We start from the raw sequence: 68,588 nt of genomic DNA on the forward strand, positions 1-68,588 counted from the left end.
ATCAATTCCCCATCCTCTAAATGGCCACGGCTTGATTATGGGATTCATGGCTGACGCAAGAATTCTTTGCACGCTCCCAAACTTCTGACATTCTTGGCAACCTCTGTAATATGTGAAGCAATCTTCCAGCATCGTCGGCCAAAAATATCAATTCCTCCTGATCACCCATTTCATCTTATAAGCCGATTGATGGGATCCACAGACCCCTTCATGAATTTCACCCATTAATACCTTAGCTTCTTCCTTATCGATGCTTTTGAGTAAAACTCCATCAATCGTCCGATAATATAAATCTTGCTCCAATAATACATACTTGATTGCCTGGAATCTAATTTTTCTGTTCACTTTTTTGGTTGGATCTTTCAAATAATCAATAATATCTTTCCTCCAGTCATCGGCTGTTAACTCCGAGGCCATTATTCTTTCCATTGGCCGATATCCTAAAGCATGCTGAGCCACCGATTTGCATCACTGTTATAAAATTTGGGAACATACTCGATGGTTACCTTTTTGAATTCTTTCAGTAGCTGGAGACATTCTTCATGATATAATTGTAAAATATCATCTTTGCATTCATACTCCCCAACTAACTGGTTGATCACCAGCATAGAATCTCCAAAAATCTCAACAGCATCATCTTTGATTTCTCGAAGTAATTGAATCCCCTGGTTTCAGCATCCAGCAACCTTCTGCTCACAAAATAAATAGCTCTTTCTTTTTCTTCAAATTCTTGAATATGGGCCGATCCGATAGCACGCTCATCAGCCAATAAATACAATTTAAACGGCTTGTGCTTTTGGGGAGGAACCAACACCGGAGGATTTACCAGATAATGTTTGATTTCATCTAATGCTTTCTGATGTTCCTCTCTCCACACAAATTCCCGATCGGCCTTCAACCTCAGTAAAGAACTGAACGGCTGAATTTTTCCCGACAGATTAAATATAAATCTTCGAATAAAATTGATATTGCCGATCAATGATTGAAGTTCAACCTTCGTCGTAGGGGCTTCAACTTTGTCGATGGCTGATATAGTCTTTTGACTAATTTCAATCCCTCACTCATGTACCATAAAACCCAAGAATTGACCAACTGAAACACCAAAAGCGCACTTGTTTGGATTCATCTTTAAACCATGCCTTCTGGTGCATTCCAAAGCTCTACGCAGATCGGCCAAATGTTCTTGGTGCCCCTTTGACTTCACAACCACGTCATCAATGTATATCTCTACAATTTTGCCGATGAGTTCATGAAAGATATAATTCATGGCCCTCTGGTACGTGGCACCGGCATTTTTTAATCCGAAGGTCATGACTACCCACTCGAATAAACCGAGATGCCCTGGACATCTGAACACAGCCTTGTGGATGTCTTCCTCTACCATAAAGATCTGATTGTATCCAGCATTGCCATTTATAAAACTGATCACTTTGTGCCCAGCAGCAGCATCTACCAACATATCAGCTATCGGCATGGGGTAACCATCCAACGGCGTAGCTTTGTTGAGATCCCTGAAATCAATGCACACTCATAGTTTGCCATTCTTCTTGTAAACAGGAACCACATTAGAAATCCATTCGGCATAATGACACTGCCGAATAAAATTAGCTTCAATTAACCGTGTGATCTCGGCCTTTATATCTGGCAAAATCTTAGGATTACATCACCTCGCTCCTTGTTGATATGGTCGATATCCCAGTTTTATAGGTAAATGATGTTCCACAATAGATCTATCCAAGCCAGACATCTCATAATATTCCCAAGCAAAGCAATATTTGTACTCTCTTAAAAAACTTTTCAGTTCCTGCTTGTATTTAGGATCCAAGTTTGCGCTAATAAACGTCGGTCTTGGTTTATCACCATCTTCGATGTCAATTTCCTCTAGTAAATCGGCCGACGTAAACCCATGCCCCAACTTCCCTTCTTCCTCTAGGAATTCATCCATCAGGAACTTTCTGAAGAACTGACTGCTTGGATCGGTGTGGAACTATTACTGACCGATTCACCATCGGCCTTAGCCTTGACACACCAGACTTGTGATTTGACTCCTCTCTTGCGCAGAATCTGTTCTCGCTCTTCCTCAATGATCTCCAGCTTTCGTAACCTCTGAACACGTTGCTTCTGAGACCTGGTCAAATGCCCTGGGCACCATTGAGATTGATCCGTGCGATCAGGCTCACGTTCCGGATCTCCCCACATCGGCTGATCATCTTGTACTCTGTCATCGGCCACTTGTTCTAGCCGATCGTGTACAGGCACTCTTCTCCCAGCAAGATCACGTAGCATTGTCCTGCCCACAGTTTATCATGCACCGATACCCTTTTTCCTAGCCAATCATGCAGGGCTCATGATGTGACCTTTCATATGATCGGCTGCCTTGACCATTGCATTCGGGACAATCATATGCCGATGGCAATGTCAACCCTTCTTCCTAGCAGTAGACAAAGAAACGACACCTCCAATGATCTTGCTCGCGTCGTTCCTCTTCTTCTCTACGCTGCCGCCTTTCACGATGACGCTGGAACTTGTTCAACAGCATTTGAGACGTTACACGTCTACGTGGTGCCGATGAACGTTCAACATCTTTCATTGGACCCTTTTCTTTGACCTCATCGGCCGCTATCTGCGCTTTAGGATCAACAGCTCCAGATTTCTTGGCCGATGATGACGTCAGAATCTTAGCTTGAGAAGAACCTTCATCTCTAGCCACATCAATCATGTTCGTGGCGAAAGGATGTCCGTCGATCTTCATCGTCTTCTTGGGAGCCTCAAATTTCAATCTCCCTTGTTCGAAAACCATCTGAATCTGCTGTCGGAAGACCTTGCACTCATTTGTATCATGCGATGTGGCATTGTGCCACTTGCAGTACTTTATATTTTTGAGCTCGTCCTCCGATGGAATCTTGTGATATGGCTTCAACTTGATCAACCCTTCCGACAATAACAAGTCAAAGATCTTGTCGGCTTTGGTGATGTCAAACCCATACGACTCAGGCTCTTTCTTTCCAAACGAACATGTCACCGGCTTTTTACTGTTCTGTATCGACTCAGCCGATGCGATCGTTTCTTGTTCCTCTTCAGACTCATCATTGGTAGAATACTCCACATAGTTGATCTTTTTCTGAAAAGGCTTTTTGGACTTGTAGGATCGAGTCTCTTCTGTCATCCGACTTGTGATCTAGCTAATACTTTCAAACTCTTGCGATGCATATTTATCTTTAATGTGCGGCAAGAGTCCATTACATGCTACATCGGCCAACTGCTGATCGGACAGAACCAAACTGTAACATCGATTCTTGACATCTCTGAACCTTTGGATAAAAGCAGCAACCGATTCATCATTTCTTTGTCTCAAGCCGGTCAAATTGGTCAACTTTAACTCAGTAATCCCAGAGAAGAAGAACTGATGAAATTGTCTCTGTAGATCGGACCAATATAATATGGAGTTTGCCGGCAAAGTGGTGAACCAAGCAAAGGCCGATCCAGACAAAGACAAGGAAAACAAACGGACTCTGAGCGCATCATGGTTGCCCGCTCCTCTCAACTGTAGAAGGAACCTATTAACATGTCAGGTATCTTGTACTTGTGTGGGAGAGGAATCTGATCATAAATCGGAGGATAGGGAGTCTTGTACATGACGGATTGTTGCTTTGGCCTCAAACCAAACTGCTCCCTCATCACTTCAGCTATCTTTGTGCTCCAATCAACTTGCGGCTCAACTATTGGCATTTGCTGAGGGGAAACCGTACTCGCTGCATTGGTCATCATCGCAAGTTATTGAGCTACACGGTTCATCGGCTATCCAGCCGATTGCATCTGATGTGTTTGCTGTGCTATCCGATTGGGTGTTTGCTGAGTCATCGTCGGCTGTATAGCTGATGGGTTATCCGATTGTTGACTAGCAATATCCATGTACGGCACATTGACACACCGTATCTGTCCGGTTGATTGATTGTGGAATACCCAGTTGACTCCCTTCTGATGCGGAGACTGTGACAATAACACTTCTGAAGGAGACTGGGGTTGGAGCAGGATAGCAAGACGCTGTTGTGGGGTCATCGGCGGTGGCACCGATGCATTAGCTTATGCCACCTGTTGTGGACTCCATGCGCCTTGTGCATTCAGCTGTGTTACCGATGCATCCTGCTGTGCACCTATCGGCTGAACGGCCAATGGATTAGGATGAGAGAATATCGGCTGAGAAGCCGATGCATTAAACTGCATCTTAGGTGGCGTAGAAAAAAAATTCGGATGGATACCATACCCAGTAGCAGGATCCCATCCTTTAGGAAATACGGACGCAGATCCACCTTGCACAGTTGTAGCAATCAGCAGCGTGGTTGAGTAGATAGGATCTGTTGTACCTACCGATGCTGCAGTAGTCATCTGGAGTGGAGTTTGACTGTTACTTATTCCTGCGTGGCTATCTTGAACCAACAGGGCTGCTGCCATAGACACCTCTAAGGGAGTATATTGCATCTGATCTGGTTGTATATAGCAAGGACCCATGCACCCTGGTAACGTGCCTTCAGCAAAAGTCTTGACCACTACATTGTACACCGTGTTGCCCATGACTGTTGCACTCTTGATGAAGGCTTGTGCCACAGCTTGGCCAACTGCATCTATCATCTTGCTTTCATGTTGAGCCTCTGTCAATGGCTGGAAAGATGGAAGATTAAACTTCTTGATCACCTCACTAGATCTGTTGACGATGTACGACTTGAGGCATTCACGTTTGAATTTCTCCACCAGCTCTTCATATTCCTTCTTTTGTTCTTCTTTGAGCTTATCTTCAGGAACATGAATATGGTTTTCTTCACTAATTGCAGATTTATCTGTGAGTTCCACCATGTTGAAGCTTTCGTGTCCCACCAGGCGTGCCAAAAGATGTGTTGACGCAAAAATCAACATACTGGAATCCGAGGGCAAGTGTTCGCCGAGTCACGGAAAGTCAACCAAGCGTGCCAGTCAATTTGACCTGAAATTGACAAGGGAGAAAACAAAGTCAAATTCGAGAGCGTATCGGCTGGGATTCCGAATATCTCTCAGATGGGCGTATCGGCAAGCTTTGCCGATACTATAGACGACAAAAAGATATTAAATGCAATCGCGTAGTAAAGAGCGCATCGGCAGGATCAGCCGATACACTAAATGACAAAATCGGCTTTTGGACAGCCGATCGTGTATGTATGACAAGATCTAAGCTACGAATGTGTAACTTAGATGATGTGAAGCTAAAAACAAATCTAAACCGGCTCTTGAGATAACAAAAGTGTCACTCAAAAACCTAAAGCCGATCTAGTATGTTTTTAGATATGATAATGGCCAAAAAGCAAAGGAAAACCTACAAATTTAGCCGATATCAATAATTGGTGAATAAATCTAGACGAGATGACAGCGATGCGCCTGAAAGTCAAAGACTAGATGAACTCGATAACTTTTGAATAGATTTGAACGAAACCACAGCGATGCGCCCGATAGCTAAAGCTCAAATATACTCGGTAAAATGAAAACTCTCCAGCAAATCAAGTCGCTCGTATGTGAGGCTTCCTTAATCAAATTGAAAGAACTCGTCGAAAAAAAGAAGAGAAAAGGCGAAGTCGCCAAAAAAATGCAAAAGAAATTGTAAAGTTTGTTGTATTGGATGTGTATCAAGTTTTTCCGGTCCCTTACAACTGGTATATATAATCTAGCGTTATCAAGTCCTAGCCGATTACGGCAAACATTACTTGATCCTAAAGAAAAGACTATCTAAAAGATAAACTACTTAAAATATTACAACCGAATCATCAAGATTTTCGTAGAGTCCGGATCCTCTTCTCCTTCCTTGACTTCATCGGCAATTCTTCATCGGCCGAGTACCAGAGCGGACTAATCAGCATCTTCGCAGAATATTCTCCTGGTTCATCGGACGGACTCCCATCGGCTGATTCCAACCCTGTGCATCTTTTGGTTTCTTTCAAATCGGACATCATTTCTTCACAAAAATCATCTTCTTTGACACGTGTCAAAAAACGGTGTCGAACACCTCCTCTCCTTCCCTGTTTCCTTGGATCCAACTGACCCTTCCTTCTAATAGCACGCACCTTAATTCCCTGCACCGTACTGGGCGCAGCAAGCTGGTCGTGGTAATCTGTGCTTGTGTTCAGAGATGCACGCTGGGTGTTCGTCAGAATGCCTGCCTGGCCTTGCATGGAATGGAATGGAATGGAATGCGGCCCCCTCCCTACCTCCCTTTTCAGCAGCAGCACTAGGCCTAGCTGGGACTCAGATGGAGAAGCAACAGCTGCCGTCCCAGACCATGCATCTTCATCTACTCCAAACGGTACACGGTACGCTTTCATCCCCCATAAGCTTTGCTGGTCGCTGCATGCCCAGTTAACATTCATCATTTGTGGAGCCATTCTTTCATTATTATATAGTATACCTGAAACACCAATACTATGTATCCACTTCATTGCTCATTACACCATTAGAATTTGTTGCATTATCACTGGATTTGAACAAGGGCCGTGATGTTGTTTCGTTATATATATATAGTTACGTTTGTTTGGCTTCAGAAATTCTCTCTGACGACTTCAGTAAGCAGAGCTCACACATATAAGGATTACATATTAGTCCTTGCTTGAAAGGGTATATATATAATATAGATGATAACACATTCTGCTTCACTCTTTTGGACACTGCACCATACCAATTACCAAATCGATATCGATAATGTGGCCCATATATACATATATCTATATATATCAATGTTTTAAATCGCCGGCTAAGATGTTTAGCGGTAGAGGTGCCGCTACGGCGTTTAGCGGGCTATAGCCAGCGTTTAGCGGGCTATAGCCAGTTTTAGCGGGCTAAATGCCATAGCATTTGGACTTTCTAGAAGCTATAGCTGTCTATAGCGAAAGCTATAGCCGGCTATTTAAAACCTTGATATATATTGACAAAAATTTCCATGCCCAGCTATCGCTTGTCCAGATCCGGCCGGCCGGTACTTTAATTGGTACAATGAACAAGAGTAAAACATCCATCTTGCAACCTTAATTGGCCGCCTAGCAATTCAATAGCAAGAGGCCGGTTGGTTTCCTAAATTCCTACTTGAAGAAGGCGCCGGTCTTCATGGCGTCCTCGTTAGCCTCACCGAGGGCCGCCTCGCTGAGGTACTTGTCGGCAAGCTGCACACGCTTGACGTTCTCCTGCTCCGCCACCAGCATGTGCCCGTACTCCAGCAGCTTGGCGATCGTGATCTTGGGCTGCTCGAACTTGGGAGGGCCCTCCTTGGAGTTGACGAGCTTCCTGCCGATGTTCTCCACGCCGGTCTCGGCAACCCACTTGCGGACCTCGTCGTCGTACACCCGGGCACGCAGAGCGCCGAAGAAGTCGATGGACTGGCCGGGGAAGGTGTCCACGAGCTTGACCACGTCCTCGTCGGGGACGCCGTCGGTGCGGAAGATGCCCTTGCACACACCGATCCGGTCCTCGCGGGTGGGCGCCCAGTAGAACTTCTCCATACGACCGTCACGGATGAGCGGCGCGTAGAGGGTGGAGAAGTCGTTGCCGGTGACGACGATGGGCACCCGGGGGTTCTCCTCCTTGTTGTACATGCCGGGGAGCTGCACGTTGGTGGGGTTGTCGGCGATGTTCATCAGGGTGGCGTTCACCATCTGGTTGTTCACCGTGTACTGGGTGGTGCCGCCCATGCGACCGGCACCGGCGTCGAGATCGTTGATGAAGAGGCAGCACATCTTGCCCTTCTTGATGATGTCGGCCGCCTCGCGGTAACGCTGCCTGATGAGCTTGGCGGGCTCACCGGCGTTGCCGCTCTCCAGCTCTCCGGCGCTCATCATGATGGGGCTGCAATTATTGTACGCATGCTGCTGTCAGCATTATATAGAGAGTTCTAGACTCCGAGCAGTAATTAGTTACTTACGTGATGCCCATCTTGGCGAAGACAAGCTCACACTGGAAGGATTTTCCTTGACCCTTGCCTCCCCAGATACCAAGGATGAGGGGAACCTGATGAAGAAACCGAACCGAATCGAATTGAATTGATCAGTTGCTTGATTGATTATATTGGCTAAATCGATCGATCTGAAATCTGATCAATCATGTTCATGCATGGTATATATATAATTAATCAATAAATGAGTTAGCTAGGGAAGAATTGAAGACCTTGATGTTTGGCAGTGTCATGAAGTTCTTTGAGAGGTGGACGACGAGCTTGTCCATGAAGGCCGGGGCGATGTAGAAGCCGTCCTTCATGTTGTCCCAGGCACTGTAGTCCCTTAGGCCCTGGCTCAGGTACTCGTAGGAGCTGAGCACGGCCTCGTGGGTGCCGTCCCCCGTGGGCGCCTGGAAGAGGGAGTCGACGAGGCCCTTGCCCCTGGTGATGTCCTGCTGGTCGTCCGAGATGTCGTAGGCCAGGCCCTTCCACCTGTCGGAGTCCGTCTGCTTTGACTCGTCGACCTCCTTTGCCATGACCCTGAACCTGTTGGCGCCGGAGCTCTTGCCATGGTAGTTCACGGCGGCGGCGGTCGCCTGCTTCCTGCTGAGCTTGCTCCCGAGGAAGCTGGCCGGGGTGGAGGCCTGTGTGTTTTTTTTTATTTGGTCGCCCGATCCGTCGTCAGTAAACAGATCGAGTACTTGGCTTGAAGCACGCAATGCAAGCACTGAACAGCAGCACTCACCGGAGCTCCGACGGTGGAGGAGAAGGCGGCCGCCATCTCGATCAATCTGATCTGCCGCGCTAGCTGCAGCTTCGTCCTGTAGCTAGCTGACCTTGCTGCGTGCTGCTCTCCCCAGAGTGTACCGAGGCTGAGCCCTGGGAGGAATTAAATAAGGGGCACGTGTGGTGACCGTGCGTGTCCGCCGCCACTGCGGCCGTGGCCTGTGGTGATCGGGAGGTTAGGGAAGGGGGCGGGCTTGTGGATCAGCTAGCTCCCGGAGCCCGGAGGCCACACGCTGAGGATGGGGTTCTGAAGACGTGGCCGCATCCCGGCCGCGGCCAATGCGATGGCTTGCTTGCGCAGCATGACGACTGACGACGACGAGACCCCCGCTCCGCCCTTTTCAGCTTCAGCCATCTACATACGTCTTGGCTCCGATTGTCTTTTCTTCCATGACACTGCATCACAAAAGAATCTACCAACCACTACCGGAAACCCGGCTTATGCCGAGTGCCGAAGGCTTTGCCGAGTGCACAATATCGAGCGCTCGGCAAAATTACTATTTGCCGAGTGGCTACCAAAAAGCACTCGGCAAACAAACAACACTCGGCGGAAGAAAACTTTGCCGAGTGCCTAAATCAAGACACTCGGCGAACGCACCTTTGTCGAGTGCCACGTGGGCAGCACTCGGCAAACAGTGTCACATGCGCCACACACGCCCGCACACGCCCGTTACAACGGGGCCGCCGTTATTCTTTGCCGAGTGCCTCATAGTGTGCACTCGGCAAAGACAATTACGTGCGCCGCACACGACCGTTACCCCGTTGCCACTCTATTGCCACGAACGTTACACTGTGCGAAGACCGTTACCGTTATGATTTGCCGAGTGCCAGGCTGGGGACACTCGGCAAAACTTTCTGTGCCGAGTGCCAGCTGTCCGGCACTCGGCAAAGCTCTGTGAATGCCGAGTGCAATAGGTCTGGCACTCGGCATTGAAACTCTTTGCCAAGTGCCGACTTTAGCTCTCGGCGAAATAACAAAAAAAATTCTCCAATGCAATCCAAACTTTTTTCTTAGCTACTATACTATACAAAACACAGCATATTAGAATTTGGTATATTTTTCATTATGTTTACTATATTTAGTTAATTTATTTGGTTAAAAGGATATTTTGGGAATAATACAATTTTGAACTGCAAAATATAGTATAAATGAAGTATAATGAATGAAAAAATGATATTTATGTTATTTAATCCAATTTGAGACATTTTCAAACAATTGAAAGGGAAATTTGAACATCTTGGTCCTGAAACGGGACAAAGTACTGGATGGACAAAATAGTTTTAAATTTATAAAAAGCAAAAGTAATCAGAAATTCTTGAAATTTGTCTTGACATCATGGTTTCATATAGGGAGTCTGTGGTAAAAATTTGAAATGGATTTGCAAAAGTTGTCATGTATGTAGTTTACGAAACGAGCCATCTCCGAAGAAGTTTCAGAGAACTCAGAAGGATTCTTTAAGATTTTTAGTCAGAGTGATGTTCGAGTTGGAGTTTTACTTGCAATTTTTTTTTGTAGTCATAAGATATGAAGAATTGTGTAATTTTAAATTTTGGCGATTTTTTGAATCCATTTGACAATTTTTAATTTTTTTCAAAACTAGAGTATTTAAATTGAATTTGAACTAAAAGTGCATGAAATAATGACATTTTTTTGTTGTAGCAAGCTAACTTTTTTTGTATATGCAATAGACTGCATAAATAGGTTCATCTTAAATTTGGGTTATTTTTTGAATTTGTTTTGTAATTTTTAATTTTTTTTGAAATGAAAAGAATTAGTTCATATAAATTGAAATATAGATAATAGTGATTGAATTAATGGAATATTTTTCGTTAAAGCATGAGTAAGAATTGTTGTGTGAAATGGGCAATGAAATCTTTCATTATTTGAAGAAATTTGTGAAATTTTGAATAGTATTCAAATAAATTTCTCAAAACACATTCAAAAAGGCCACTTTGCCGAGTGCCCTGACACGACACTCGGCAAAATGTGACTATGCCGAGTGTCCTGCCAGGGCCCTCGGCAACAGCTGACTTTGCCGAGTGCCCAGATCTGGCACTCGGCAAACCTTGTCTTTGCCGAGTGCTAGATCGGAGCACTTGGCAAAGTCACGAACACTTAGCCGTGGCGGCGCCCACACACACGCGCCCACACACAGACAGCGCCCACACACACGCGCCCACACACAGACAGCGCCCACACACCCCGCCCCCGCCGCACCCCGCCCCCACCACCGCACCCGCACCACCTCCCCGCCCGCGCCGCCGACCGCGCCGCTTCACCGCCCGCGCCACCGGAGGCCGGCAGCGACGCATACCCGCCCCCGCCCCCGAAGCCGGCTCGCGGCCCCCGGCGTCGCCCGCACCACCTCGCCACCCCTGGAGGCCGCAGTCCACGGTCGACGCCAACGCCCGTTCCCCCGGAGATGCGCTCACACACACGCACGGCCGCCGCACCCAACCCCCACCGCAGAACCCGCGCTGCCGCCGCCGCCGCACAGTGCCGCCGCCCCTGCCGCTGCACCCCGCCCCCACCGCCACACCCGCGCCGCCTTTCCGCCCCGCCCTCCCGACGATGCCTCGGAGGCCGCGCCTGACGACGACGCCGCGTCCACGTCCCCGCCCCGGAGGCCGCGTCCACATCCCTGCCCCATAGGCCGCGCGGGCTCCCGACCCCCGACGCCGCCTCCCCGCCCCGACAGCGGCGTCCCCGGGGCCTGGCTCGTCCCCGGCCCGGCCCCCGGCGCATCGACCCCGCCCCCGAAGTGCCGCGCCGTGCCCCCGGCGCCTGACACCGCCCCGGGAGCACCCCGGTGCCCATCCCCGGCGCGCGCGTCCCCACCCCCGGAGTGACCGGTCCTCGCCCCCGGTGCGCCGCGACCCTCGGTAAGCAATGCAACCGCCCCCGTTATTGATAATGTTCATAGATTATAGAACCGCAACCTAGTTTGGCGTCTCCCGTTCGGAAGAAATACAATTGAGATATGCGGATCTTTGCATATCTATAATTGTATCTATTTCAAATTGTCCACGTTATTTGGACAGCCCGCGGATGCGTAAATACGGTTAGTTTGCATGGTCCACTCCTATCCTAGACAGAGTCTCGGCATCACCTCCCCGTTGTTCTCCGGATACACAATCTCCCTTTCGGGACGTGTATCTGGAGAACAGCGGGGAGGTGCTGCCGAAATTTTGTCTCGGATGGTAGTGGACCATGAAAACTGACCGTATGTACGCATCCTCAGTTGGGATTAGGACCTACCTTCACCTATTAGAATGTAGGGACAACACGTAGTTGCATTTGACTTTTATTCTCACTTCGGTCTAGAGGATGGATGACCGTCATTGGATGTACATGGGCCGTCCAAGTCAGGCTACCATGACCGATGAATGAATTCGAAAGACCAATGATTTTTTGGAAGCCGCATGGAGTCATGCTAAAGGATCGAGTTTCTTGTGGTGTCCGTGCAACAGATGTGGAAATAAGAAACGGAAAATGAAGAAGGTTATGGGCCAACATCTTTGTAAGTATGGATTTACCCCGGACTATACCCGGTGGATCTTTCATGGTGAAGGCCACCGTATGAGGGACGAGGTCGTAAGGCAACACATCGATGATTGTGATGCTGATGGTGGGGTTGGAGACATGTTACATGACTATCATGAAGCACATTTCGGTGATGGACCGCAGGAGGAGGAGCCAGAGGCATCCACAAAGGCGTATTTCGAGATGTTGGAGGCTGCACAGAAACCACTTCACGGTCATACAAAGGTTTCTCAGCTGGACGGCATCGGATGGCTAATGGCCTTGAAGTCTCAGTTTAGCCTGAGCCGAGACGCCTTCGACAGTCTGTTGACCGTGTTTGGAAGCATGCTTCCAGAAAATCACATTCTGCCAAAGTCAATGTATCAGGCACAGAAAATTCCCGGTGCACTTAAGATGCCATATGAGCAGATACATTCTTGTCCAAATGGGTGTATCTTATTTAGGAAGGAGCATGAGAAAGATGCTTACTGTCCAAAATGTAAAGCCTCTAGGTTCCTCGAAGTGGACTCTGGTGATGGTCAGCCTAAGAAGCAGCTCGCGAGTCCCGTGAAAATCCTACGCTACCTTCCTTTCATTCCGAGGATCCAACAACTATTCATGACCAAGGAATCCACGCAACAGATGACCTGGCACAAGAAAGGTGTTCGATACAACCCTGACAAGATGGTGCATCCATCCGATGGTGAGTCATGGAAGAATTTTGATAGGATTCATCGTGACAAGGCTAATGAAGCTCGTAATGTACGTATTGCGCTTGCAACAGATGGGTTCAATCCTTATGGGATGGTGGCCGCCTCATACTCATGCTGGCCTGTGTTTGTTATCCCTCTGAATCTCCCTCCAGGGGTCCTATTTCAACGACAGTCCATATTCGTGTCGTTGATTATTCCAGAGCACCCGGGGAATAAAATGAGTATTTACATGGAGCCTCTGATTGATGATTTGGTCAAGGCATGGGACGAAGGGGTGTGGACCTATGACTGAGCAACAAAGACAAATTTTAGAATGTATGTTTGGTACCAATTCTCCCTACATGACTTACCCGCGTATGGCATATTCTGCGGCTAGTGTACTCATGGGAAGTTCCCATGTCCAACATGCAAGGCAGCTCTGCAGTTCATCTGGTTGAGGAAGGGGGGTAAGTATTCGTCATTTAATAAACATCAACAATTCCTCCCCGCTGACCATCCTTTTAGACAAGACGTTAAGAGCTTCACAAAAGGTGTAAAAGTTACAGAAATTGCACCGCCGATCATGACGGGTGCTGCGATTCATGCTCAGATAAACGCTCTCCGAGTCAACAATGGCGGTGGTTTTGTTGGGTACGGTGAGGAACATGCTTGGACTCAGAAGTCTGGGCTGTGGAGGCTCCCTTATATTGATGATATTCTGCTTCCACACAACATTGATGTGATGCATACTGAAAAGAATTTGGGGGAGACACTTTTTGGAACAGTCATGGACATTTCTGATAAGACGAAGGACAACGTAAAGGCAAGAGTGGATCTGGCAATGTTGTGCGATAGACCAAGATACGAAATGAGGACTCCTGGACCTGGGAGGAAATGGGAGAAGACACAGGCCGACTTCGTCCCCACGAGGGCCCAGAAGAAAGAAGCACTAGAGTGGATCCAAAAGTTACAATTTCCCGATGGATATGCAGCGAATCTTAGGAGGAGTGTGAACTTGACTACTATGCGAATCAACGGGCTAAAGAGTCATGACTACCATATATGGATTGTGCGGCTTCTTCCGGTGATGGTTCGAGGCTACTTACCTGATAATGTATGGCTCGTGCTAGCAGAGTTGAGCAATTTTTTCCGTCAGCTTTGTGCTAAGGAGTTATCTCGGGCTGTTATTGCGGACATGGAAAAAATGGCTCCCGTGTTGCTCTGTAAGTTGGAGAAGATATTTCCACCAGCCTTCTTCAATCCAATGCAGCATTTGCTTCTACATCTGCCTTATGAGGCAAGAATGGGAGGGCCTGTGCAGTTCCGTTGGTGCTATCCAGTTGAGCGATGCCAGCAGGTTCTTCGAACGAAATGTAAGAATAAATGCAAAATTGAGGCTTCGATTGCTGAGGCACATATTTTGGAGGAGGTGTCAAACTTCACGACTAAATACTATGGTGAGAAGCTTCCCAGCGTGCATAATCCACCTCCTCGTTACAATGCTAGCGATAATGAATCGAGTCTCAGCATTTTCCGAGGGAAACTTGGAAGTGCAAGTGATGCGAGGTACAAGACCCTGAACTTAAGAGTGGCGCCGTATCATGCTTTATTTGTTGACCAACCTTTTTGAGGTTGAGCCGTACATAGGGTAAGTTCTCATTTAACGTGTTCACGATGTTCCACGATTCAGCATCTCATTTAACATCTTCTTGCGTTTGCACTAAGCAGCATCCAACCCCTTGATCATATTTCACACAGACAATTTCTTCGTCAATTCTGGCGTCGCTCAAGGTCTCCGACCCAGAACAAATCGGAGTCACTTCTTAAAAATGGCGCCGGAAATTCTCAACCCGATTTCATTTATTGGTTACAACAAAAGGTAAACTCCGATTCACATGATCTTTGGTGTAGCTATAGGTTCAAGTCATTTAACGTTTCGAACAATATGACAAACTTTGTCCCTTTCGCTTTCAGGGGCAAACCAATTCATCCATGAGTGCTGAGTTGAGACAAGTGGCTAATGGATTTAGCTATAGGGTTAAGTCATTTAATGTTTATGACGTGAATGGATATCGCTTTCACACAACAGGATACGAGCAAAGTCGGCCCAATCGAAAACCACTAATACTGGAGTCTTTATGCTAGGCCAAGATGGGGTCGAGTATTATGGAAGACTTGAAGAAATATACGAACTCAAGTTTCAAGGTTCCATACCACTGACTCCCGTTATTTTCAAATGCCATTGGTTTGATCCTACATTAACTAGGCGGACCCCAAATGTTGGCCTAGTCAAAATTCGTCAGGATTCAAAGTTACCAGGCGACGATGTCTACATTGTGGCTCAACAGGCCACACAAGTTTATTATCTCTCATATCCGTGCCAAACCGACAAACATCTTCAGGGTTGGGATGTTGTGTATAAAGTATCGCCACACGGCAAACTTCTTGTCCCAAACAATGAAGACTACAACAATGGCAGAGAGTTCTTTCAAGAAGAAGGACTAGAAGGGAGTTTCGAGATAGACTTAAGTGACGTGATGGGAATGGAAGTGGACAATGAAAGGATTTCTGACGAGGAAGTTGGAGACGAGGTTGAAAATGCTCATGACTTAGAATTACTCGAGCAGCTGCGTTTCGGCAGAGACAGTGAAGATGACATTCCTCCTTCGAATAATGCTGGTTACGTCGAGGAGCCTAATAGTGATGATGAGGATTATGATCCAGCTAATCCCGATCATGATGACTATTTCTAGTACATGTATGAACTGAATTGTTTAATTCTATGAACTGATTTTGCATATTTGTAGATATATTTATTGTTTATTTTGCATAATTTATTAAGTACATATTGTTCATTTTTGCTGATTCGTTTACAATTATTCATTGCAGGTTATTGATTCGAAATTCCAGGCGGGGGCAAGATTGGTTTCCTGAGCGCCTTGTACAGGAGTAGTGGTGGAGTGCAAGAGGCTCCTGAGGGGTCCAGTGCAGCAGGGGGGTCCAATGCCTCAGAGGGGTCTAGGAGGCATTGGGGACGAGGTCCAGGGAGAACGAGAGGAGGTAAGACAGGTGGTGGAGGCCAGGGGAGGATGAGAAGGAGCAGGAGGGAGAGGACACCTCCAGATTTGACGACGGCAGCGGCGGCAGAGGAGGACGAGGAGGAGGACGAGGAGGAGGAGCGGGAGTAGGAGGAGCAGGAGGAGCCGAGACAGGAGGAGAAGGACCAGGAGGAGGAGGAGGAGGAGGAGGCAGCAGGAGATACGAGGGCGGTGTGGTTGCGAGGACCATCGCAACTGCCGCAGCGGCCGATACCTCTTGCGAGACGCCCGATGATTCGACCGGTACCGGACAGGTAATACTTTATGTTATGCACAATGGCATTTATTTTTCAATTCATATGTTCAAAATGACAAGACACTAATACTTTATGTTATACACTTTTACAGGTATTGGATGCGCGTGCAGGCGGGTGCCCACAAAAGGAAGCCCAACGGCATCCTGGGAACCCTATGCAGGGAGCTCTTCCCTGGGCTGGTGATGCATGCCAGGATCCTGGAGCCGGCATACACGTGGGACCACTATATTGCCATCCCAGATGCAGAAGATCAAGAAGGGAGGTCCTTCGGCAACAAGGCGAGACGGGTGGTGGGAGAATTCTGGGTAAGTCGTTGCACTATATTGGTGAATAGTTACCATATATTTGAAACTCTTTGAATATTGACTGCAATTATCGAGTCTATATGCAGGATTTCTACAGGTGCGAGCCAGGATATGAGGCCATAGAGGCTCAGGTGACTTACACAGCATGTCGCAAACTAGTGAAGGACATGCACTACGAGGCGCGTGTTCAGGCCGTAATTACCTACTGCGCCGATGTGGAAAAAAGAAAGGTCGGCAAGGACGTAGCAAGAAATATGTTCCTCACGCGGGAACAATACTTGAGGGTAAATGACGAAATCACTACTCATTTCTTTTGAATTTCATTTTCGGAAATGTCATCCACTTTGCTTCCATTACGTGTAGGTGCCTCCTAACTGGTGCGCCGGCAAGGGCGCGTGCTGGGAAATGATGGTGGACAGGTGGCTTAGCGAGGAGTGGATTCAGCGGCACAGCTTATGCCGGGAGCGCCGCTTGTTGATGCAAGGTGCGCCACACCATCAAGGCAGCCGAGGCCTTCCCGAGTACAGAGATGTTTGGGTAAGTCATTACACTTTTTGGTACTTTCAAACTCTAAATTCTGCATTCTCACTAATCATTGTATTCTTTCGCTTTGCTTGCAGTCGGAGTCACATGAAGACCAGGAATGCAACGACTTCCAGGCATACTGTATGGCGCACAAGGGTAGGGCGACGTCCGGCATCTCCTACAACCCGGCGGATCCACCCGAGGCGTACAGCAACCCGAGCGTCCACACGCGCATCACTGAGTACACAGAGATGGGAAAGACGCTCCATGGGGACACATGGGATCCGGCCACCCAGCCCCTTTCTGGAGAAGCCATCATGAGGGCAGGAGGAGGGAAGAAGCACGGCCGTTACTGGATCACCAACAGCCTTGTCGACACAGCTAGTACGCCGACTCTCTCCCAGCTTCGGGCAAGGACCACCGACTCGACCCCGCCAATACGCCCATGGCCTGAGACTTCAGTGGCCAGCGCGCGTGCAATCCAGGTTATTTCTGCTCCATTTGTCGTTCCTTGCTTTTAGTTATCTTTTGTTCGCATTGTAACATTTGGGTGAAATCTTATAGGCCTGGATGGACGAAGAGACGAAGAGGCGGGAGGAGATCGAGGCGAGGCTGGAGGAGGAACGGACGCTAAGGCAGGAGCAAGAGCGCAGGTGGCAGGAAGAGCGGATGCAGGAGCGGCAGAGGATGGAGCAGGCGCTTCTTGCTGAGCGAGAGGCAAAGCAAAAACAGATGCAGACCATGTTCTCATACCTCCAAGGCCTTGGCGCGACAATCAACTATCAACCGCCGCCAACGATGCCCTGGCCTCCACCACCGCTGCCACCGCTAGGCCTTCCTTCTATCTTTCCTCCATCTGGCGCTACAGGCACTCCTGTGAGTATGATATATAGATTTACTTTGCTTGCACATACATATTCAAATTTTGAGATACTTTATGTCAATATATCATATGCTATATCTGAAAGAACATCTAGACTCACTTAGTGGTTGGTTGATTAATGACATATGCTTTAATAAGAATGATTAGAAGGTATCACAGCTGATATATACATGAGCTAAGTCAAGGATATGAAAGTTGAAAAGCGGCTATTCATTTAATATTTTATATTTTCAAATTGAGTTTAGGAATGTCATACTATCAAGAGGGATATGAACTCTTACAATTTTCTCAAGATGTAATCCTATGTCCTTTTTTTTGCAGAATCAATCGATTGGGGGTCAAATGAGCCTCCGGACGAGAATTCACCGGCACCGGCGGCGTCGCAGTGGCCACCTAGCTGATTTAGAGTTGTTCATGGTATTTGTTCTACAGACTTGTGCTTGTTGAACGTTAAAATTATGGCATCGATGTTGGACTTGTGCTATTTGTGATATTCGTGCGATGTAGCGTGAGATATTTGTGTTATTATGTGATATTTGTGATGGACGTGCCTTATATATGCTGTATTAAATGTCTGGAATGTATATATGTTGTATTTGTGATGATGAATGTGGTTATTACACAATAAACAGAATAAATAAAAAAACAGCAAGCTTTATCGAGTGTTTTTACCCAGACACTCGGCAAAGCAACTATTTTTCAATTTACTGGAAAAAGGGTTCGCAGAGTGCATTTACTTAGGCACCCGGCGAAGTTTGAAACTTTGCTGAGTGCCAGACGCGTGGCACTCGGCAAAGAGCCAAACTTCGCCGAGTGCCAGTGTGGCAGCACTCGGCAAAGCTCGAAACTTCGCCGAGTGCTGCCAGCTTGGCACTCGGCGAAGTTTGAATCTTTGCTGAGTGCCACGCGTCTGGCACTCGGCAAAGTTTTCGAATCCGTCCCGTTCGCCCGTTCCGTTCGCCAGTTTGCCTAATCGTCCGTCCCGTTTCAACTTTTTTTAGCCGAGTGCGGCTTGGCACACGGCAAAGGTTTGCCGACTGCCCGAAAAAAGGCACTCGGCAAAGCCGGCTTCGCCGGTAGAAGAAAGACCGTGTGCGCTTCGCCGAGTGCTACACTCGGCAAAGAAGTTGCTGAGCGTTTTTCGGCCTTTGCGGAGTGTCTGAGACACTCGGCAAAGTACGCGAGCCCGGTACCTTCTTTCCATTGTCGTTTCTGAGGAATCTTCCTAGCTCATGTGTACCACAAACAGATATATATTAATTCATTTCTTTTCGGAAGAAAAGCGCACGTACATATATTTTTTCTGTATGTATATAGTATGCCGAATTAGATTGCATTATACCAAGTTTGGACGACTGTCCTTTAGTTGCTACCACATTACACGTACATACTTCTTTCTTGTTAGGGACTGAAGGCTGGACATGCATGCAGTTTAGTTTTAATTTTGCTAAATTATTTTGAAATTTTGCGCACCAGGAAAAAAAATTGCTAACTCCAATGTAAGTATATTGCAGCTGCTCGGTGAGCCGCATGGACGCAATGCCTGCAATGCTTTCATGTAATTTGTGGTGCCTAGAGCTTAGCGAGTTTATTTTCTGGAACTTTCTAATTAATCTATTTGTGTTTATCAGCTAAAGGGCCGCCGCCGGTAATAATTTACATGGCCCTTGTTTGCTGAAATAATGCAACCTTTGCCTGTGTTTTGGCTGCATCTTTGCTAGCTGCTACCAACTAACTGATGAGCCATGCGCTTTCATTCAACTTGCTTAATAGTGTCTTGATGCATGTGTGCCCTCCTAACATAATTGGGCAAAGGATCTCGCCTGCAATATATATGGCTGTTCTCTTCCAATGCCCACCGCTTCTGTGTTTCTCGTTTTATTTGGTTAGTGCGGCCACTAGTACAAAAATGGTCTTTGATCTTTGACATTATTTCCGGCTATTGTTGGATCCAAGACTAATGACGGCTTTAGTCCTTGATCCAACAGCTAGGAGGCGGTATAGAGCTTTAGTCCCAGTTGGAGCCACTAATCAGGACTAAAGATGGCTCCAACCAGGACTAAAGGGTCCTTCACAGATTAGTTTAAAAGGAACGTTTCTCATTCAAAGTTACATGTGCTATGTAGGTGGGATAGTAAATAAGCTATGTGCAAGGCAAGATATCTTAGATTCGAATCAGGGGCGAAGCCACGTTGTCATTAGGGGGTGCTAATGCACACCCTAAAAATGAAAAAACAGTGATCATACTCAAATTTTCACCATTTTGCACCCCCATGATTCAACCTTATGCACCTACGAGGCAAGCTCACTCCCCTCCAATTTACTTTAGCTTCGCCACTGATTCGAATCCTAGGTGCAGCTTAAATTTTTTTTTTTTGGTTACCTTGCACGGACCTTTTAGTCCGGACGGGCAACAAGTCAACTCTGTACTAGTTGGTGTAGATGCATGGTTGAGGTTCTATATATATATATATATATATATATATATATATATATATATATATATATATATATATATATATATATATATATATATATATATATATATATATGTTTGCTTGGTCTCCTTCCAGCAGATTGCTAGCTAGAGTGCGTGGCTATTTATTGTTACTATACTTTGCATCATGCATCCATATTATTTGGTAATTTAGAGTTGTGGTTTTTAGACAAAAGAAGAAAAAAAACATTATCACAGCCGGTGCATCAGCCAAACGATGCACACAGCTGCAGTGATAGTCTTGTAATTAGTTATTTATAAATCTAAAAAAAAGTTATTTATACCCCTTTCTGCAGCCCATGGATATGAGTACTGGATCTCTGGTGCTGTCAAGTGTATGTCATATATGCCCTATGAGAATGTGCAAAGTCCATAATGTTGTAGATGAATGCCGTTAAGAGGACTAAGAGCAACTCCAGCCGGGCCCTTAAATGGGACTCTATCTCTTGTTTTAGTCTCCCAATAGAAAAAACATCTCCAACCGGGCCCCTATACGAACCCCCATTTTGGGGAGGCCACTAAATTTTGGTCCAGAATCCCTAGAACTGGAGGCCCTCTAAATTTAGTCACACTGCTGGAGTTTGAAGCCCCTAAATTTTTATAAGCTGGCTCCTAAAAGCAATATAAGGGCTCAAATTTAGTCTCTCCGCTGGAGTTGCTCTAATATTTATAAGAACGATGAATAAACACTATCGGAAAAGCCCCTCAATGATAATATGCATTTTGTTCTTTATTTAGAGGAGAGAGATGGCTTGGGGGCGCTCTTGCAGCCCAGGTTGTTAAAGTTGCGTTTTCCTGCTCCAGTAAATAATGAACACAACTTAGAGTTGGGCCAAAATGAGAAGTATCCACATACATGTGAATAAGTTCATGCACAGTTATATATAAAAGGAAAAGGTTCAATTTTCACCCTCGAACTAGGATAGTCCGATTTTCAAACCTCAACTACCAAACTGAACAATGGCAGTCGTCCAACTACTGAAACCGGGCAATTTTAACTCTTTAGGTGGTTTCAAATATGGTCTTGTATTTTTTGAATTTTTTTCTAGCTCGATCTTAAAGTTCAAAACTAATTCATTTTAAATCAAGAAAATATGAAAGTAGTACCATAAGTTTTATAAATAAGCTACCTATGCTCTATTTGAATCTTGTTTATTAAAAAATAATAGGCATAAATTCATAAAAATATCAAGATCAAAAGTAAATCAATATTGCTTAAACTCAAGATCAAAAGTAAATCACAATTCAACCACTTGAGCTTTGTATGTCTTCACAATCTTGCCATACTTTATTTATTTCAACCTTGGGACTTCAATATTGCTTATTCTCTTGAGAAATTCCATCTTGAGCTAGTGATTTAGGAATGTCCATGATCAATAAAGATTGTTTTGATCTCAAGTCACTTCACCATATGGTTCAATAATGATTTGATGCTCCAAATTGCTTTGCTCTCCAAGGTTTGACTTGATGCTTCAAAACCCTTCAAGTACTAGCTACTTCACCCTAGTAATGGTCCATGATCCAAGTGGTCACTTGATTTATCTTTGCTTAGTACCTCGCTGCGTAGTCACTTGTTTGATTCCTACATCTTATCTTTGCCTTCTTTGAGCTTAGCTTTGCTTTAAAATCAACAATAAATAACCAATTTTGAATTCATGTCTTCACGAGCTTGTCTTGCTTTGCAATCTCATGTATTTGACAAACAACATCTTATTGTAGCAAGTCGTAGATAGAAACCATCATTATCATGTATGAACACTTGTTTCTATTTTCATCTACACATTGCTTGCAATTCAACAATATATTCCCTTATTTGATTGCATATCACACGAGCCAATGTCATAAATTCATTTACAAATAATTTCTACTCAACAACTCTTTAACAAATATATTAGTCTTTTAATCACGTTGTCATTCAACTCACCAAAATCCATTAGAAGCCTAGATGCACCTTCACATGATAGTCCGAATTTTAACAATGGTAGCCGTTGAACTATTGAAACCGAGCAATTTTAACAGTTTAGATGGTTTCAAATACGGTCTTGTATTTTTGAAATTTTTCCTAGTTTGATCTAAAAAATCAAAACTAATTCATTTTAAATAAAGAAAATATGAAAGTGCTACCAACATTTTTCTAAATAAGCTACATATGCTCTATTTGAATCTTATTTATTTAAACATAATCGACATAAATTCATAAAACGACACTAGGAACATGAATTGATTCAAAAAACTAAAAAGTAGAGTACTAGTAGATAAAAAAAATATTAACACCACTTTCATATTTTTCATATTTAAAATAAATTAGTTTTTAATTTTTTTAACTGAAACTTGAATATATTTTTTAATTTCAGTAAAATGAAAAAACAAACTTATGAAACCACTCAATTGACAACATTTGCCTAGTTTAAACAGTTGGATGGTCCTCGTTATCTAGTTTCGTAGTCGAAGCAGGTGGACAATCAGACTTTTGTGGTAATTTGAGGATGTAAAGCGGATTTTTCGTAATAGAGAATAAACATTCTTTAATCTATACCTGATCATGGGCTGGCCAACCTGAACTAACCCGTCCAAAAACCAAAAAAGGGACATTTACAAGCGTGCCCTTAGTTGAGCCGGCTTCCTCATTTCTACCCTTACTTCTCCCACCTCCTCAGATTTGCCCTCCCACGCGCGGAGCTTGCTCGGAAATCACCTCGGACGCCGTCTCTGTCATGTTTGCCGTCTCTTACATGTGGGTCCCACCTGGCAAGCTGTCTTTCCCCATTGCCGGATCCTATCGAGGTGCTCCTCCACGCCCCGCCCCTCCGGCGGTCCGGCCGTGCCGAGCTGGCCGGCGCGCAAGGCCGCGGCTCCCCTCGCCGATCCCCTCCCCGCGCCGTCGTGCTTTCGCTGCTCCCCTCCCCGCACCGCCCCTCCCGCCGCACCGGCCACGCCGCGCTCACCTCCCCGCGCGGCCCTGCTCACTGCTCCCCTCCCCGCGCCGCTCGCACTGCTCGTCGCCCCTCACGCCGCACCGCCCTGCTCGCCGCCCCTTGGGAGAGGCTGAGCTTTCCCCCGAGCGCATCCACCACTCCTTCCCCACTGGCTTGCCGGAATCGTGTGTTTTCCCCAAAGTCGCCGCCCACCACACTTCCACGCCGGCGAGCAATCCCCGCCGCTCCGAGTCGCCTCTGCCCAGCCGACACTTCGGTGAGCTCGCCACCACCCTCACCGTTGTTTCCCCCACGTCAATTTCCCCAGCAGTGCTGCCGTTTGCGCCCTCCACAGCATCCTTCCACCGCCGTTCCCGGGCGCATGTCGCCAGCCACTGTTGCTCGTCGGCCGGCCAATCCGAGGGCACGGGAGTACTCCCCACTTGCCCGCGTTGGTCTGCGGCCAGCCGGCCTCCCCGGCGGCCAGCCGGAGCACCGGCCCAGCCCCGTCGCCGGAGGGCGCTGCCGCACGAGCTCCTCTCCAGCCGGCCCGCTCGGGCCCGTCCCCGCGCCTCTCTCTCTCGGCCATGAGCACAGAGGGTGGTGACGGCGAGGGGTTGCCTTGCATACATACATTCGTCGACCGACACATGCATCCTTCACGGCGATGTCAAATCTGCAAACATACACGCACTCGCAAGCTCACAAGTCAGGCACTCTGACCACTCATCACAAGAGCGCGCGAGAGAACAGAAGATGGCAAGGTCCTCGCTGCGGGCCGCCGCGCTGCTCCTGCTCGTGCTCGCCGTGTCGTGGCTCCAGGCCTGCGACGCCGCTTCAGGGTTCTACGCGAGCAAGTGCGGCGTGCGGTGCGGGCGGGCGAGCGCGGCGGCGAGGGGCGCCTGCATGAGGTCCTGCGGGCTGTGCTGCGAGGAGTGCAACTGCGTGCCCACCGGGGTGGGGGCGCGCGGCGGCGGCAGCGGCGGCGGGGGCAACGAGTGCCCCTGCTACCGCGACATGCTCACCGCCGGCCCCAGGAAGAGGCCCAAGTGCCCCTGACCGCCGCGCCGGCCGTCAGGGAAGCGAGCTAGAGGCGGACGTACGGCGGGGTCAAATCGACGGATGAGATGTAGTCACTGGATCGGGCTATCAGCTACCAAGTCCCTGCTACGTATGTGTGCGCGTATCTCTCTCCACTAAATACCGTCCATATGCTAATCTACCGGTATGTATTACTACGGCAGTGTAGTAGCATTATGCGTGTGACGTTCTATAGTAGGTACTGCTACTTCGGATGATCCAAAGAGTGAGCTCGTTTGTATGGGTTCATGTCATGCGCGAGCCTCGAGTGTCAAAAAAAAATCTACAAACATACTGTTGGATGACAACTTCACTATCAAAGTTTCATACTCCTCTCAATGGGTCCGGGGCCGCAGCTCGCCGCTCCTCTATCTCAGCTCGGCTCCGCCCGAGTTCCCCTGCTCTCACTGGCTGGTGAGCCCCGGGTCCACATTTCAGTGAGAGTAGGTGGCGTATCTGTGTGAGCGTGAGGGTGCGTGTAGCAGATCTGGCCGGATATTTCGTGGGTTTTTTACAGATCTAATTATTCTTCAACAGAAAAATGCATTGTAAGACTTGAAAAATCACAATAAATTGTTGGAAGCTCAGAAAAATATGAAACACATTTTTATATATTCCTTGTTCCCAGGTCTATACTTTGGTCAAATTGGTTTTCATAAAAATTTCCACAAATTATCTATACACACTAAAATGCCTCAAATCTTGTTTAATTCATATTAAATTCTTATGAGCTCCTAAAATTATGATTCTTTTTTTGCTATGTTCCTGGAGATGTTTAGTATCTGAGATAATTATTCCATGCATGTTGGATTAGTTTTGCTACTCTAATAGGTTTAAATGTGTTAATAGCCCATTATCTTATTCTTTTTCACCATTCCACTTACACCAGGCGCCACTGTAGGTAGCTCTAATAAGGTTCAAAAATTTCTACAAAAAATATATTTAAGAATCTATATGCAAGTATGCACTAAATCTAAAATCTTGTTACAAAATTCAAATATTTGTGTACAGCATTTTAAAACTACATTTCCTAGTCATTTTGGATAAAATAACATAAATATCAGATGTGGTCCAAAAAATCTGAAACTTGGCATGGAGTCATATTATGGTCATAGAAGCTTGACATAAAAAATCACAAAAATTGACAAAATTGGTGTATACGTTGTTCACAAATGGACACATTTCCAAAGAAGTCACAGAATATTCAACTTCAGCTTCCTAATTTGAACTAGTTCGAATAATTTTTTCATTATTTTGACTTGACTTTTTGAATACTTAGTCCTTAGAGCCACATAAACTTAATTCTCTCACAAACTTACCCCTTTTTGAGTTTTTAGTATTTTCTAGCATTTTAAAACTATATTTCCTTTTTACTTTGGATAAAATAAAACAAATATCAAATGTGGTCCAAAAAACCTGAAATTTGGCATGGAGTCATATTATGGTCATAGAAGCTTGACATAAAAAAATCACAAAAATTGGCAAAAGTTGGTGTATATATTGTTCACAAATGGGCACATCTTCAAAGAAGTCGCAGAACATTCAACTACAACTTCCTAATTTGAACTACTTCGAATACTTTTTTTCATTATTTTGACTCGTCTTTTCGAATACATGTTCATTACAGCCAGACAAAGTTAATTCCCTGAGAAACGAACTTCTTTTCCAAATTTTACTATTTTTAGCATTTTTGAACTATATTTCCTACTCATTGTAAAAATAAATAAATAAATACTAAATGAGGTCCAAAAAACCTGAAACTTGGCAGGGAGTCATTTCATGGTCATAAAAGTATGCAATAAAAATTTCACAAGATTTTGCAAAAGTTGGTATATACGTTGTGCACATATGGCCACATCTCCATATAACTCGGATAACATTGCACTCGAACCTTCACCCTCGCTACCAACAAGGCCGAGAAGGCCTCCACCCTCGCTACCATCCTTGCCGCCCACGAGCTGGCCATCGCGGCCGAGAAGGCCTCCTTCACGGACACCACCGATGGCAGCAATCAGCGGCTCACCATGTCCGAGGTGCGCGAGCACGCGTCGCGGGAGTCAGCGTGGATCGTCGTCCACGGCCAAGTCTACGACTGCACTGAGTACCTCAAGGACCACCCGGGCGGCGCCGGCGGCGCCGACAGCATCCTCATCAACGCCGGCACCGACTGTACCGAGGAGTTTGACGCCATCCACTCCGATAAGGCCAAGGCGCTCCTCGACGCCTACTGCGTCGGCGAGCTCGTCGGCGCCACTGACACCTCCTCTGCGCACGGCGCGTCCAGCAGCCTCGCCCCTATCCGCGAGGACGGGGCCATCACCAGGGGCGCCCCGCCGGCGCCCGTGGCGCTGTCCAACCCGCGCGAGAAGGTCCCCTGCCGCCTCGTCGGCAACGAGGAGCTGTCCCGCGGCGCCCGCCTGTTCCGCTTCGCGCTGCCGTCGCTGGACCAGGTGCTCGGCCTCCCCGTGGGCAAGCACATCCTGGTGTGCGCGACCATCGACGGGAAGCTGCGCATGCGGGCGTACACGCCGACGAGCACCGTGGACGAGGCCGGCCACTTCGAGCTCCTCGTGAAGGTGTACTTCAAGCACGAGCTCCCGGAGCTCCCCAACGGCAGGCTCATGTCCTAGTACCTGGCAGCTTTGTTCCGGCAATCAACCGCGATGATCACTCTGCTCACAGGAGGAAGAACGCACACGAACACGCTGGGAAAACAGAGGATTTTGTGCGGCTCAAATCAGCTCCGCGTTTTCTCTGTTTATATAAGCAAAAGAACTCTGATTTACAGGCCACGATCTGCACGATCAGGCACGACGCACAACCCGCCATGATCTCCACCTGCTGCGCCATCCCACAGGTCAATCATGGCGTGAAGTTCGGGACTCCACTCGCCCGGCTGAAGCGCGCACGGCGAGAGGTGGACGCGCTCTGCTTCAACTGAAAACAGAGCTCTCAACACTAAGACTGAAACTCTGAAAACGCACACTAACTCTGTAAACTAAAGCTAAGTCTGAACTCTGAAGCTGAACTGAAACTTGAGCTGAAACCGTGCATGCGGACACCTGAATTAACCATCAAGCTTCACGGTCGACGGCGAGCCCCGTAAGGCGAGCCGCCTCACGATGGTCGCCGGCGGGAGCGGGATCACACCGCTGTACCAGGTGATCCAGGCGGTGCTGCGCGACCAGCCGGAGGACCGGACGGAGATGCACCTTGTCTACGCCAACCGGACGGAGGACGACATCCTCCTGCGTGGCGAGCTCCATCGGTGGGCGGCGGAGCACCCGGACAGGCTCAAGGTGTGGTACGTGGTCAGCCGGGTGAAGCGGCCGGACAACGGGTGGAAGTACGGCGTCGGGTTCGTCACGGAGGCCGTCCTGCGGGAGCACCTGCCAGAGGGCAGCGACGACGACACGCGGCGAGAACAGGGGAGGTGGCGCGGCGGGAGGGCCGGGCTGGCGCGATGGCCGGGACGGCGCGCCCGGAGGGGTGACGCGGGGAGGGGAGCGGCGAGAGGCAAGAGCAGGGCGGCGCGGCCGGAGGGGTGACGCCGGGAGGGGAGCGGCGAGAGGAGAGAGCAGGGCGGCGCGGCCGGAGGGGTGGCGCCGGGAGGCGAGCGGCGAGAGGGGAGAGCAGGGCGGCGCGGTCAGAGGGGCGGCGCGGGGGAGGGGAGCAGCGAGAGGCGAGAGCAGGGCGGCGCTGCCGGAGGGGCGGCGCGGGGAGGGGAGCGGCGACAGGCGAGGGCAGGGCGGCGCGGCCGGAGGAGCGGCGCGGGGAGGGTTGCGCGGCCTGGGCTGCACGGCGAGAGCACGGCGGCGAGAACAGGGGAGGCTGGTTCGATTTGGAACGCGGATTGGGAAAGTGGCTCCTGTTGGCTAGGCCCCACCTGTAAGACACGGCAGGACAGACGGAGACGGCGTGGAGGGGTATTTCCGATGGGAGTTCGCGCGGTGAGGGGTAAAACTGAGCACGTCTGTGAACTAAGGGTAGAAGTGAGCAAGACAACTCAACTAAGGGTACGGTTGTAAAAATCCAAAAAAAAAACCCCGACTCGAACCTTTATATGCATGGGCTAGGTACAGGCCAGTTTTTTTTGGCTCGGCTAGATATGAGCAGGTCTACTTTGATCTATTGCATCCAGACATTATATATATTTAACCATTTATAACTTGTGCAATAGAAACTAGTACGATGATAATTTGATTAATTCATCGGTTGTAGACGGAGGAGCCGTCGTCGCTCCTTGCTGTGGCGTCGAAGTTGCCGGCCCTGGGATCGGTGCAGCCCTGGGGGACGGGCACGCGCACGCCGGCTTGCTGCGCCGCCTTGCCGTAGAAAGGCATGTCGTCGGCGTCGCCGAGCGCCGCCTCGCTAAGGTACTTGTCCGCCAGCTGCACGCGCTTGACGTTCTCCTGCTCCGCCCCAGCATGTGCCCGTACTCCAGCAGCTTGGCGATCGTCATCTTGGGCTGCTCAAACTTGGGTGGGCCCTCCTTGGAGTTGACGAGCTTCCTGCCGATGTTCTCCACGCCCGTCTCGGCGACCCACCGGCGCACCTCGTCGTCGTACACCGTCTCGAGCTCGCCGGCGCTCATGACGACGGGGTTGATGCCCATCTTGGCGAACACCAGCTCGCACTGGAACGACTTGCCCTGGCCCTTGCCGCCCCAGATCCCCAGGATGAGGGGCACCTTGATTTTGGGCCGGGCCATGAAGTTCTTGGCGATGTGGACGACGAGCTTGTCCATGAAGGCCGGCGCGATGTAGTAGCCGTCCTTGATGTTGTCCCAGGCAGTGTAGTCCCTGAGGCCCTGGCTGATGTACTCGTAGGAGCTGAGCACGGCCTCGTGGGTGCCGTCCCCCATGGGCGCCTGGAAGAGGGAGTCGACGAGGCCCTTGCCCCTGGTGATGTCCTGCTGGTCGTCGGAGACGTCGTAGGCCAGGCCCCTCCACCTGTCGGAGTCCGTCTGCTTCGACTCCTCCACCTCCTGCTTATAATTACTGGCGAAGACTCTGCTGCTCAACCCCCTGCTGCCATGGCGGCCACGGCAGCTCCTCTGCAGTCTGTTGAGCTTCTTCTTCCCGAGGAAGATGCTCGGCGTCGAGGCCTGCGTGTGCACATCATCAATCGACATTAAGAAGAAGCAAATAAAGCTATCCCGTCAATCATGAACGAATCAATATAGTTCCACCACCGGCGGCGCTGCGACGGAGGTGGTGGAGGAGAAAGCAGCAGCAGCCATGGAATCATCCAATTACTACAATGACGATGATGATCGAACGAACTCAGCAGCCTATTATATATAGTAGTAGAGTACTTAAGGCACTGCAGTGCAAGTGGATTATTAACTGAGCAGCAGCCAGTACCCAGTAGTATGCTCTGGATCCTTCCCGATTAGTGATATTGCATCCATTCACTCCAGTACACTGCATCACTTATCAGTGCCAATGTGGCAACACAGCACAATGCAATGAAGCAGATACTACTCCAGTAGCTAGTAGACGATCGACGTGAATGATGAATGAATATTCTCCCATTTATCACATCTTAGCTGTTCGTCGTCGTCTGATGAAGAGTTACTATATGCTCCACTGCAGAGCAGAAGCGAGCAAACACCACACGCTGTGGATCGGATGGGCCACCACCCACAACCACAAGAGGCAGGCCCGGCCCACCCTTCAGTCCTCCTGCCCAGCTGCAGCCCACGACGAGACGAGACGAGCCAAACCAAGTCAACCAGTGGGATCTCCTAATGTTTGCTGCTTGGCAAGAATGCATATTTTGCTGGTGTATACTGTGAGGTTCGTAGGTAAACTTCTGGTGTGCTTAAGTCAGTAACCTTTAATGGACATGCTAATTTGAGAGTTCTTTAGAGTGATTAAACAATAGCATTAGTCAAATGTGCAATTAACCTCTGTAATAGGACCCCCTTGGAGCTGTAGAGGCGGATGGGGAGTGCGGCGGTTGCTGCGTCGTCGAAGAAGATATTGCGCTGGGCATGGGTGCGGCGTCGAAGAAGCAGCGCAGAGCTAGCTGCGGGCAACGACATGGCACAGACCTTCCCTCCACTACACCTGCGGCCCCTCAGGTAGCTCTTGTTCCGTTCCTCCACAATCCCCATCTCTTCTCCAATTTGACTGAACTTGCAATCAGGCCAGTACAGTGTGATGCTCCTGCTACTACTGAATTGATAATCCACCCGATCAACTTCACTAACCAGAATTAAGAACTGTACAGACCCATTCCAACTTTAAGCAAAATAATCCCAATGTTGCACAATGTTGTATGTCACTGATCCTAGGTTTCAGAAGCGGACTGAGGAAATGGATCCAAAGTTACAAACGTTGGCATTAAATAACTAAAACTTCTCAACCACTTCATGTTTTTACCCACTTTGCTATATCATTAAGCATGGGATTGAAGTAGTTTGATCTTATTTCAGGGTTTAAAGGCACAGGATGTCTTCAGAGCTGAGGACAAGCTTTTCAGATTTGGTGGCGAGTTCGCCAACCCGGACAGAGGGCAAATCTAATAATTTAGGCGATTCGTCGTCCAAGGGAGCCCGCCAAGTCACTTGTTTCAAGGAGAACCTTCATGATGTCACGCTTCATTTTTAGATAGTGAGGTTCTCTAAACAGGTAAACAGGGTTTCTTGGTTCCAACCAAAGTATCAAACTGAAACTTCTGTAAGTTTAGAGTTAAATACACCAGCGGCTCTCGAACTTGTCCCCAGGTGCCACTTAGGTCCACGAACTCGCAAAATCGAAATCTGACACCCTGAACTTGTTAAGTTGTATCACTTAGGTCCATAACCCTTCAAGGGGCATGAATATATGCAAAAAAAACCCTTGAGTTTTTTTATCGTCTATATCTACATCCTCCTCATCTCTTTCACCTCACTCTCCTCCCCAACAAGCGCCGCCGCTGCTGCCGGAGGCCGCCAGGAGCGCCGCCGCGGCACTGAGCTCGTCCCACCTCCCTCATCCCTCCTCTGAGCCGGCGCACCCCTCCTCGCAGTGGAGGCCATGGCATGGTGGAGCTCGTGCGCGGCCATGGCAGAGCTCGTGGCGGTGGCGCGCCGCCCCCTCCTTCCTCCCTCCTCCTCCTCCTTCCTCCTCCCTCCGCCGCACCGAGCTCGTCCCATCTCCCTCCTCGTGCGCGCTACTCCACACCCCGCACGCGGCCGCGGCCGCGAGCCCCGCGGGGGCTTGGGCCCGCCTCGCCGCCGCCTCGGCCTCGCTCCTGCCCGCGGCGCGGCTCCGAGCAGATCCGGGCGGCGCGGCTTCCTCCGAGCAGTGACGACGAGCGGCGGTGGGACCCCGAGCCCACTCCCTCGCCGGCGCCCCTCCCTCCCTCCTCCCTCCTCCTTCCTACTCCTTGCTGGAGCTCGAGCGGATCTAGGCATCTCCCCGCCTCCTCGCCGGAGCACGCGAGGACCGCCATGCCCGCCGCACCCGCCCGCTCGCCGCGCCCGCCGCGTTCGCTGCGCGCGCTGCGGCCGCCTCGCCCGCCATGCCCGCCGCTCACGCTGCGCGCGCCATAGCCGCCCCGCTCACCGTGCCCGAGCACCAGCAACGGCGGCGGAGGTGGGGGCTGCGGGACCTGCTCGGCGCCGGGGAGCTAGAGACCGGAGTCACGACCGGCGGCGGAGGTGGGGGCTGCGGCGGAGAGGCGCAGCGCGACGGCTGGCAGCGGAGCTGCGGCCCGCGGCGGAGGTGCAACCGCCGGCGGAGATGACAGCCCGGAGGTGCTCCTGGCGGCCTCCGGTGGCAGCGGCAGCGCTTGTGGGGGAAGAGAGAGAGGTGAAAGAGATGAGGAGGACGTAGATATAGAAGATGAAAAACCTCAAGGGCTTTTTTGCATATATTCATGCCCCTTGAAGGGTTATGGACCTAAGAGACACAACTTAACAAGTTCAGGGTGCCAGATTTTGATTTTGCGAGTTCGTGGACCTAAGTGGCACCAGGGGACAGGTTTGAGGGCCGCTGGTGTATTTAACTCGTAAGTTTATGACATATCACAAGTTCATTATTACAATTAAAAAATACTTTTGCTAATTTCATTTTTAGTATATATGGTTTAAAAGTACTGCACCCACATACGGAATCATGTTCAAATTATGAAAACAGCCCCAAGTAAAAACTGCCAAAAATAATCATGTGCTGATGTGTGCCCAGATCGAAAATGGCTGATTTCGGTGGAAACAGTTAGAAACGGCACCCACACATGGAAGCTAGTAGAAACTTTTCGTGGAGGGATGAAAACGGGCTTGGGTGAAAATGACAAAAATCACGTGCAATAGTTCACGAAAAGCAAAAAAGGGATAATGGGTGCTCAGAATGAAAACAGACGATTTTGGTGGGAACGGTTAGACATGGTGTTGACGCAAATCTCGGTCAACACACGAATGCACTAGATCATGCGGCGCGAGAAAGAGCTCGATGCAACTCTCTCTGCGTGGAACGGTCAGACCGGTCTAAGGGACCGGTCAGACCGGTCGCCGGTGAGAATCGGCGACGGCCGACGAACGCGAACCCGGGAGGGACCCCGTCAGGGTAGGCGCACGTAGGGTTGTTCTAGGATCGGTAGGCCACCTAGAACGCCTTCAAACGTCGCAGAGACGAAGGAAGAACAGCAGATGGGGTTGGAAAAGCTAGGGTTTGGAGAATAAGATAAAAAGTAGAGTTTGTATTGATTTTGTTCGATTGGATTCTCTAATCGGCCGTGACCCTTTATATTTATAGGGTGGGGTGGACTTATCCCGCAAGAAATCCTATTTATAGATCTAAATCTATAAAAATCTCTAGTTGTACTCGGACTCTACCTGGACCGGTCAGACCGGTCGGACCTACCGGTCAGACCGGTCGGCCCCTGCCGGACAGGCCACAGTGCTTTGACCGGTCAAACCGCTCGGTCATACCGATCAGACCGGTTAGTGCCAATTTTGGCTGTCAACATATGCCCCCCTGTTTTTTGGTAAACCTTGCTTACCAAAAAACATTCTTCTGAACTAAAATTGTCTAAGGGCGATGATTAACACTACATCGGCCATGTTTTGCTCAAGTCAATGTTAAAACAACTTGTTTGGGCCGCCACACCTTCTTCATTGTTGTTGACGTCTTTGGCACGATCTCCACTTGTTGTCCCATTGCCTCCTTCTTGCGCATACGTTGCAGCCTTCGCTTCTGAGTATGAGACAAACCTGAGGGACACCACCTCGGTTGTAAATACTTTGGATCTTTGCTGCAATCAACATCTTGCTTGACCGGATTATTGCTAGCAACAATCGGTCTTTGTAATAATGCATGATTTGGATACATAGCAGGATATTGAATATAATATGATTGCATATGCATCCTACTATAATCCATAGGTGTATAAAAATAAGGATACCAACAATACCATGGAGCAATCGGTCCACTAGATGAAGTATAATTACTTTGACTCGATTGCTCTTGATGTCTTGACGATGATCCCGTATCCTTGACTTTGATTGGTGGCCCCTTCTGTCTCTGAGCACTCCTTTCCTTCTCATATTTAGCCAAGAGTTCTTTAAAACTCGGCCTTGTCTTAATTTTGGAGGAGTTCCCAGATTTACTGGGCGCACCGGTCAGACCGGTCCCATGACCGGTCAGACCGATCGAACCGGTCAGACCGCCGCTGTGGCCGGTCAGACCGGTCGACTTGTTGTCGGCCTTCCTCTTGTCTTGCCCCCCGAGTGTTTTTGCACCTTGAGGGATCTCCTGTGTCAGCTTCTTTTCAGGTCTTTCATCACCAATAACTACATTCTTCCCCTTGGTTGATTCGGCTTGACTCGGCCGAACTAGCACTTTAGGATTTTTCAATTCCAACGCATGCACTGGGAAAGGATTCTGATCAACCTGCATATTAGGAGTAACCAATCGTCCTTCATTAATGGCCGATTGAATTTGTCTACGTAACACATTGCACTCATTAGTAGCATGTGAAAAAGTATTATGAAACTTGCAATATGCTCGCCGCTTCAACTCTTCAGGCGGCAGTAGAGTATGTGATATCTTAACATATCCAATCCTATATAACTCATCAAATATTCTCTCGCACTTGGATACATCAAAAGTAAATCGTTCATCTTGCCGATTTTTCTGAATCGGCTTAAGAGCAGAACAAGTAAATGGTTTATTTTGAGATGGCCAAGCAAACTCAGCAGCATACACATCATTAGATTCATCGTCCGAACAATTTGAATTGCATTCTAAAGTATGCACACTAGAACGATGATGTCTTTGAGACTCTTGAGGCTCTTTGCTTCGGCTTTCTATAGCCAAAGCTCTTTGATGCACCTGAGTAACGGTAAAGAAATCATAGCCCTCTAATCTTTCTTTAATATAAGAGCGCAAGCCATTAAAAGCCAAATCAGCTAAATCCTTTTCTGCAATATTCACACTAAAGCGTCGGTTTTTTGTATCGCGGAATCGTCTTATATAATCATTGACAGATTCATCACGCGATTGTCTAACCGATGTTAAGTGAGACAATTTAAGCTCATCATGCCCACAGAAAAAGTGCTCATGGAACTTCTGCTCTAATTGTTCCCATGAACCAATAGAATTAGGTGCCAAAGATGAAAACCATGAGAAAGCGGTTGCAGTTAGAGATAAAGAAAATAAACACACTTTCAACTCATTTATTGAACTAGCTTCTCCTAATTGGGCAAGATACCGACTAATATGCTCAAAAGTACTCCTAGTATCTTCCCCACTGAATTTAACAAACTCAGGCAGCCTAAAACCAGCAGGGTATGCAACCGAATCAAACGAAGTAGGATACGGCTTTTGGTATGTGCGGGTTTTACTTCTAACATCCACTCCAAAACTTTCTCTAAGCAGATTAGCCAAATCATTTTTATAATCAGTAATCATTTTATCGAAATTACTCGAAGAATTTGGCTGTGTGGATGTAGATACCTCTCGCTGGTTTGGAACAAACTGACCAGTTGGACCGGTCTGACCGGTTGGTACGACCGGTCGGACCGGTTGGGGGGAACCGGTCTGACCGGGCTAATATACCGGTCTGACCGGTCTCTGCCGGTTTTGCCAACGCTGCACATATCGGTCAAACATCTCGTCGGAGATAGGACCGGGGTGTGGCACTGAATTCCTGGAGATTTCTGGTGGTGTGTACTGAACAATCTCGTTCGTTCGGCTAATGTTGGCCGAACCAGGAATACTCATAATAGGATCAGTGTATGTGGGTGTAACAGTTTGACCACTGAAATAATTTATCGGCATCCCATATTGAGGTTGACTCATAGGAGATGCTACAGATGGTTGAGGAACATAAAATTCAGAAGTAGAAACAGATGGAGGTTCATCGGCTGATTCTGGTTTCTTACCAGCCGATTCCCTTTCCTTAGAGCTAAGCCAATTAACCCAATAAACATCACGCTCAGCTAACAATTTCTGAATTTGTTCCATAGTAACACCAGAAGGTGGAGCAGTTGCAGCAGATGTTACCTCAGTAGATGCATCCGAGGAGGTAGAAGTGAAGTCGATCTCTTTGATTTTGGTGACTTTGCTGCCTCGACCGACCTTGATGCTTGCAAGCGCCGCTTGTAGATCTTCTTCATCACGCTTCTTCTTGCGCTCCTCCAGCAGCAAACGAACGTCCTCCGGAAGATGCTCATATGAAGGGATGATGTTCTCCTTGTCGATTTCTGTGTTAGAGCCCATCTTCTTTGGAGTAGATTAGATCGGTTTTATTAACCAAGATCTTTCTTCCCCAGCGGAGTCGCCAAAAAGTATGTTGACGCAAATCTCGGTCAACACACGAATGCACTAGATCATGCGGCGCGAGAAAGAGCTCAATGCAGCTCTCTCTGCGTGGAACGGTCAGACCGGTCTAAGGGACCGGTCAGACCGGTCGCCGGTGAGAATCGGCGACGGCCGACGAACGCGAACCCGGGAGGGACCCCGTCAGGGTAGGCGCACGTAGGGTTGTTCTAGGATCGGTAGGCCACCTAGAACGCCTTCAAACGTCGCAGAGACGAAGGAAGAACAGCAGATGGGGTTGGAAAAGCTAGGGTTTGGAGAAGAAGATAAAAAGTAGAGTTTGTATTGATTTTGTTCGATTGGATTCTCTAATCGGCCGTGACCCTTTATATTTATAGGGTGGGGTGGACTTATCCCGCAAGAAATCCTGTTTATAGATCTAAATCTATAAAAATCTCTAGTTGTACTCGGACTCTACCTGGACCGGTCAGACCGGTCGGGCCTACCGGTCAGACCGGTCGGCCCCTGCCGGACAGGCCACAGTGCTTTGACCGGTCAGACCGCTCGGTCATACCGATCAGACCGGTTAGTGCCAATTTTAGCTGTCAACACATGGTACCCATACATGTTATCATGTTCAAACGGGTCGTGGAGGGGGTGAAAATGGCTCCAGATGGAAACGGCTAAAAATCATCTGCTAGCTCACGGAAATGCAAAAACGAGCAGATGGTTGCCCGGAATATAATCGGCTGATTTTGCATGAAACGGTTAGAAACGACGGCCACGTTTTGGATCATGTTCAAACGGGTGGAAACTAATCGTGGAGGAATGAAAACAGCCCCGAGTGAAAATGACTAAAATTAGTGGGATAGCTCATGAAAGGTCAACAATAGGGTGATGGGTGCCCAGAAAGAAAAAGACCTATTTTGGTGGAAACGGTACCCAAACATTGAATCATGTTCAAATGGATGGAAATTTATCGTGGAGGATGGAATCGGCCTGGAGTGAAAACGAGAAAAAAATTGTGTGCTGTATACATCACGGAAGGCCAAATACGTGCCTATGGGTTCCCGAATAAAAAAGGACCATTTCAGTGGAAACGGCACCCACATATGGTATCATGTTCAAACGGGTGGAAACAGGACATAAAGGGATGGAAATGGCCGAAAATCGTATGCTATAGTGTTGGTGTTTTTGCCGCCAATCTACTGAGGGGATACCCTAAGTGGATGATTGTTCGAAGGAGGATCGCCGGACCTAGAGCTTGAAGGTAAAAGTGAGGACAGAATACGTAGATTTAGATAAATTTGGGGCGCCAGAGTAGCATAATACACTGCGTCCTGCATTTGGATGTTGGGTTGATCTATTGAGTCTACCGATTTATGTACTCCTGCCCTCCTTTATATATTCCAGAGGGCGGGTGGGTGCCAGGAAAGATGGGTATCCGCAGCAAAATCGGCCGGTTTTTGTGAAAATGGTTAGAAACAGCACCCACATATGGTATCATGTTCAAACTGATGGTTGTGAAGGGATGAAAATGGCCTTGAGCGGAAATGTCTAAAAATCGTGTGCTATACCTCAGAGAAGGCAAAAAAACGTGTTGATGTGTGCCCAAAACAAAAATGGCCGATTTCGGTGCGGATACATGGAGGGATATATGAACATGGCCATGCGTAAAAATGACAAAAATCGTGTACTATACTTACAAAAATTGTGTACACGGTACACCCTTTCACAAAAGCCAGTGAATGCCCCATCACAGTTAGTAGATAGGTATCCCATTTTTTTTAAAAAAAAAACATATATAAGGAAACTTACAAAAAAAATTGGTCCCAAACATAACCGATGAGAAATAGGTCCTTATTAGAATAGTCATATATAGATATTTGTATAAGGCGCATATATATGCATTAGCTAATAACAGTTGAATTCAGTGAACGGTATAATCATGCAAGGATATGGCCAATGGATCGATCATCAGTTGCACCTGCGATAATCAAGCCACATGCATGCTGGACTTGGGTGTAAGTAAATATTCTCTGCATGCATGCAACAACAGTATTTAGCAGGAATCTGATATGCATGAAGTAGGCAGTAGCACAGTGTTTTGAATTATTCCATGGCAGCATCGATTAGGTCAGATGCATGCAGCAGCCAGCAGTGGAGTGTAGTACGTATACATGTGGCTGCAGTGGCATATGTATACTGGATATATTATTACGAGACAATTAATCAGCTGCTAGCTTGCTTTTGGAATTCATTGCAGCCGGTACTCTTTCAGTTCAGTATGACTAAAGTACCCACACGACAAGCAAGCTAAGGCATAAGCAAGGCTTAGTTCCTACACTTCATTCTTTTTAGCAGAACATATATAGGGATGTATTATACTATTATGTATATGTACAGGGTCCCATTTGGCCTCAAGGGAGCCCCATCCCTGATGTCAGCTAATTTGCTACATGTATAAATATATAGCAATATGCAATGTATGTTTTATACTTATTTCACTACATATAAAAGCTAGCTAAAAAATATCGATCCACAAGGATATTTATAACAGCTCCTCTCTCTCTCTCTCTCTCTCTCTCTCTCTCTCTCTCTCTCTCTCTCTCTCTCTCTCTCTCTCCATCTATATAGGGATGCTTTTGAAATTTTTCCTTTTGAAGTATCTTAGAATTAGTATATAAGCATACTCAAAGTGATAAATAAGTATATAGACATCTTTATCTGTTAATTAACCCCAATAAGTATTTTGGACACAACACCTACGACGAGGACACGACGTTAACTAGCTCTACTGGCCAGAACCATTACCCGCATGCCCATATAACATGTCACACCTTACCCTTCCTCTTCCTCCGTGCCGAGGGAGTGCATGCCCCCTCCATAGTGCAACACCCGCCCCTTCTAATGGCCCCTCTACTCTAGCCTTTGGTTCTCCACCTGGGTCGCAGTGGCCCGCCTTATTGTTGCTAGTCACTTCCAGTGCCCATGGCCAATGGCTATATCTTGTTGCTCCATCCATAATCTAGAAGCCTGATGCTTTAAGAAAGCAAAGAATTCTTAATGGAATGATTTTAAAAATCAATTTCTTGGTAAAAAGAATGTTCACCCTATTGTGATTTATTATCAAAGCGAAAGCTTTATGTGAGAGTAGAAGCTTCAGAATGTGAAATATGAATACTAGTAGGAGATTATAGTCTCTTTTCCATTCAGATATAAATTCATCCATTATTATATTTGCAATTTTTCCTCCACTAGTTAAAAAGGTTATAATTGCCTGACCCTAGTCTCCTCCATCAATCGTTTCCCTAAAAGGATGTAGCTCTCCCTACCTCCTCCAACCCTTGCCCAAATGTGTTCCTCCACTACCACAAGCTAGCAATGGTGCCCTCCTCTCATCGCTATCTCATTCTATAGAACCTCCACCACAAAACCCTAATAATCCAAATGGTTACAGACAACGATGATGCTAGATGGCTACAAATTAAACTCCCACGGATGAAGTAGCTTGCAACCCATGGTCAACATGTGGCATGCTGATAAGGGATGCTTCGCAAACATTATTACTAGAGGGTACTGTTTTAAAGGTGTCCATGCGGATCCACGTCAGTTTGCGCAACAGCCACGCCTTGTTGCCTAGGCGCTGTCTAGACGTCTAGGTGTACCCAGCTCGCCTTGGGTCGCCTTTAAAATACTGCTAGAGAGTAACATGTAAAGGTGATTATTAGACTTCTGCTAACATATATCCTAACTGTTCTTTTTTCACACAAATGGCCAACTATTTTAGTATACTTGTATGACTATGTATCATAACTGTGGAGAATAATAAGTTTATTAAGAATGGTGATTTAATAAAACCATTTGCAAAGGTGCAGATATACTAGAAATATTGACAAGCACTTGAGGAAAAGTAATAAAAGACACCAAAACTGTTGGCTACCATACAAAATTGTCAGGAAATATAATATATCTAGTATTGATCTCGTGACTTTTATAATATGGATACTGTGAATTTTTGTCTGATGAGTAATTCATGTTTTTCTATAAATCAGATAACCAGCATGGCATGGCAGATCCCATCAACCAGCTCACTGATATGTGTGTTGTCTCAAAAAAAAATATTAGATTAAATTCAAGGGAACAATTGGGACCACGCGAAACTGATAGATATCAAACGTGTTGCTATGGTGGAAGGAAATTGGCAAAGAAAAGAACGAAGCAAGTGTAGCTTTCATTTCTTTTCTAAGAGCCATGAAAGGAAGTACAACATACTTCCTCTCTCCCTAGAATAAAGTCATTCTGTGATTCAAAAGTCGTACCATAATTCTTCATTGTTACCCCCTTTGGGTACGTGTATGCGCATGCAAACAGTCAATTAGCGTAGGTGTAGATAGTACATATAGGTGCAAGCAATTCATTAGATATGAAGGGAGTATGTATGTAAAGAGGCTGAGAAGGGAGATGTACACAAATAATTATTTAATTTAATACTCAATGTGTACTTGGAATCAATTACAATTTAATATGATATAATAAATTTATATGGGAATGAGCTGCATTGCCCCCCACATGATGAGTATTGGAAGTATATAGGAAAACAACAGATGATCACTCAGTCGGTCGTCCTCTCTACTGTCTGCTTGTGATCTTGATTATTAGATCATCAAGCAAGCCAACCTAACCTTCTAATCAAGTTTGGGTTAGAAATGCCTTAGCTTGGGAAAAAATGGGGAGCTTATTTATTTGTATAAACAGCTAATTGCATCAAGTTCCATATGCATGCATTAACCAAAACTGATACCAGGGATAAAACTGTAGCAAAAAGTTCGTGGTGAACAAACAAAAAGTAAAATAAAAATAAAAAATAAACAAGCTAGTGAGGAAAACGTTCGAGTCAATATAAGTTCTCTATGCTGAAGGTATATATGCATGCTAGAGGCACAATAGGAAGCATAAGTTGATCAAAGTATTAAGTATATATCTAAGAGTATCTCCAAGATTACTAATCTCTCTCTCTCCAATACCAAAAAACTATTCTTTTGGTCATAGGAGGTGCTCCAGCAGATTACCAATTTCATCCCTAATACCAAAACATTTTTGTGATTATCAAAACACACCTCCCTCTTACTCAAACATAGAGGGATTTCTTCCCCTACCCTATACTTTGAGTAATTTGCCAAAGCTAGCACTGACTACCAAAAATAATAAAAAAAAGTATTATTGGTGATATAGAGAGAAAATATATAGGGTATGGGAGATGTGTAATCTGCTAGAGATGCTCTAAAAAACAACAATTGAGGAATATTTTATGGGATATGTATTATTAGTTGTCAATTTAACATGGCAAATAAAGAAGAACATCTCCAACATGTGTATATCTTGCTTGTTTGACAATATTGTTCATGCATTAAAACAAGAACAATAGTCGAGATTGAAAGAGAGAAACCTTTATCTCAAATAGCTCTTTGGCCAAAAATGTACGATCTGATAGCACAAGAAAGGAATTGGGGGAAAACAGGAGAGAAAATTAACAGGACCGGGGAATGAAGCAATCAACAATCCAGCAGGAGTAGTGATAATAAATTCAAAAGACCAAACAAATTGATCTCCTTTAATTTGCACGCAGAAGTATGTACTAGCTCTCTGTGTATCATGTAACTTTTGGAGTGGTCCCAAGCCTTAGCTCTAGATCTACTTCGTGTTGATCAACAAGAGGGGAACTAGAGTTAGGGCTTGGGAGTGTTGTTTGTGGTACCTTTGCATAATGATCAAGTCCTTGTAACGCCTGTGATGATTCACATCCTGTGACCTCAGTAGCCGCCGCCAAAGGCTGCACAAAGATCAGAAGTGCCGCCGCCGGGGCATGATTCAAACGCCTCCTCTTTGTCGTCCTTGCTGACTCCTCGGCGTCGCTATCCCCATGATCGCACTGATCTATGGCCTGACGGTCTTCTCTCATCTCCATGGAGGCTGGCATCGACATGAGGAGCTTGTTCTTGCTCTCCTTGATAATGGTTGATAAGTAGGAAGTAGGAGTCATGTCCTGCGCATCCCCTTTGGCTGCTGAGCCGGCAGTACCTGACGCAGTAGTCACCGTCGTGATGCTAGGGTTAGAAGCTACCCTGTACAGGAGAGCCCCTTGCTGTGGCTGATCATTGGGGGCGTGCACGTCTTCGGGGGACGAGCCCCCTTGCCGGAGAAGAGCTCGGTCACGGCGGTGGACGTTCATGTGGCCACCGAGCGCCTGCGCGGACCGGAACTCGCGCTGGCAGAAGGTGCACGAGTAGGAGCGCGGCGGCCACACGCAACCGCCGAGGTGCGCCGCCGCATCGCGCGCAAAAGCCTGTTCCTCCCACGACGGCTCGCTGCCGGCCTCCGCCCAAGCAGGTATGGGGCGCACGGTGCTGCTGCTGCCGCCGCCGCTTCTCCTTGCTCCCCACATGGCCCAGTACTTGCCTATTTGATCCATGGCGGTAGAGGAGTTCATAGACGCGCTAGCTGCTGGTGATTGAGCTATATATATCTGTTTGTTGTTGCAAGCTTGCAATCAGGGCATGCAACTGGTAGATCACAGACCAAGAAGATGGCATATTGGCATGTGTGTATGTATTGCTATATATGTGCAAGAATCAACAAATCAAATTGGAACTGGAATAGTGAAGAAGAACAGGAAATGGAGGGGGGAGAGAGGGGGGGGGGGGGTACGGCGCTGGGGACGGATTGGAGATGGGTAATTTGTATGATTAGACGACTGTAGTCCTCTCTCAAAAGCTGCTAGCTGTTTAGGTATTAGTGGGTGGGTGTGCCATTTTGTGTTTCTTCTACCTCTGATTTCAGTTCAGATGTAAAAGCAATGGATAATATAATTGGTGCACACACAGTGGTGCTGCTGTCTATGCTAGTGTATGTTTGTGTACCTAGCTAGCTATCTATCTTTGTCATCGTTGTTAATAAGCTATAGGCATCTTACTCAGTAGGTGATTTGTTTGTTCTGTGTACCTAGCAGTGAGTATGGTGGGGAGTTGTTTTTTATTGGATAGACAAGACATTTTTATATATATATGCATGGAATGAGCTTTGTTCCTTCTTCAAAATTAAACAAAGCTTTTGGAATGTTTATATTTACTAGCTACCACTTGGTCTTGAATTGATCAGATGCTGCGTGCACAGCTTGCCGATCCTATCTGCAGGCTAGTCCTCCATGTTAATTCATTAATGGCGTTTCCATTTATTCACTACCGGAAAAGGGTGTTTGCCGAGTGCGTTTCTTTGGGCATTCAACAAACACGACTTTGCCGAGTGCGCTGCAAAATACACACAGCAAACATAAGGCACTTGGCAAAAATAGCCTTTGCTGAGTGCTTTATTTCCTACGCTCGGCAAAAGCTATGTCTGCCGAGTGCCATGAAGAATACACTCCAAAGAGTTGTACGTGCCCGCCATGTGCACACGGCCGTTGCCACGTGTCGAGCACTCGGCAAATTGTGTAGGCTTTGCCAAGTGTTTGCCGTCGTGGCACTCGGCATCACCGCCAGTTGGCCTTCCCCGGTGCTTTTTTTTCCGAGAGCCCTCTCAGCACTCGGCAAAGGTTTTGCTAAGTGACTGATATAAAGTACTCGATAAACAACTATTTGCCATCACTTTGGATGTCGTGTGACATATGTCTTGGGTGGCACTCGGCAAAGTCTTTGCCGAGTCTTTGCCGAGTGCGATAGGCACTCGGTAGGCACTCGGTAAATATGCGGAATCCGGTAGTGATTTTATCATTTGGTGGATGCATATTGTGAGAATATGGACAAGAATAATGATGATATACTAATTCCAGAGGAGTGGGTCTTAGAGAATGGTACGGTCCTTGGAAGACTGCGCTGACATATATTAATAATAACAACATTAAAAATGTCATTCACGCGTATTGCCTATCACTGAAAGAGTAAATTAATAGCCGTACATGTGCTGAGCCGGAGACAACCCAATAGCCAGGCTCCATCAAAGAACCCGTTTGCGGACCTACGCCCTCAGGGAAAAAAAAACAGCGGAACTCACACAGATTGATGGGGTCCGATTAGGGGTGGTAAAGGACTATGACCCTAATACTCTCTTTATAATCCAACTTGACTTTTAGTATTTTTAATTCAAAATTGTATAAAATTAAAACCCAATCCTTAAATTAACTAAACTAAAAATTAAAACTCTTTACCACCCCTAGCTCAGATCCATCGGTTAGAGCTTGGAGATGAGCCAACCTGATTCCAGCATATATACATTCGCTCTGTGTTTGACTAAGAGTTGAAGCCCCTAGCAAATTTTTTTGGAGTGTATCACAGGTATTCTCCATCATCATTTATTTGCAAATCGATCAATCACGCACAAAGACAGGCTAAGTGTCTTCAAAAAAAAAGTGTCACTGGCGGAGGAGGTAACCAAGATGCATGCACACATCACTGATGTAACATGTGGAATAATGATTGTGTCAATTAATCATCTCATGCCTTGCGGTGTCTCCATCTCTCACAGAAACTAGCTAGTTTCAGATCAGTATGCATATCCAATCATTCCCCTGCTTAGCTAATTATACATATTTCTAGAAGGAGAATCTCGACAACTTCATCATATATATTACTAACAATTAAATTTAGCATATATATTGATGTGCACTCATCCGAGATCCGTGATATATAGGCTAATATTTAGTGAAATTTCAGTGCATAAATGTTTAGTTGTTGCACACTACTACTACTAATGTGTTCTCCAAGCTCTCAGGGATGGTATAGACCATCAGCAGGAGTAGTGTCCTTTGAAAAAAAATAATAATTTCTGTCTAGTTTGGTAAAAGATGAGATATATCTGGTCACTGGTCTGGCGACTGAGTGAGACTTGCACTACTCAACCACCGGTAGTACGTACGCACGTTGGCCGGCTTTATTTAATTTACTTTTTAATGTATTTAATTTGTTGCTTGGATTGTACTGATTATTGCATCGGTGTCCTTCTTCCTTAATTCTGTTCCCGGGGTTGGCTAATACTAATAATGATCAGATCAGTCACCATGCACTTAATAACTAATTAGTACGCAGATGCTTGTTGAAAGACTGCTAATGATAATATATATACTCTAATAAGCTAGTAGTTAATAGAGCAGCTAGCTAGTCGCTCTCTGGCCAGCCGGGGTCATGCGGGCATAATAAAGCTGACACTTGTGCGATGTGTGTTTGTCACTTTGCCCCTGCTGGCCGGATGCATCCACATGCATGTGAGTGATGACTGACTACTAGCAGCAGCTAGCTATCAAATAAACTTTTCAATTCGTCTCTTCTGATCGACTTACCAGTTTGCCTGATCGATGGATGGATCTGCGTGTTCATCAGATATATATACACATTAGCATACTAAGTTCTCTGCTAGCTGCTTGCCTGCTATGCCTATGTACAACCCTCTGCAAGCTAATGTCTGTAGTTAATCTTGTCATTACCATGCCTGTTGTGAGGTCATCAGCACGTCGTACACATTATATTCGCTGTCAGATCAGCTGCCGTTCTGGTCGTGTGCTGCAGGATGCTGTTCAGTTCCTGTATGTCGTCTCATTATATTATTATTGCATGATGCATCATGCATGCTGGATCATACATGCGATCGAGCTGTAAGTACTGTATGTTTGTCGTATGTATACTACCTCTGCACGAAGTGCTTAGCTGCTTGCTTGCAAGTGTGTGCATGCATACACAGTACATGTGCATGTATATACACTGTAAATTTGTTTTGCCTCGGCCCTATACATGCATCCATGACTGCAGCATCTGCTGATCGACAGACGAATTTGCAGGCCCATGAATAGTGGAGCATCGAAGCATATCATCAGATCCTTTTCTGCACCACTAGCTGGTAGCTAGCTAGTGTTATTTCAACTGGGATATTTAATTTGTTTGGATCGATCTGTTCATATAAATGTTCATCATCTGAGACTATGACACTTGACAGATTGCTTCGTTCTTGTTGTGCTTGTTTCTTTCTTAATCGATCGATCAGAGTGCTGGTGGCTGGACATGGATCATATCACATGAGCTAGCCAGCAAAGATTCTTGCTTGCTTGTCTCATCCTCTATCACACACACGCCACCCATCACCACCATGTCGTCGTCCTTATTGGCTTGTACGTAGCTGCTAGCATAACGACCCTACATATGCATACGCATGCACGTACGTATACTCGACGACGACAGCACATGCATATACGTACTCTGAAATGAAAGCTTCTTTACACTGGGACTGTGGAGTGGGAGATTATTGATTGTTCATGTTCATGTGAACAGTTCAGTACAGGCTGATCAGCTGTCCATGTACAGCATGTACTTTAGGTGAGTGTGTAATAAAGCACAAGAATGATAATGGCAGGCATCTTTGACACTAGAATACACCCCCTGTAGATACACTATTTTTAGGATTTGACACGCTATATTGTATCTCTAAGGCTCTGTAGACATGCTTTCATAAAGCATGTTAGAAGCGTCTTCGTATGGACCGTGTTAGACTTTGTAGAGATGATTTCATGAATCGTACCTATGTAAGCAAGAGACGTTTTATAGACACGTTAAATACACATCTACACACATTGATACATCTTCGTAGACGTAAAAATAAAATGTTTCTAATAGTGTAGATACATAGTGTAGCAACATTTCATTATGTGCGAACAATTGTAAAAACAATTTTGTAGAAACAATTAATTACATGTCTACTAACATAGAGACGATTTACTTGATACATTTTCCGGTACATCTTACAAGTTGGATAGCGTGGCATTAAGACATGTTTTATAGTAACAACATGCAGTGCATTAAGAAATGTAGAGACGATTTTATGTACAATATTATGATTATTTTGTTTACATTTATATTTTTATTCCCAATCTATAATGTTAAAAATAGAAAATAAAATGATCCATATCACTGTAAGTACATTAAAATAGGAACCACGTAATTCAACAATCAAGAGATTCATACAAATTAGCAGGTAGACACAAGGGCGTTAGTAAAAATAAAAAAAGAAAAAGAAAAAGTGGCGATATCATACAAATATTTCTAATTTTCACTGTAATTTCTAAAACTATCTTTCTTTGGGCCTTCCTTCTCTTTGCACTCATTGCTTGATCTTCCAAATCTCCAAATTCTGTAAAAAAAACAGATTCATTCATTCAGATTTTAGAGCATACAAGAATCAAATTTTAGAGCATTTTAGAATATGTAGGCAACATTGTAGGCTTGCATGTTTATTGCAGCTACAACATCACTAGTTCAAAGTATAAGATAAGCACTAGTTCAGATTATCAGATCAATATAATTTCTGACATTCAGATCATTACAAGTCACTAGGAAACATTTGTAGACACATACATTTGTTCACATGAAGCAAGGATACGTAAGACTGCTTTGGTAATAAGAATCTGTTGCTGATCATGAGAGAACAGTAAATCACCATGAACCTGGAATTCACAAGCCCAAAGGTGAGAAGAGAATTGGAAGCAGCAAAACATTATAAGGTACAGACAAATTTGTTCTATGACTAAACAAGCACACCTATAGAATTCTTTTCATCCAAATTGAAATGGAATACATATGCAACAATCAAAGGAGTTTTGAAATCAGCAGGACCTAGAAACAAGCAACACTGATAAGATAGAAGGTTTTACGGAAAGGGATTGAACTAAGACAGAACATCATTTAACAGAACACCACTAAACTAAGTTGTTTCATCTAAAATTTCTTGCAAACTTGTCTGTACTAAAAATTATTTAAGATATAACCACTGTGGTTATCACACTATCATGCACTATTGTAGAGCTGAGCTTAACATCATGTGGCTTGGTATGGCAGTAAGGTAAATTTTCAGAGAAAACATGCTATAGTGTACAATACCTTGCACTGGGCGGATTGAAGCGAGATGAAGCAGGTCCCCTCCCGTCAGCCTGCAACCTGTGCATAAAGCCATAGTTCAAAGGAAAAAACAAGATGGTCATGGCTGGTAGTGTACATTTGGGATCAGAAAAACTGACATGGCTGGTAATGCAAAAATAAACTTACCATGCTTTCAAAGCCCTCACGCACAAGATGGTCACATTCCATCACCCAATGTTTCTTCATTAGCTTCCTGCAGGTTGATGAGATATGTCACTGAAGAATCATCATATATCCATAAACATGCCTAAGCAGACGATGTTGATGGAACTAGGCATGTTAGTGCAACCTATGCAGCACAATTGTAAAGAAGAAGCACAACCCATTTTCTATTATAGGCTGTCGTATTACAAGCTTAAATGCAGGTTGAACATCTGGAGAGCTATCTAGTGTTTGATCAGCGGGTGATTGAACAAATGCTCAATCCAGTAATAATTCAATCAGACGAGTTCCCAACTGTAGACATGAAATAAATATTAGAATCTTAGAATATGAGTGAAAAAGCTTGTGTTTCTGTGTGCTCTGTGAAGAAAACAAACCTTCACTTGGGCTTCTGTGTCCCATTCCTCCAATTCCAACTCCCACTTTACCAGCATCTGCGTCACTCATCTTCGGCCTCCTAACTAAATTATTAACATGTTTCCAGCATTTTGCTTGCTCCTTCCCCAATGCTGGATCATTGTCACCTTGATCTTTCTTCTTCCTACTTTTCTGAAAGAATGTCTGGACTAAGAATTGTAAACAAAGGAAGGGAAAACACCAGCTCTCAGTGGACTGCCAAATAAATTTTCACTATGGAACATGAATGGGAAAGCAAGAACCAAAAATAGTATTAAGTTACTCTAAATGATGTAGTCGAACTTCAGTACTTTACCAAAAGTACGGAAGCTAAACTCTAGTGCACAAGGTCAACTGACTCTACAAGAAGACAGATTCAAAATTACTTTAATAGTTCCAATTATTAACTCCACTAAGCTTTTCCATGCACAGACACAAATAGGCATACGCTAGCTATCGCACACAATGTCAAGTGGGCTAAATTGCCATCAACATTCAGCGATCAAATTACAGATACATGGCATGTATGCATGTATTCATGCATATGGTAGATCAAAATTCAGATCATGGTCGCAACATAGCACTTCTGAGATATATAATTGCACATTTTAGTTTAGGTTGCACATGGTATTACTTGCATAATGCGCTCACCAGTTCCTCTACCTCCAATTAGCTATCCAAGCTTGATTAACCCTCTTGTTTGATTTGTCAAATCAAAAACACTATCAGAAGGAATCCTGCCACCACAAACACTGAAGGCGTCTAAACATAGCAGTAAACAAGCGACCCACCTCGCACTCGACAGCCTCGCCGATGCAGTGCGCGGCCTGTATGAAGCGGATGCTGCCGGTGCCATCCTTGCTGGACATCAGCCGTCCCATTATCTTGTGCATGACGATGATGGCGACCTTGTCGGCGGGGAGGAGGCCGTGGGGCTCGAGGCGGACGTGGGGAGGCGGATCGGGTCGCCGAGATCCACATGGAGGGCCTCGGCCTCTTGCCGCCGTCGCTGCCCCGCATGCCGCCGTGCTCGGAGCACTCGCCGCCGCACCGAGAAGCTGGCCGTGCGCCCGTGACGCCGGATCTTGATCCGCGACGGCTAGCTTCTGGCCTTGGAGACGATCTAGTAGCCGCCGCCGGCGGCTCTGATCTGAAGGGAGGGGCGGCCCCGGTGGAGATGTCGGTGGGATAGGGAGGGGATCGGAGCACTCTTCTCCCCTCCCTCTCTCTCTTCCACCCGCAACATCCTCCCAACCCTCCCCATCTCCTCCCGTCCCTCTCTCTCCCATAGCGCGACGGCCAAGCCCCTCCACCGGCCGGAACCAGCGGCCACGGCGGGTGGCATGGCCGAGCTCCTCCACCGGCAGGATCCGCCGGCGGCGGTGCTCGATGGGCTCGGCGGGCTTGATGATTTTTTTTTATTCTATTAAAAGAGGCGGGCAGGGAACCCCTTCTAAAAATCTCTCATTTACAGATAAGTTTGCTCAGAAGACAGAGTAGGCAACGGCAGCGAGAAGAGAGAGGAGAGGTGGAGGCCCACCTGTCTGTGAGAAAAAGAGAGAGGAGAGGATAAAAGGAGAAAAGATGACGTGGCTACTGGCACCACATGGACGGAGTGACGTGACTGAAAACCGGGGTAGATTCGGTTTAGGGAGTAATTTGCACGGTTTCGTTAGTGGGTGCAGGGATGTCTGGTTTAGGAATTTCGGGTTGAAAATCGGACGATCGCGAAAGTTTAGGGTTGAAAATAAGACTATTCCCTTAAAGAAATCGCCTCACAAAACCGATTAGCAGAGACGGTAAACATTAAGGCGGCCGTCTCTGTTAATACTATTTTCAGAGGCGTTTATTTGTAAGAAGCCTGTCTCAGTTAAAAAGCCAAGCCTACTCAAGTCTGGCTCAGCCCCGATAGATAGCTCCAAATATAAATACTACAGTTAGGGTTTCATCACTCTTATCCCCTCCCTCTCTCTTCCACCCGCAGCATCCTCCCAACCCTCCCCATCTCCTCCCGTCCCTCTCTCTCCCATAGCGCGACGGCCAAGCCCCTCCACCGGCCGGAACCAGCGGCCACGGCGGGTGGCATGGCCGAGCTCCTCCACCGGCAGGATCCGCCGGCGGCGGTGCTTGATGGGCTCGGCGGGCTTGATGGTTTTTTTATTCTATTAAAAGAGGCGGGCAGGGAACCATTCTGAAAATCCCTCATTTACAGAGAAGTTTGCTCAGAAGCGGTTGCCCTTACCCGCCTCTGGAAATGTTTCTTTACTATTTCTGAAAAATTTATTGTAATAGTGACGGTCTCGGTAAGTTGCCGTGTTGGTGTTGGTGCTCTCCTCCGTGGCCCGGCGTGCCCTACTGGCTGCCGCTCGTCCTTCGGGGCGCCGCGCATCGCTGGTTTCTTGAAAGAAAAAAAAAAACTGCTCATCGGTGGGGAAGAATGGCAACATGGGCCGGACTGCTGCAACACCACCATCCGGAACTTATGGGCCAGCTTTTTGACAAAACAACACACGGAGATAAAAACAAATAATGACCCGTGACATGATGTTAAAAAAAGACACTCGAGTAACAAGAGTAATGGTCAGTATATCCTGTTACTGTTAACTTGGGCGATGCAATGCAAGCTCCTCCAGATGACGCAATGCAGGACGTTAAAGTCATCGTCAAATTCAAGGTCGTCATTCCCATGTAAATTAAGGAATTGAATGATCTATCGTACGTAGTGCCCGAAGATTAGTTATTATCTCTAATTAAGCTAGGTGCTAGACAAGGGACAAGACAAGCATGCAGAACGGAGTATATTTGCTAGGATCATATCGGATTATTATTATACGTACATAATAATGGTCCATGGAATGTCTATGTTGTGGCAGTAATCCTATATATATATATCCATAGCTGTCTCCTCAGATCACTAGCTCTGCCTAGCCCTCCGGACTGAACTACCCAGCTAGCTATTTACTCATGGCGGCGGCAAAGGAATTACGGTGGAGCCTGGCCGGCAAGACGGCGCTTGTCACCGGAGGAACCAGAGGGATCGGGTATATATATTGATTTAGCAATATATAAATATGTATATATTTATATATATGTATATGTATATGTTTGGCAGCATACATATATACTTGACGTACGTACGGCAGGCTTGCTATCGTGGAGGAGCTGGCCGGCCTTGGCGCCAGGGTGCACACGTGCTCCCGCACCGCCGGCGACCTGGACGCATGCCGGCGCCGCTGGGCCGACAAGGGCTTCCTCGGCGACGCCATCACCGCCTCCGTCTGCGACGTGTCCTCGCAGCGCGACAGGGAGGGCCTCGTCGCCACGGTGAGCGACCTCTTCCAGGGCCAGCTGCACATCCTCGTCAACAACGCCGGCCGGTCCCTCTACAAGGCGGCCGCGGACACCACGCCCGGCGACTACGCCGGCCTCATGGCCACCAACCTCGACTCGTGCTTCCACCTGACCCGCCTCGCCCACCCGCTCCTCCGGCGGTCAGACGGCGGCGGCGTGGTGGTGCACATGTCCTCCGTCGCCGCCTTCATCGCGTACCCGGCGCTGTCCGCCTACTCGGCCAGCAAGGGCGCCCTGCACCCGCTCACCAGGAGCCTCGCCGCCGAGTGGGCGCCGCACGGCGTGCGCGTCAACTGCGTGGCGCCGGGAGCCATCGACACGGGCATGTTCAGCGCCACGCTGCGCGACGCCGGCAGGGCGCGGAGGCTCGCCGAGATGGAGGTGGCGCGGGTGCCCATGCGCCGCTTGGGCTCGCCGCAGGAGGTGGCCGCGCTCGTCGCCTTCCTCTGCATGCCCGCCGCATCCTACATAACCGGCCAGGTCATCTGCATCGACGGCGGCCGCACCCTCGCCGCAAAGCTCTGACGATAGGATGGCTGCTCCAGGCCGGCCGGCCGGAGTCGAGCTTTGCTTTAATTTGCAGTCATCGATCCGATCGATCATGATTTATTCCAAATAACTGAACTTGACCAACAATGCAAAACGCCAAAGCCTCTGTGTTGCCTATTGTATTAATAAGGAGAGAGTAAAGTCTAGAGGCTGCAAAACTGAAAGAAAAAAAAACTCTTTGTGAGACTCCTCTTGTCGCAGCCATCTCTGACCACCACTCATGAAAACCTCTCTGTTTATGCTGAACAGGCCGGCTATAGTTGTGGCTTTATTTAATTGCTGACATTATTGTTAATTCATCACACAAGCAAACTAAGGTCACACAACCTCATCGACCATCTTGCTACTAGCTAGCTCCGATCCAAATGTATATATACATCCGATCCCGGCCAAATTAAACAAAGCAGGAACACAAACCCCAAGGATTACGTACGTACGATTGTAGTACACAGACAGTACGTATTGCTAGCTCCGCCTGTCTTCATTATTCGCAGCTCTCATGCATGCATGATCTACATATCCTTGTTCCCTTCCTTCTCCTCCATGGCCTTCACCTTGCGGTAATCCTTGTCCGTCCCAAACAACCTGGAACACAACGAGTTTTAAGTTATATAAAAGGGCTCCTCATCATATGTAGCCTCTGCATGATAAAATTGATGCCAACAATATATACATTCATGAATGATTCATTTATTGGAAATATAATAAACACACCAGTCCATGTACACAAAAGTCGAGGCATAGTTCCCTGACTTGGTGTAGAGCACACGGTGATGGTAGTCATGGAAGTCCGAGCTACATATTATTCATGATGAAATTCAGTAGTGTTAGCTCCTCCTCTTAATTAATCAAACACGTGCTCGTGCACGTTCTAAAAAAAATTCAGTAGTGTTAGTTCCCAAATAACTTAAAATAAACGTACGTAGGCTTACAATCCTTGTACCATGGCGACGGCCACTTTCAGGTGAAATTAGCAACAACTAATAACGCGTTAGCTTACTTACCCTCCATACAGTGGCAGGAAATTTGAGGGGCTCCATGGGAAGTGGTAGCCGCTGTGAGCTTCAACTGTCTCCAATACCCTCAACACCACCCAAAGCCACAGGGTCACCAAATGAGGGCCAGTAAGAGCAGGACCAACAACTGTGGCGAATCCCAGGAACAAAATCTCAGCAGGGTGGGCGTATTCAGAAGTTAACCCAAAGGGTGTAGCATATCTGCGGCATGGAGTTGCTGTATGTGTCAATCATCATAGACGATCGACTAGAACGGTTCAAGAACGATGAATGCATTGAGTAAAGATAGATCATAGATGTAGTACTCGTGGTGGACGCTGTGGACATGCTTGTATAGCCATTTGGTGTGCAGTGCCCGGTGCCCCCAGTAGAATACAAAATCCTCCAGTACAAAGTAGAATGCAACTTGAGATACAACAACCGTCCTGCAGAAAACAATACAGCTAGCATCGTCTCAAACATTTTTCTTCCAGTTAAGCTAGATCTTTGCATGATATAATATATAACGTGGGCTCAGTAAAAGGACAAGGAAGGAAGCGAACCGATACCAGTGTGGCAGAGGAAGAGAGCTCCTAAGGCCCATGAATTTGAAGGCAGGGTAGGAGAAAATGATGACAGGCAAGTTCACACAGACATGGTAGAGTATGAGACGCAGGACACATCTGTTTTGATAAGCAGAGGTGTTGCTCTTCTTCTGCAAATTACTTATATAGTAGCAATATAAGTATAGGTAGGTGCTCATTTAATTGCTTAAGGTCAGTAAGACAAAATAATATTGTATCACCAGAAAAAGAGGGAGAGGGAAAAGGACCATCAGCCACTTTTTACTTGAACTACACTAGAAACAGGGGACAAAATCCTTAGCATGAGTGTTCTATTTCACAGGGGGATGCAGGCATCGCATTCTAGAGTGAATTAAAAGAGAAGTAGGTAGCATGAATGAAGCAGAAAATAGGCACAGCAATTGTTTTTTCTTTTATCCTAAAGATATGCAAAAAGAGTCAATCCTGGGTGGGTGGCAGTCATTTTCTTAGGGAACAATGAGCTCAGTGGCAACTACTGTATGTATTAGGGAAAGCAAAATTAGATTTGTGAAGAGCTGGCACAATAAAATACTAATGCAAGGTGAAGGAGCAATATAATATAGCAGTGCCGAAGGTGGTGACCTTGCCATAGTGACAATTCTAAGATGGTCAATTCTTGTCATACTTGCCTTCTTTTTTATTTGGATACTGTAGCGACATCAGCAGGATCTGGAGCCCAGAATGGTGGCGTGGGAGGATGAAAGAAGAAGAAAGCGAGAGGTTGCCTAGTCTTGTTTTGGGCCATACTAGAAGCCAAAACAACAAGAAGCATCTGATCTATCGCTGTCATCATCTTTCTAGCCTGTGCTTAATTAATTTGCGAGGATCCATCGATTACCATTACCACTATGGATGGGGAAGGAAAGCGGTTACGGATCCTTGACAGACAGACAGACAGGTAAAAGGAAAGAAAAACTGGTTAGTTGCCTGCCTCTCTCGACATTATATTATCTCCCTTTTGAGTCTTACTTAGTGTCCTATATATACAGTAGTAAATACATACACCACTGGTGACTCACTACATACTAGGAAATACATACACGAGTATTTCCTTGACGGAGAAAAGCGAACATTCACCACAAATTAAACACAGCAGCAGGTGAGGTGACTCACTGATAATCTACCGACGGATGAATTAATTGAATCAGATCAGATAGATTGGCGTTGGCTGAAGAGGAATAATTAAACGGGGCCAAGCCAACGTACCTGAATCTTGTACTTGGCGAAGAGTCCGAAGCGCTCGAAGAGGAGGGAGGGGAGGCCGGAGAGGAAGAAGGCGGTCTCGTGGATCAGGAAGGTGAAGACGGTGGCGAGCTGGAACTCGGAGAAGTTGGCGGTCAGGACCTGCAGGCGACATTCACTTACATGCATCAGAGGGGATAGATGATGCTGGAGAGTGAGACGACGGACCAAGAGAGGACGCACCTGCCAGGCAGACTCGAGGGCCGCCGCCATTGTAGGTAGGGCTCTCTCTTTCTTTCTGTGATGGGGGTGACGGTGTGGTGGTAGTCTCCTCTCCACTCCTCTCCTCCCGGGGGCCTTCTCCTCTCCTCTTCTTCTTGTGTCTAAGCTGTAGCTGTCTTGTGTTCCACGTGCAAGGGCCACTTGACCTGCCGCCAACCACACGGAGTGACGGAGGGAGAGACGCCCGGGAGAGATGTGGTGGTACTGGTATGGTCGATCTGTACCCAGATCCTGAGAGGAGAGGAGAATCCTTTCCTTTCCTTTTCCCTTTCCTATTCCTACGACTAGATAGGCAATCCAATTGAAATGAATGTCCTCTTCCAGCTCCAAAAACTCCAGAGCGTATTACTTCAAAGAAAAAAAACTCCAGAGTGGTACCAATGCCAATACCAACTACGGATTGTTTTTGTCTTTGCTTTGTCTTGGGCACCAGCACCAACACACAACTAGTATCTAGTGGATTAGAAAAATATTTACACACACGTTACATGTCTCATCCCATGCTTACACTTCTTCACCGGGTCAGCAGGTCAGGTCAGGTCAGGTCAGTCAGATCAGATCCGATCGCATCTACTGATAATAAATATCCCAGCCCAGCCGGTGGATGCTTGATAGTTGAAGACATGAATGAGAGAGAGAGAGAGGGACGATTCACTTGTTTCATTCACTCATTCAAAATAATACACCTAATACTGCAGAAAACCACCTCCTCCTCAAGTGTCCAGGTAGTTTGCGGCCATCATCAGCTCCAGAGTTATCGGGAGGTCAATTGCAAACTCTGACGACTCCGTTCCACTGCACAGCCACACCAAACCAAAACAAATCATTCAGTCCAAGGTACGAGCAACTGAAAGTGCTAAACTCATGTACCAACTTCTGCTTGTAAGCATGATAACACCAAACCAAAACAGACCATTCTTTCTACTACACACAAGCAAGGTAACACACAGGGGGCGGACATAAACTGAAATCTGCTTTGCTCAGTGGAAGGACAACCAAAATCTCAACAAGTTTGTTCATGAAGCCCCCCACGCCTTGATGAACAAACTGAAGATGATATAACACAACCAACGTGCTAAACACAACAACCAACTGCCTTCAAACTCGAGGATGCCAAGTTTCGATTGACGAGGTTTAAGAACAGCAAGAGTGCAAGACTAAATTCTCAGCGTTATGCAGGACAGCACTACCAACTTTCCGTTAAGACAGCAGCACAGGCATGGCTTCCATTGATGCTCTCCTAAATGGGTATTAAGTCTTAACTCTTTACTGGGAAATGGGATGACAAGCTGAACCAGCCAACTAATTACAGCAACTTACAACACGCGAGGTTATACACAGCTTAAGCTTTACCTTGCCAGAACCAAACTATACATACATTCAGGCTCAGGTTCAATCGCTTCTTACGGCAGGCCAATCGTACCACCAGTAAATTAGGACAATTCGTATGACCAAGCTAAGTAATGTAAAAAATAGCAGGGCAATAAAGAAGAAGGAAAAAGCAGGACAGAATAAAATATGATAGCTGTGGATACTCTGTATTGAGCAAGCTAAGTAGTGCATAGATGTAGACACTAAGCAACTTGTGCACCATTAGCCAGATGGATTTAAAAAATTCTTTTTTTCTCAAACAAACAGGAGCAGTGTGTATCGTTGCATTGCATTGTGAAGGTGGTGGAAATAAATATTCTAAAATGCAGAATAAATTATGTAATGTAGATAGAAGATAAAATGTCAAAAAATCACAAAACACCCAAGATTAGGTAACGCAAAAGACACAAGGGTAAATGCATGTGTGCAAGCCTTGGCAAGGACTTGACACTATCCTGATTGGTCATGCCTCAAACTCAAATATCCGATGCCTGCTGATGCTGCTGGTTTCCACTAGATTAGATACAAGTTGATTGTTTTTAGTGAAGTGAAAATTTACTTTGGTGCTTTGAACAAATAATAAGTGAGAGAAATACTCCAACGCAGACCCTTTAGCTTGGGATATTAAGAATCTACTATAAGTTTTTTTTTAAGGTCACCTTAAAGAGTTTTACACGCAGTGCTCCTTAGAGTTTTACACGCAGGGCCCCGAATCTACTAGAAGTTAATATCATGCAGTATAGTACTAGATCCTAAATAATGTAGTGACAGATTGTAGCTGGGCCATCAATGAATCATTAATTAATGGTACGAAGGCCGTCAATCTATGAATCATGACAGGTGCGAGGTGGTGAGGTGCGCACAAGCAAACACCCGAACAAAGGCACTACTAGGCAGCAAACCCTATACCTGGAGTAGCGGAGCGACCAGTAGAAGTACTGGCAGATCTTCTCGAGGATGTGGGTGGAGATCTCCGGGAATCGGATCTCGCCCTGGCGCGTCTCGGAGAAGCCTCCTGGATGATTGGCATGATGGGGATGGGGCGGAATCGGATGAGGTTGCGAATGTGATGGTGGAGGAATCGAATCGAAATCTAGAGCAGCTAATTGTACCTGGCGATGTGAGCATGTTGCGCAGAGTGTTGGAGACCATGGCTGCCTTCTTGTCGACGACGAACTCGAAGCCCTCGGCGCTGATGAGCTTGACGACGCCTCCGGTGTCCTCCTCCTCGCCATCGGGCCCGCGCGGAGCGGGGGCGTCTCCCTTGCCCACCATCCTCTGCGCTGCTCTGCTCTGCGGGGGATTGGATTTGGATTTGGATTTTTTTTCCGACGAGAGGAGAGGATCCTTAGGTTGATCGTTCCCTCGACGGACGAACGAAACAGACTCAGAGATGGATGGGGAAGACGACGATTAAGTGGGCCGGGTCGGGCTGAAGAAGGAAGATCGAATGGGCCGGAAGAGAGAGAGAGAGAGAGACCTTAGTTGGTTGGGTTTTGGGCCCAATGGCAACGTCCTCGCGCTTAAGTTGGGTTGGGCCCTCCTCCTGGGGGCAAAAGGTTTGACTGATTTTAATATGCCGCATTTGTTAGTGATGGACGCATACGCATAGCCGCATATACATATAATATAGTTCTACAATATGATTAAAAATTGTGGGGCGAGAGAGAGGGTGAGTGGGCTGACTAATGCTCCACAACGCTGATGAGAATAAGCGAGCTGCTATTCTAATCTGATGAGAAGAAGGGAGAGTGGGTTGTCAGCTTGGACAGCATGCTCTTGGGATAAATAATATAAATTGGTGCTATTATCTTGTGATGAATAATATGAATTGGTAATCACTCTGTTCACTTAATTTGTCAGTCAACAAGCCAGCAGTGTTTTTCTCACACCAAATCAGCACCAGTCATCAGTCACTAGCCAGGCAGCAGTACCAGCCATAACTAAGCGAACAGAGTGCTGTGCTTATTGTATTACACAACCAAGCTATTCTCTCCATCCCAAATTATTAATCGTTTTATCTTTTCTAAATTCATAATTTGTGCTACATAGAGAAACATAGAATGGAGGGAGTCAAAACTACCGCCCAACGTTTCCTCGAGTAGAGTGTATGCTTTTGGCACCAAAATAGGTCGGCGGTCTTAATCTTTGTCTTCCGTTTTTTCGTCCTCAGCAGCCGTCAGGAGGAGGTCGCCCAGGTTGCGCCATCAATCACCTTGTGCGCTTACCTCCTTTGAGAATCTTAGCATGGAGCTCCGAGCCATACATGTACAATGATTTTAGGCGGGACCGCCCAAGTTTGTGATCAAAGCTTATTTTGTTCTACTTTTCAGCAATATAAAAAAAATGGCTGACCTGTTTGCTTTGCTGATCATCACAATTCACAAGACAAAAAAGCTAGTAAGAGAGAGATCCTGAGTCATGGCCACTATCTATCTGCCTATCTAGGTGTGTGTGATCTGGATTGCATTGCAGCAGATTCCGAGCGAGGTGGATTGGATGCAGAGTCTGAAGCAACCCGAATGCCGTTGCCGTCTCCTTCCTTCGCTTGTTGCCTAGTTGCTGACCCCGACCGAGCCCGCATCTCCCTTGCTTCTCCTCTTCTCAGGGGGGTCTCGCCGCTTTCTCCTCTCTCTCCCCCTCCCCCTCCTCTCTGCTTTGCTGCTTCGACCTCGCCCACCAGCCATGCCGGCGGACGGCTCCAAGGGCGAAATCACCTTCGCCGGCCGCTTCACCGCCAGCGCCATCGCAGCATGCTTCGCCGAGGTACCGTACCGTCCCGTATTCGTATCTCCCCCCTTCCTTCCCCGCGACTTCAACTCCAACTGCCCATCGATCGACCCCCAAATCGCATCGATCTGCTTCCTCCCCGAGGAGAAATCAGGCAGCACTTGATTCGATACGGCTCTTCTCGCTGCAGATATGCACCATCCCCCTCGACACGGCCAAGGTCCGCCTCCAGCTGCAGAAGACCGTCGTTGGGGACGCAACGGCGCCGGCGGCGCTGCCCAAGTACCGCGGCCTGCTGGGCACCGCCGCCACTATAGCCAGGGAGGAAGGGGCCGCCGCGCTCTGGAAGGGAATCGTACCGGGCCTCCACCGGCAGTGCATCTACGGAGGACTACGCATTGGCCTCTACGAGCCCGTACGCCTTCTACTCTATTCTCTCTTCTCTTCCTGTTGCTGCATTTCGTCGAACACATTACATACTCTCTCTTTTTTTAGAGAAAACACACATTAGTTACATACTCCCTATGCACAGGTCAAGTCCTTCTACGTCGGCCAAGACCATGTTGGGGATGTGCCCCTCTCCAAGAAGATTGCCGCCGGCTTCACCACTGGTATGCTACCACTACCAGAGCTCATCCAGCCTCTGCTTCAACCTCTGTCATACTCATAGACGTGTGCAACTCATGCCGGCTGCTGCTACTCATCGTCGTCAGGTGCCATTGCTATTGCCGTTGCCAACCCCACGGACCTTGTCAAGGTCAGGCTCCAGGCTGAGGGCAAGCTTGCCCCCGGTGCGCCACGCCGCTATGCTGGCGCCATGGATGCTTATGCAAAGATTGCTAGGCAGGTCTGATCTTCTCCCGACTAACACTAGTCGATTGTTCTGTTTGCCCCTCGATAAATTATCAACTGCCTCACACCATACATATGTATCACCAGGAAGGGTTTACCGCTCTCTGGACTGGCCTAGGACCAAATGTAGCACGCAACGCTATCATCAACGCTGCTGAGTTGGCAAGTTATGATCAAGTCAAGCAGGTGCTCTGTGCCCCCTTTGTTTTCTTCTCTCTGATGAATTGCTCCATGGCTCCTTCCTTCAATTGCCCATACAAACTGTTTTTTTTTTTGCGCAGACAATTTTGAAACTCCCTGGATTCAAAGATGATGTGGTCACCCACCTCTTTTCTGGTCTCGGTGCTGGCTTCGTCGCTGTTTGTGTTGGTTCTCCAGTTGATGTGGTGAGATGTTCTCTGCTGCTGTATGCCACAGTTTTCAGGAAACTCAGCTTAGGCTGTCACTGGATGTCAGAATTTAGATACTACTACTATTATTTTCCTTTGTTATTAGATCTGTAGGTTCACACTTTTACGATTTATACCAAATGTTTTCCATGCGCGCATCCTAATTTTTGGGCATGGATGATGGTCGTGTTTCCAGAAGTTCCCCACTTTATTGTGTCCTGAAATATTGCCGACTATCAAAATTTGATTTTTAACTGAATTGTTGGCTCCAAGTTCTCTCCCTGCCTCCCCTGCCCCTCTAGTGTAAGTGTGTAACCGAGACTGATAAGAATCATCTTGTTGCAGGTTAAGTCAAGAATGATGGGTGACTCATCAGCCTACAAAAGCACGATTGATTGTTTTGTGAAGACGCTAAAGAATGATGTATGTTCCACACTACTACTCATGTCATGATTCTGGATTCAAATTTAGATGAGCTTGTAGTTAGAATATAACTTTTTTTGCATCCTCTCTTGGTGACAGCCATATGGCGGGGCCCCAGTTAAACGTAACTCTAGCAGCAGTTAGTTTTGCTTCCCAGGGCTTTCTTAGGCAGGTTTTATGGTCAACCTTTTTGGGCTAAATGAGATTTTGGCTCTGTAATGAGGTGTGGGTGTAGAAGTGTAGAACAATAGCTTATGCCGTCATGTGCCGTCCATCCTTTTTCTGGCCCAGCAGGACTGCGGCGTTCATCTTTTATGCTGATAGGAACTAATTTTGAACTTTAGAGTACGTTGAAGGTTTGCTTTCCTTCATTACCAATTACACCAGTTAGAGCTGCTAAAAATTATTCTGAGCAGTGATCTGTCAAATTTAATCTCAAAGACTGCTAACTGGAATCACTTTATGTTTTAGCAACTCACTTGTACGGTAACTGGTTAATATAAAATGAGCTCCTCCAATGAGGTGGGCGTTTGCTAATAGCTGTTTACTCTGCAGGGACCTCTGGCATTTTATAAAGGCTTCCTCCCAAACTTTGCTAGATTGGGATCATGGAATGTGATTATGTTCTTGACGTTGGAGCAGGTCACACAAACTGAATCCTTTTTCTTTTTCACTAGAACTTTTCTGTACATTTCATAGAAACAGGACTTCTCAGCATGTTAAAGGTTATAAGCAACATGCTCCATCAAATATAAACACTTTGTTTGTTGTCCTGGACAGGTTCAAAAGTTTTTTGTGAGGAAACCAGCAAGCTGAAGATGGAGAAGCTTTTGCTGTCAGGTGGTGTACAATGGTGCGCACATTTTTTTTTCTTCTACCAAAAAAGAAATTGATGACACCTTCCCCTTGAGGATTGGGTAATGAGGATAAATCTGACACCTCAATTGCAAGAAGAAATAACAGGGGGCATTTGCTTGAATCCCCAAACAAATAAATTCAGAAATAGCAAACAGATGTCATATATAGTGTATTCCTTCAAACTGGTGAACGGAGGAACTTGAACACTGCAGTAGTTCAGTGATGAGCATCTGTAGAATGTCTAATGTTTCCTGTCGCCTCTGCGGTGATGTTTTTACTTTTACTGAAATGGCTGCTGGGCATGATCCTTGGTTCTGTTGATGATGGAATTGAGAGCCTTCTGCTTGATTGTTATGTGATGGGTTGAGATCCTTTGCTTGTGTAGTTGTGCTTGCTTCAGTAAGATAAAACTTATAAATAAATAAATAAACAGACCTGTTTATTTACTCAAGTTAGAAGAGTGGCAGCAGCCAAACATACAGAGCACTCGCATCCAGGACATCCAAGTCTAACAAGTAGTAAACACAGAAATGCAGCAAGGATGAATTGGATTGGATTGGGTTGGATTGGTTCAGATGTTGCTTCTGATCTTCATCTTGCCGAAGAGCGAGTGCCTCCCCTCGGCGACGACCTTGCCCGTGGCGGCGTTGGCGACGAGGACGTGCGTGCCGGAGTAGGCGCCCCTGTGGCCGAGCGCCCTGGCGGAGATGCGGAGGGTGTCCCCGGGCGCGGCGGCGGCGAGGTCGACGAAGGAGACGGACATGTCGACGGAGACCTTGAGGTGGTGGCCGTCGGCCACGGCGGCGGCGGAGCCGATCTCGTCCACCAGGGCCACCACGGCGCCCGGGGCCAGGTGGCCGCCGCCGGCGGTGAGGCGAGTGGGCACGGTGAAGGAGCAGAGGATGCGGCCCGGGTGGATGCTGTCAACGCGGATCCCCTGCAGCGCGAACCCCTCGAAGAAGCTGGGGCTGGGCTCCGCCGCCGCCGCCGCCGCCGCCGCCGCTTGGGGCGCCCGCCGCGCGGCAGCGGCTCGCCGGTCTAGCGCGTCCACCAGCGCGCCATCCTCGCCGCTCACCTGCAGCAGCGCTTTCAAATCAGAAGCAGAAGCAGAAGCAGAAGCCCCCATGGCCCTGGCCTGAGGACCGGAGACTGCTGGTTGGGCTCGCTTGCTTGGATACACTACACAAGAGGGGAAACCTGTCCTTGTCCTTTGTGTGCCTTGATTGATCCCTTTTCTACTTAATCTAGTCTAGATGTAAAATTCAAAATTCAAAAACTATAGGCATATGTATGGAATATTAAATCTAGACGAAATAAAAAATTAATTGCATAGTTTGTTAGCGAGACGAATTTAATGACGTAATTAGGCTATGATTAGATACTAAATTACTACATTAAATATGTACTAATGATAGATTAGTTAGTCTTAATAAATTCATCTCGTAATTTACAGACAAGTTATGTAATTAGTTTTGTGATTAGTCTATGTTTAATACTTCAAATGTGAAAAAAAAATTCTTTCAAAAATTTTACACGGTGCATCTAAGCTGCTATCAGCATCACTTGTCTGGCCCTCCTTGTACATCATCATATACACCACACGGAAAGGTAATTTATTTATTGCTTAATGACATGAAAACAGGCGAGGATAAACTGATTGCAACTAATTTTATTTCTTGATCCTTGTTCTTATCTTGTGATTGGACTTGCTAACACCACGTACTGTTATTGCATCCTTGCAGTCATCCCTGCTGCTTGCTCTGCTAGATAGTCGCCTGGGGAGCTAGCGGAGAGGAGTTAGAAACTTATCTGCTATGGAGATAGGGTTTGATGTATCCATAGAATGATTGAAAAGCCAGCTAATTACTTTTTTTGCTACAGTTATTTGTGATCACTTCAGTCATCCTATCCTCTCTTTCTTTCCATTATGATTTATGAATATGATACAAAGCAGAAAACAGAGGATGCATGTGCATATCATCATTGTGTTATGTATGATGTCCACTCCCACTGCTTGGAACTAATTAAGGTAAGGCCCTGCTATGTAGATGTAGATCGAGTACTAGAGTGTATGTATACATACATGTAATGCAACAGCTGCTAGACTAAATAAAAACAACACAGCATGACAGCAACGACCGGCTAGCTACAGGGCCCACTTTGTCCGTAGCTAGAAGAAATTGTTTAACTAGTTTATCAGTTAACTAGCCACCAATACTTTTCCCTCGCATCAAATCATCATCAGTCACCTACTGTCAGCTGAACGGAGCAGCAAGCCGCAGCCAGCCGAATAGAGGCTATACTGTCCTGTGGCTAGGCTAGCTATGGGATCCGGGAAGCAGGAGCCGCAGCCCAGCAGTGTGAGTGGCTAGAGTCCAAGCGTGCTCCTCCTGTGCATCGAACTCAACTCATGTTTGGAAGAGGAACGCCTGGGAATGTTGGGATCAAGGCCGCGCCCGGATCTTGAGTAAGAAGAAGAAGACCTCGTTCTCTCCAGCAGGACCTCGTCCCTCCTCGTCCTCCTCTCGCCATCTCTGACGACATCACGCATGTCCACACCGGAGATGCTCCTCCTCCCGCTGCCGCCGACCATCGCCGCCGCGCCGCCGCTGAAGGAGCTTCTGGCGCTCATGCTGCTGTTGCACCGGAGCATCTGCCCGTTGTACCCCCTGGCGCGGAGCTCGGGCCACGGGTACTCTCCGACTCCTGCTGCTGCTGCTTCTGATGAGAAGAATGGCCCCTCAGGCTGCTGCTGCTGCTTCCTGCTGCTCTTCTTGTGTACGAGGAGGCCCCAGATGCTCCACCCTCTGATCCCCTTCTTGCTAGGCGGCTGCTTGCTCGCCGGATTCTGACGAGGATGCCGAGCCGAGCCGAAGCTCCCGGAGAAGTCGTCGTCTCTGCAGTACTGGTGGTGGACGAGCACGCTCTGCGCCTCATGATGATAGTGGTGGTGGTGGTACAGCCGCTCTGCAGCGATGGCCGGCGACACCCTGGCATTGCCGCCGTTGGCATTCGTCGCCGCCGTCGCCCTGCTGGCGGGCAGCTCGCCGCCGTTGTAGGCGTCGGAGAATGAGTTGCGCCCGGAGGTGGCGGAGCGGTCCACGCTTCGGCGCCTCCTGCTGGAGCTGGAGGAGTCCAGGTAGTAGTCCCTCGTCTGCGCGGTGCCGCCGGGCGCCGCCGCCGCATTGCCGTAGCCGTCGCCGTAGTAGTAGTCTTCCTCCACGGGGATTTGCCCGTCGGAGCGCGGGACCGGCGGCGGTGCCATGTCGTCGTCCTCTTCCACGGACAGGGACAGCAGCGTGGCGGGCAGGCCCGCCAGCGCCGGCACCGGTCCCGACCGGGGGTCGGCGTCGCAGGAGGGGCGGTGGCGCTGCCGGCCGGGCATCTCCGGCTCCTTCTTGCTCTTGCGGCGCCATTGCTGCAGCTTCCTGCCCAGGAGCCCCCCCAAGGACTTTCTGGAGGAGGAGGAGGCGTCTTGTTCGTGGGGCCGCGCGGCCGCCTCGTCCTGGTACGGATAATAATCCAGCTCCTCCGGCACCGCGGCCACGATGGGGATGGGCTGCTGGTGGCGGAAGAGGTCGCAGGAACGGCGCTGCGGCTCCATCGCGGCGGCAGAGCGCGCGTAGGAGAAGGACTTGCAACGGCGGAGGTCGGCGGAGGAGGGCGGTTGGAGGCCGGCGAGGCGGTCGCGGAGGCAGGCGGGGCAGAAGCCGGTGACGGCGACGCCCGGGTGGAGGCGGCAGACGGAAGGATCCGTCATCTCCATTCGTACGTACTAACTCTTGTTTTTCTTCGCTCAATAATCAACGCTCCTCAAGTTCATCATCCTCCGTTAGTGTGGTGGGCAGCGAGGATATGATCAGAGGACAGGACAAGGAATCTACTGATACTAGCTGTCTCCTCTCTCTGTGTGTCTGCTATGGAAAGCCTCCAGCTGAGCTGCAGGGGGGAGAAGAAGAAGAAGAATAGAGGGCTAATGCTGCTGGCTTCTCCGATGATCCCCAATTTTGAGAGAGCTCTCCTGAAGCTCGGCTGCTATGCTGGGCAGGCAAAAAAAGGAGAGTGAAGGGAAGCCAAGAGAGAGAGACACACACAGTCGAGTAGTCGACACTGCCTGCCTGAGCTAGCAGCAGGGGCTAGACAGCTAGACAGACACACACGCGCACACGTACAGAGAGGCTCTCGCAGCTGCTGCCGCTGTCCTCTTTTCCTTTTCCCCTGCTTCCTTCTTTACGCTTTCGCTTTTGCTTTGCTACTCGATCCATGCATCCTCATTCAGATGAATGTCCCATCTCTACCACCTTAGGTCTTGCTTGGTGAACAACAAAACAATGTGCTGTACTGTTCAGAATGCTCCTTCCAGCAATAGCAATTTAGTATTATCTGCCACATGTACATATATAGCCAGCTCCCTACCTGCTAGCTTAGCAGCTAACACCACTTGTCTTGTCTACACAGCCGGTTTTCCGTTGCTTCTGATCTTGTCTTCTCTCCCTTTCTTCTTTCCCTTCTTTATATTACCTTTATATTTCTATTTCTCTCTCCCCCTCAGAGCAAGGACAATAAGAGGGGCTTTAAGCCTCTTCCATATCATCTAGAGACACCACTTAGAGGCATATACTACAATAATATGTCTCTTAGATTGTTTCTTGTGGGGTATAAGAATATTAAATTTTACATACAAAAATAAATGAAAGCTCATGAAATGCGTGCGCAAGAGATTGGGCTCCAAAATCGACTCTTGTGCTTTGTTTCTCGTGCTGGAGGCATCTCTTATGTAAGAGCTCGTGACACACTCTCACCTCATTTCTCTCTCATCCACATAGACCTGTTGCTGATATGGACGGGATAATAAACCCTTATTGTACCTGCTCTCATATGATTAGTTTGTCTTCGAGACGAGACCATGCACTTCACTTCATATAGAGCAAGTTATAATAAGATGTCGCCAGCAGGCTTTAGGTATTGTCACATCACATTTATCACACTTATATGCTGAGGTGGAGGAGATAGAAGGAGCGAGCTCCAAGCTTACGGCCATCTCAAACACTTGTTCCAAGATACCTTACGAGAGAATAAGATGGATATGTATTAATGATGGAACCTATATCAACAATGTACTATTATACGAGTTGGCTGTTAGTAACTGATAAGGCACTAGTATAATACTAGGCTAAATTATTAGTCATGCTCTTAGAACATCTCTCGCAAGGTCCCTATTCAAGCCCCTACTTATAAATTAGGGACTGAGAGCAAAACAATCCACTCCAGCAGAGTCCCTACTCAGGTCTTTACCCTGGGAAAGCCCCTACTTTCCCCACCCAAGCCCCTTCTCCCAAGGGTCCATAGGAAAGCTTCTACTCCTCCGGCACTTTTTCTTCCTTCTACGTGTGCTTCATCTCCCACCTTGCACAGCTCCTCCTCCTTACCGCACGACTGCCTACTTCCTACGTTGAGCCCCATCGTGGATCCACATCCTAGCACGGCGGTGTCGAGAGCTCAAGCGCCACGCGACCATTTGGGTCGACCACGACACCCAACGCCTTCGCGCCGTCGCACTGGCCATCCCCTGTGCTACTGCTACTCTGCGCCATCGCCGAGGGATGGGCCGACGGCGCCGCCCCCTGCTCCTCCGCACCGCCACTGAGGCCGCCCCTGCTTCTTGCGCCGCCGCACGGGCCGTCGTGTGCCGCTGACCTGAGCTCTATCGCCCTAGAGAGAGAGTCTATGGCAGAGGGGGTAGGCTTGACTACTGACCCCACATGTCATAACGGAAAAGGTGGATGAGAGACTGACATGTGGCTCCCACGTGTCATAATAAAAGTAGGGGCCGGGTAGTAGGAGTTGTTGCTGTAGTTGATGGTATAACACAGTCCTAGATAGTTGGGACAACCCCTGCTTAGTATGCTTAGTACAGTAGGGGCAATTTCTGGAGATCTTAGGTGTCTAGATGGAGTGGGCCTGATGGCTACTAGTAGCTAGCAAGGCAAGGGGTGGCCAAGCCAATCATGCATGCTTGCTGTATAATAATGATGGTGATGATAATACTCCCAACGCAAGGAGGATGTGCATCATGAACGGCGATGATAATTATATATCATTATTATCATTCCAATGCAAGCTAAGGCAGGGACAAGCCCCAGGCAGGCATGCTTGCTTTGCTTTATTAATTTGACTACATATATCTATCTAGTAGCATGCAATGTATGCATAGGGTTTAGCCAATGTAATGTTGT

At 47.3% G+C, this 68,588-nt stretch overlaps 9 protein-coding genes, 1 long non-coding RNA gene and 2 pseudogenes across 21 annotated transcripts; 4 read left to right on the forward strand and 8 right to left on the reverse strand.

Annotated features, from left to right (window-relative positions):
* Positions 1-6,876: 6,876 nt before the first annotated feature.
* LOC120684669 (ribulose bisphosphate carboxylase/oxygenase activase, chloroplastic-like) lies at positions 6,877-8,944 on the reverse strand. The gene is made up of 4 exons (XM_039966544.1): positions 8,688-8,944; positions 8,173-8,586; positions 7,931-8,016; positions 6,877-7,854 (listed from the first exon to the last, which is right to left on the reverse strand). The coding sequence occupies exons 1-4, from the start codon at positions 8,721-8,723 to the stop codon at positions 7,095-7,097; spliced, it is 1,296 nt and encodes a 431-aa protein (XP_039822478.1). The 5' UTR covers positions 8,724-8,944; the 3' UTR covers positions 6,877-7,094.
* Positions 8,945-23,124: 14,180 nt separating this feature from the next.
* On the forward strand, positions 23,125-24,830 carry LOC120684572 (peamaclein-like). The gene has a single exon (XM_039966427.1). It carries the CDS (start codon positions 24,180-24,182, stop codon positions 24,480-24,482), a length of 303 nt encoding a protein of 100 aa, XP_039822361.1. The 5' UTR covers positions 23,125-24,179; the 3' UTR covers positions 24,483-24,830.
* A 1,452-nt stretch (positions 24,831-26,282) lies between these two features.
* Positions 26,283-28,141, forward strand: LOC120685241 (annotated as a pseudogene).
* Positions 28,142-28,679: 538 nt separating this feature from the next.
* On the reverse strand, positions 28,680-30,624 carry LOC120685242 (annotated as a pseudogene).
* An 11,060-nt stretch (positions 30,625-41,684) lies between these two features.
* LOC120686428 (zinc finger protein 10-like) lies at positions 41,685-42,968 on the reverse strand. The gene has a single exon (XM_039968631.1). It carries the CDS (start codon positions 42,741-42,743, stop codon positions 41,907-41,909), a length of 837 nt encoding a protein of 278 aa, XP_039824565.1. The 5' UTR covers positions 42,744-42,968; the 3' UTR covers positions 41,685-41,906.
* A 4,217-nt stretch (positions 42,969-47,185) lies between these two features.
* LOC120686140 lies at positions 47,186-50,225 on the reverse strand. Of its 10 annotated transcripts, none has more exons than XR_005679998.1 (7): positions 49,557-50,174; positions 49,417-49,460; positions 48,747-48,918; positions 48,334-48,663; positions 48,169-48,225; positions 47,647-47,735; positions 47,186-47,422 (listed from the first exon to the last, which is right to left on the reverse strand). It is a non-coding gene; the product is annotated as an uncharacterized LOC120686140 (long non-coding RNA). The 10 variants fall into 10 exon arrangements; XR_005679997.1 differs by having other exon boundaries at positions 48,747-48,935; XR_005680000.1 differs by lacking the exon at positions 49,417-49,460 and having other exon boundaries at positions 48,334-48,400; positions 48,747-48,930; positions 49,557-50,225.
* Positions 50,226-51,894: 1,669 nt separating this feature from the next.
* LOC120685457 (noroxomaritidine/norcraugsodine reductase-like) lies at positions 51,895-52,700 on the forward strand (the record flags this gene model as incomplete). Its single annotated transcript, XM_039967379.1, has 1 exon — positions 51,895-52,700. A coding segment is annotated over one exon (747 nt), but the record flags the coding sequence as incomplete, so codon positions are not given.
* A 173-nt stretch (positions 52,701-52,873) lies between these two features.
* On the reverse strand, positions 52,874-58,484 carry LOC120685455 (very-long-chain aldehyde decarbonylase GL1-11-like). 2 transcript variants are annotated; one of them, XM_039967377.1, is made up of 9 exons: positions 58,213-58,484; positions 58,010-58,115; positions 55,691-56,524; positions 55,472-55,609; positions 54,230-54,375; positions 53,987-54,106; positions 53,670-53,882; positions 53,380-53,460; positions 52,884-53,250 (listed from the first exon to the last, which is right to left on the reverse strand). In XM_039967377.1, exons 3-9 carry the CDS (start codon positions 55,718-55,720, stop codon positions 53,178-53,180), a joined length of 801 nt encoding a protein of 266 aa, XP_039823311.1. In that variant the 5' UTR covers positions 55,721-56,524; positions 58,010-58,115; positions 58,213-58,484; the 3' UTR covers positions 52,884-53,177. The 2 variants fall into 2 exon arrangements, with proteins under 2 accessions (XP_039823312.1, XP_039823311.1); XM_039967378.1 differs by lacking the exons at positions 53,380-53,460; positions 58,010-58,115; positions 58,213-58,484 and having other exon boundaries at positions 52,874-53,250; positions 55,691-56,433.
* LOC120685243 (elongin-C-like) lies at positions 56,443-58,375 on the reverse strand. The gene is made up of 3 exons (XM_039967052.1): positions 58,213-58,375; positions 58,010-58,115; positions 56,443-56,524 (listed from the first exon to the last, which is right to left on the reverse strand). The coding sequence occupies exons 1-3, from the start codon at positions 58,373-58,375 to the stop codon at positions 56,443-56,445; spliced, it is 351 nt and encodes a 116-aa protein (XP_039822986.1).
* Positions 58,485-59,451: 967 nt separating the features above from the next.
* Positions 59,452-64,327, forward strand: LOC120685309 (mitochondrial uncoupling protein 1-like). 2 transcript variants are annotated; one of them, XM_039967144.1, is made up of 10 exons: positions 59,483-59,866; positions 60,021-60,245; positions 60,363-60,441; positions 60,544-60,677; positions 60,770-60,868; positions 60,964-61,068; positions 61,417-61,494; positions 62,050-62,136; positions 62,275-62,347; positions 64,095-64,327. In XM_039967144.1, the coding sequence occupies exons 1-9, from the start codon at positions 59,786-59,788 to the stop codon at positions 62,308-62,310; spliced, it is 924 nt and encodes a 307-aa protein (XP_039823078.1). In that variant the 5' UTR covers positions 59,483-59,785; the 3' UTR covers positions 62,311-62,347; positions 64,095-64,327. The 2 variants fall into 2 exon arrangements, with proteins under 2 accessions (XP_039823077.1, XP_039823078.1); XM_039967143.1 differs by lacking the exon at positions 64,095-64,327 and having other exon boundaries at positions 59,452-59,866; positions 62,275-62,723.
* On the reverse strand, positions 62,771-63,669 carry LOC120685310 (acyl-coenzyme A thioesterase 13-like). The gene has a single exon (XM_039967146.1). It carries the CDS (start codon positions 63,476-63,478, stop codon positions 62,924-62,926), a length of 555 nt encoding a protein of 184 aa, XP_039823080.1. The 5' UTR covers positions 63,479-63,669; the 3' UTR covers positions 62,771-62,923.
* Positions 64,328-64,720: 393 nt separating the features above from the next.
* LOC120685245 lies at positions 64,721-66,112 on the reverse strand. The gene has a single exon (XM_039967053.1). The coding sequence runs from the start codon at positions 66,110-66,112 to the stop codon at positions 64,721-64,723; it is 1,392 nt and encodes a 463-aa protein (XP_039822987.1).
* Between the last annotated feature and the right edge of the window lie 2,476 nt (positions 66,113-68,588).

The sequence above is a fragment of the Panicum virgatum genome, chromosome 8N, assembly GCF_016808335.1.
Source record: "Panicum virgatum strain AP13 chromosome 8N, P.virgatum_v5, whole genome shotgun sequence".
NCBI lineage: Eukaryota > Viridiplantae > Streptophyta > Magnoliopsida > Poales > Poaceae > Panicum > Panicum virgatum.

Excerpts from the sequence above, each read along its gene's own strand:
- LOC120684669 (XM_039966544.1), bottom strand. The coding sequence starts at position 8,723 with ATGGCGGCCGCCTTCTCCTCCACCGTCGGAGCTCCG. Across the intron at positions 8,587-8,687 it reads CCTCCACCGTCGGAGCTCCG|GCCTCCACCCCGGCCAGCTT; the intron begins GTGAGTGCTGCT and ends AAAAACACACAG. Across the intron at positions 8,017-8,172 it reads TGACACTGCCAAACATCAAG|GTTCCCCTCATCCTTGGTAT; the intron begins GTCTTCAATTCT and ends TTTCTTCATCAG.
- LOC120684572 (XM_039966427.1), top strand. The coding sequence starts at position 24,180 with ATGGCAAGGTCCTCGCTGCGGGCCGCCGCGCTGCTCCTGCTCGTGCTC.
- LOC120686428 (XM_039968631.1), bottom strand. The coding sequence starts at position 42,743 with ATGAACTCCTCTACCGCCATGGATCAAATAGGCAAGTACTGGGCCATG.
- LOC120685455 (XM_039967377.1), bottom strand. The coding sequence starts at position 55,720 with ATGGCGGCGGCCCTCGAGTCTGCCTGGCAG. Across the intron at positions 53,883-53,986 it reads GTCCACAGCGTCCACCACGA|ATATGCTACACCCTTTGGGT; the intron begins GTACTACATCTA and ends TCCATGCCGCAG. Across the intron at positions 53,251-53,379 it reads ACTTTTGTGTACATGGACTG|GTTGTTTGGGACGGACAAGG; the intron begins GTGTGTTTATTA and ends GTTGTGTTCCAG.
- LOC120685243 (XM_039967052.1), bottom strand. The coding sequence starts at position 58,375 with ATGGTGGGCAAGGGAGACGCCCCCGCTCCGCGCGGGCCCGATGGCGAG. Across the intron at positions 58,116-58,212 it reads CAACATGCTCACATCGCCAG|GAGGCTTCTCCGAGACGCGC; the intron begins GTACAATTAGCT and ends CCAATCATCCAG. Across the intron at positions 56,525-58,009 it reads TGGTCGCTCCGCTACTCCAG|TGGAACGGAGTCGTCAGAGT; the intron begins GTATAGGGTTTG and ends GTGGCTGTGCAG.
- LOC120685309 (XM_039967143.1), top strand. The coding sequence starts at position 59,786 with ATGCCGGCGGACGGCTCCAAGGGCGAAATCACCTTCGCCGGCCGCTTC. Across the intron at positions 60,678-60,769 it reads ATGCAAAGATTGCTAGGCAG|GAAGGGTTTACCGCTCTCTG; the intron begins GTCTGATCTTCT and ends ATGTATCACCAG. Across the intron at positions 61,069-61,416 it reads TTGGTTCTCCAGTTGATGTG|GTTAAGTCAAGAATGATGGG; the intron begins GTGAGATGTTCT and ends ATCTTGTTGCAG.
- LOC120685310 (XM_039967146.1), bottom strand. The coding sequence starts at position 63,478 with ATGGGGGCTTCTGCTTCTGCTTCTGCTTCTGATTTGAAAGCGCTGCTG.
- LOC120685245 (XM_039967053.1), bottom strand. The coding sequence starts at position 66,112 with ATGACGGATCCTTCCGTCTGCCGCCTCCACCCGGGCGTCGCCGTCACC.